The sequence below is a fragment of the Pelobates fuscus genome, chromosome 3 (assembly GCF_036172605.1).
Source record: "Pelobates fuscus isolate aPelFus1 chromosome 3, aPelFus1.pri, whole genome shotgun sequence".
NCBI classification, from domain to species: domain Eukaryota; kingdom Metazoa; phylum Chordata; class Amphibia; order Anura; family Pelobatidae; genus Pelobates; species Pelobates fuscus.
Window position 1 is genome coordinate 326,685,944 of NC_086319.1, and position 60,948 is coordinate 326,746,891.

Here is a 60,948-nt window from a genome sequence, read left to right on the forward strand (position 1 = left end):
ATGACAGTCCAGGTATACTGTTGCATTTCATGGGTGAAAGCAAACAGGTATTGACATGATGGATCCAGTGGAACACTGAAAAAAGCATTAGCCAGGTCAATGACTGTGAAATACTTTGCAGATGGTGGGACTCCAGAGAGCAGAGTGTGAGGGTTTGGTACAAGAGGGGTGTCCAGGACAGTTGCTTCATTGACGGCACGGAGATCCTGAACCATCCTGTACTTCTCTGGCTCACCTTTTGGAGTTTTCTTCTTCACAGGAAATAATGGAGTATTACATTCTGATTTACATTTCACTAGAGCACCCTTCTCCAAGAGTGCTTTGATTTGGATAGAAATAGCTACAGCCTGTGCTGGTTTTAAAGGATATTGTGGTTTTCTTGGTAACTTAGCTCCTGGAATAAGCTTTACCACCACAGGTGGGACATTTAGGTGGCCTATGTCCTCTGGGCCTGAGGACCATAATTTAGCAGGCACCTGTGTTTTTAACACTTCTGGGAAATTGGACCTCGATTCTGCTGCTTCCCCACGGGGTCCTTCTAAATGCAGCATCAGAGGTAGGGAGCACAAGGCTGAGGTGTCTGATTCAGATAGAGGTGTAGACATTTCTACCTGTCCATCTGGAGTGAAGGTGATAGATGCCTGCAGGCGTGAGAGAACATCAGCGCCTAACAGGTTAATTGGGCATGTGGAGGATACCACAAAACGAGCAAGCAGGCTAGTGCCAACTCGTAGTGGAGTTGTTAAAGGGCTGTGTCTTGGCTGGCCATCCACTCCAACACAAGAGACATCAATATTTGACAGAAAAGATGGGTCTGGCAGGTCTTGTTCTCGCAGAACACTTCGGGCTGCACCTGTGTCAACAAGAAATGTGGTTGGTTGGCCCTCAATGGGTAAAGTCACTGTAGCAAGTGGCCCCCCCTTATCCCCTGTAGACACTGCCATGACAGGGGTTACAGACACAGGCTTGCCAATTTCCTAATCATCAGGTTCCTCAACTATTGGAACCGTTGTCTCGGCCTTGGGGGCCGGGGCAGGCCTGGACGGCTTTCTTGGCTCTCTTTTAGGTTCTGGGCAATCATTTTTAAAATGTCCTTTAGCCTTGCAATTAAAGCAATAACCATCCTCTGGTTTGGTGCCTTTGGGAACAGGTGTGGTGCGGGACACCATAAGAGGAGCGGAACTGGGCCTTCTGGGGGCCTGGGCAGATTCCAGACCCCTAGCAACTAAGAGTAAAGTATCCAGAGGAACAACCTTACATTCAGGGCGTGCAGCAATGATTCCCTTGCGTATGGAATCTTTAACACCTTGGACAAATGCACCAGACAGCATTTGTGAATGGATCTTATCAGTAAGATCAAACCCCAAATCTGTAAACATTTGATACAGTCTTGCATGAAACCTTTCCACTGATTCTCCTTTATCTTGTATAACATCAGTAAGGCCAGCAGCCTGATCTGCAAGTTTGTCCTTAGCCCATTCTCTCAATTGGTTGCAAAAAGTTACTCCGGAGGGGTAATCAACATCACTGGAGAGCAGATCTGTACTGAGGTGGCGGGCCATGCTGGGCCAATATGCATCCCCTGCTTTAATAGCACAAATGCTCAGTAAATCACGCCATGCAGCGGAATAAGTCTTTTGAATTTGAACTATCCCTCGGTAAAAAGGCATAGGCTGCTTTTCTGGGTCAGGGAGTGATTTCATTAAAGCACTAGCTTGAGTGGGGTTAAAGGCAACATATTTAGGAGGGGCCCGTTCTCCCCGACCCTTGTGTCCAAAGGGATCATCGATAGAACGATGAGCTGAGGCTCCCGCAGCCTCCAATGAGTCCTGGGATACCCTGTCATCCTCTTCCTCCTCTATTTCTACGATCTGGGCCCTTCTACGTGAGGGGCCCGCTTGAGGTGACAGAACCGGGGGATGGGAGGGAGTCCCAGATGCGGGGGTGGCTTGTGGGTCATAATCTTGGGATAAGTAGTCACCGGGAAGTACCGGCATCAGGGGTGCTGGATGACTGGGGGCCGCCATATTGGGGGCGTGAAAGGAAGCTGCATTGGGGTTAAGGGAAGAAGTGGCGGCCATGTTGGATGTGGGCACATCCGGGGCAGACTGTGCCGTACTGGGCATGACCGGAACCTGAGGAGTGGCTTGGGGAAGGGGGTATGGATAATTTGGATAGGGCAGGACCATGGGATATGGGAAAGGGTATGGCCAGGCTGGGGAGGGCAGGAGAGTTGGGTGGGGATTTGGGAAGGAGATGGGATATTGGACCGAGGTGGGGGTGGGTACGGGAGAGGACGGAGAGGGATTGGTAGGGGTGGGTGTAGAAGGAGGAGCCGGAGCAAGGGAGGAGGGGGTAGTTAGCTGGGCGGATGCAGGTGGGAGGGTAGAGTTATCAACGGAGAGAGAGTGTAGAGAAGAAATGGCAGATGAAATGTTAGGATTAGGTACAGAAGATAGTGTAGGGATGGATGAGGATGATGGGAATGTTAGAGACGGGGAAGGGGAAAAGAAAGATCCATCAGAATTCAGGACCGGGCAGACAGGGGAGGTGATGGGATGGGCATCGGAAGGATTGGGAGTGGGGAACATAGTCAGCTGGCTATCACCTATTGCTGACTGAACCTTGGGGATAGACATCCCCTGGGCGCCATTTTGGGGCGCTGGCTGAGGGAATACCCCAGCAACACAGTTATTATGATACACAAACAATTTCACACCTTTGTGATTTATTTCTTCCTCAACCCAACCTTCCTGCTGAATAGCCTTCGCTACTCTGTACCACGCTTCAGCAGTTTTTAATAAATCGTTATCTGTGAGCTTGCCTTTCTTCTCTGTCAGTAATCTACGCCAGCTTTCTGGCTGCAATCTACCACATGAAGGCACAGCAATTTTACACACTTTAGCAATTCTTTCAACACCTTTAACCATTTCCTCTCCCTCTCTGTCTTCAACTAAATCACATGCGAGCCAGCCCCTACCGGGCTTACTCAATTCCTGCCCCATATTCCCCCTCCCCCTACACCAGCGTCCTAGATATAGGGAAAGAAAAGGAAAAAGGAACAAGAACGTCTACAATGCTCGACTGCCACTCGAGGAAAGGGTGGGTCCCCCTCAAGTGCGTCTTCCCAAAACGTAGACTAGTCACTGAATCCGCCTACCCGGGGTGGTAGACACGGATTGGAGCGAGGTGAGAAGTGTGTGACCAATCACTTCTCTATCAAGAGAAATAGGAGTGGATAGAGTAATAATATAGGAAGTGTAGAGAAGGTAAAAAGGTAAGGAGAAATCCTTAGAGACAGACACAGGAGTTTGAATGACTCCTAATTAAACAAACAAGACAACAATACAATTGAAATACAGTGCATGCATCACAGTTCAAATAAAATCAACAATAAACCTTTCCTTTACTCGCGTGACCTAGGTCACCTCCCTCAACCTCGTAGTGTCCCCGCTCGGAGAACGACTTCCTCAAGTCTCACTACCAACGGCCACGGAAAACAACTGACACCGGTCCGAGATCCGTAAGCCTCCCTCGTTACAGCAGTCCACTAAAAGTGGCCACCTCTATCCTCACGCTCGTAGTGCCCCTATGAAACCCACTCATAAGTCCCACTACCCCGTGGTGATGAAGACAGCAATGCCTGCCCGAATCCACACACCACAAATAACAATTGGAATGACTCCAGCTCAGCGCTCAAAGCTGGAGGGTACCACCTCTCTGCAAGCAGAGTTATGTGCACAATGAGGCTAGCTAGGCTATCAAAGTGACACCAGAAGGATCCCCAGGAAACTATGAGTCTACACAATCTCCACAGATCCAACACACCTCTTTTTCCATACAGCCACAGCCACGAGGCTCCTAAAAGAGGTAAACAGGCAAAGAAGACCCCCAGGAAAACTTCCACAGGTCAACCCCCCTTTTTCCCTACAGCCACAGCCACGTGGCTCCTAAAAGGAGTAAACAGGCAACAGGACTCCAGGCAAATCCCCTGGGTCCACCCCCCTTTAACCCAAAACGGGTAAACAAGCAAACAGGCGAACAGAGGACCCCAGGCAAAACCCCCGCAGGTCCACCCCCCTTTTATCCCAAAAAGGGGAAAACAGGCAAACAGAGGACCCCAGGCAAAACCCCCGCAGGTCCACCCCCCTTTATCCCAAAAAGGGGAAACAGGCAAACAATTCAAACACACCCAGGCAACAGATAGACTAAATGCAGGTAAACAAGTGAGTAACGAGACCCCGGGCAAGATATTACCTGTCTTTGATGTCCTCCCGGGAAGCAGTCACAGACACGTGGACGGGTCAATCAAAGGGGCCGGAACATACCAGTGGCTCTGCAGAAGTCTCTACCGTGTACCTGGAGGTGATCAATCTCCTTTCCTTCCCCCCGGATTCCTCCGTCCAACAGCGTCTTCCTTAGGACGGCTCACCGGCCAGACATAGCCCGGGGCCCCACGTTGGGCGCCAAAGTTGTTATGGTACTTTTTAGCAGTAAACCAAAATGTTTAAATGTCTATCTGTTCCTGTCCAAATTAAGAAAATTGAATTGCGTATATACGCTGAAGTAATTCAGTCTGACACACGGAGTTCAGGTTAAAATAACTTCGAGGAAATTTATTGGCAAGTGAAGCAAGAACGGGCTCGCAGGCCCTTTTAAGAGGCATTTTGCGTCATCATTGATTATCAAGATATCAGTAAATACACATCATTAATTGGATTAATTGTTAAGTCTCTGGATTAGTGTCCACCTATCAATATAATTAATTGGCTCAAAAACTAAGTGGTTAGCTACGTGTCCACCCACCGAGAGGTGGTATTGTTTGGACACGGGTGGGGACAAGGGGCTCAAGCGCCATTTCCCTTAGCATGAGGTTTACTCGGTGGAAAGGGGGGCTTGAGCGTCATTTTACACGATCAGTGATGTCAGGTCTTGTGGTCAGGTGCAAGGTCTCTTATGAATAGAACATTTCATTACTACAGTGTTCTCATGGCCTTCAATTTATACTATGTTGCGAGTTAGGGGAAATTCAGCAGTTCCTGAGTTAGTCATGTCTTTATAGAAAATACAGTCTTTGTCCATTGTTAGATGTGCTGGGAAATTCTGTCATGTAATGTAGTTTTAAAATGAAGAAGTCAGGTTATGAGGACAAAATGGAGGATTTGTCACAGTATGAAGTTAAAATGGAGTTAGTGCAATAATTCAATACAAGTTCAACAAAGATTTTTAATAATTCTACATCAGAGACGGGGGGGCCGATTTCGGCGAGACTGGCACAGCGGAGGAGAAAAGGAAAGTAAACAATCTTATTTTTTTCACAGATAGGGGAGCTGGACACCTAAATATGTATCCCAGCACAATACTGTTCCTTTAAGGTCAAAATAGCCAAACTGCAAAAAGTCTCTAATTCGTCTATGCTTTTATCTACTCTGCCCTTACATTTGAAATTCACTTTAAAATCTCACTTTCGTAAAATGCTAAATAACCCTGTAAGACTCTTCGGGTAATTCCCAGATGTATCTATTGGTTCTAGTGCTGATTAAAATCCATTTGATTCATTCATAACAGCTGAAACACATTTTTGTCAAAGTCTGGCAATTAGATGTTGCTAATGCTAATTATCAGCAACCACATGGCTCTTTTCAAGCCAATTGTAATGCTGGGAGAGGTTGTCATCACAGGCTCCCTCTAGTGGAAAAGTAGCAGACTGCAAAAGATAAAAACCACCAACCAATATATGGAAAGTGGCCTAGGTACTGAACTTGAGAATGTGCAGACAAAATAATGTGATTGGCACTAAACAAGAATAAATACCATGTGCGAATGCAACATTTAGGCAGTAATCCTCCAAATGGAGAAGAGAGTCCAGATCTCCATGGCACCTTGGCCTTAATTAAATGTAATACACAAATACCATCCAGTATAATAAATAAAATGAAATGTCCATTTTATTGACAATAAATGATAAAAAAAAAAACACACAACAATTCACAGTGGAAGTAGGTGTCAAAATTGTGGAATGCTTTTCATGACAGAATGCACTATGCAGCTCCCTTCTATGTTCAAATATAATTATTCATTAAACATAATAAAATGCTATTTGGTTCTAAATTAGAATACGCAGTTGGTCCTTTAAGACACCGATAGGCCCAGTGCGAATATGTTATTTTTGCCCCTTCAACATTTAATTGATACCTACATTTATAAAGGGTTAAGTAAGGGATATTCTTACCTTTCACCCTTTTCTATTACTACATCCCCCATCCTAATTTCAACCCTGCACCCTGGCTAGTTTCCCCTCTGTGTAGGAGATATGTCTACAGGGCTGTAGTCCCCTTTGATTGTAGTCCATGGACGGATGCCACATTGGCCAGTCGATCAATGCAATCCTAAACTTACATAATAAAATCATACAATTGTAGGATGTTTCTAAACATCACTATATTGCCTTTATTAACAATCTACTACCCAACGTAACTCGCATTTAGGAGAAAAACACTGTCCTAAAAAATAAATTTAGTGACTGTTTTATATCCACCTGTTCAACTCTATCAATTCTTTAAAATTTATTTTTTTTAGCATTGAGAGGAAATCACGATTCTGTAGTAGTCTGCATTAAAAGGTTTTACCCGTATTCAGCTGTTCACAATAGATAATTATTCATCATCACTGGAAACAAGCAAAGACAGACACCGCTGTACGATGAACATGTTTGGAAGGGAAAATAAGAGGGTTTTTTGCTCCTGTCGGATGTATGCAAACTGCTGGCCTCGGAGACATTGATGAGCTGAATTGTACTTAATTGCGAAGATATCCAGTGAGAAGCAACTGTTGTGAAACATAATCTAATGAAATGACACATTTGATGATTTAATGAATAAAATTCAAAAGGTGAGGTCATATCAATGATAACACACGCTACATAAAGATACGTGTTACCATCAATGTCACTTTGCCAACTGATTGAAAACACATGTAAATTGGACGTTTTGCTGGAGCAATCATCAAATGAAGACATCAAAAATAGCACTTAATATAATTTGGTTATGGGTTAAAAATGAAACATACAAATTTATATTTGAATAAAATCTAGTGATGAGAGAGAGAGAGAGAGAGAGAGAGAGAGATATGAACATTAGGGCAATTAATCCCTTTACATACGAATACTTTTCGATTGGAATATTAGTATAGCATTTAGTTGAGTGAGGGGATGCATAGGAAGCACATAAACATATAATAAAACAGCAGTTTTATGTACACATTTGTTTTCAGACAAACCTGAAAAAATTAAATCATTTCTATTTTTCACTTATTTGTTCAGACTTTCTAAAACATTTTTAGGAAATAAAAATCTTCATACGGTATACAGAGTCCCTAATCTTGCTATATTTTATATAGGGTCTTAAAATGTAGCATAAAAGCAAAAACAACATTTTCTCACACACAGTAGGTGTGACACAAAATTAACAAATACTGAATACCTTGCTTATAGGCATTTGTAAGGACCCTGAAGGTATTACTAGCCGTGTGGATTAATGAAAATGACAAAAGAAACTATTGTTTGCTAGTCCACCCATTGTACGTCACTACAGAGATTGTTAAAGCGTTATAAATAATAATAAATGGGCTCCACTGGCTAAGTCATATATATATATATATATATTTAAAAAAAGACATAAAACTTAGCTGTAACCTGGGGGGGCGGAGCTAACCACCGAGCCGATCAGATGCCATCGCTGACAGCTCCGGCTCCAATCTTTACTATCTCGCCTCAATCTTGAGAATCATTACTGATCCCAACACCAGAGACCCATACCTTGACTTGGGAAACCGAGCTGCATCGATAGATGCCCTTATTTTTTAAAACAACGACGCTGAAGCGGCAACGCAAGGCCGGGGCCTACTCCACGCAGCCATCACCTGACCTGAAGGCGCTCCTCGGCGGAGTGTACCAAGGCCTCACACCTAACTCGGCTACCGGATCCCATTCCAGCCTGGTGGGCCACATGCCTGCCATGGGGTGATGCTCCCAGAAAGCCAGCACCCAGACAGAAGGGAGAGACATTGGGGCTATGCTACAATGGTCAGCTAGGCCCAAACCGGCCTCAGAGGAAAGTCCGACAGATACTGCTCGAATGGTCCACGTTGATCATCCAGGGAGCACCGACCTCTGCACCATACCGCCAGCTCCCCCAGAGGGATCGCCACCAGCGACTAAACACGACTTGCAGATACTCCTGCATGATTTCCACAAAATGCTGGCGAAGGAACTTGCAGGACTCAGAGCTGACCTACAAAGCACAAACGAAGAGGTGCATGCCATGGAAGCTGAAATGACAGAAGTCACGACCAATTTAACAAACGTACAGGACTCGGTGTAACAGCTCCGAAAATCCCAACACAACCTGACACTGCACCTGAATGCCCTTGAGAACAGCCATAGACGCAACAACCTCAAAATCCGAGGCATTCCAAGTGTCACGACAGAGGAGCTGCCACATTACGTGAGATTACTTCTAGCAACAATACTACCTCCAGCGGTGGCAAGAAAACTGATAACCGACGGAATATACCGGGTCGCAGGCCCCGCAAGAGCCCCCTCGCAAACAGCTCGTGACGTCATCATACACTGTATGTCCTCACAAGATAAGGGGCAGATAATGGTGGCACAACGGGGCAAGACCCCACTAACATTTGATGATTCCAATCTAACCTTCTATCAAGATCTAACGAGGGCCACCCTCCAGTGGCACCGATCACTCCACCCAGTGACCCAGCAACTGCAAGCCGCCAACATGAGCTACAGGTGGGGAGCACCAGGATGGCTGCTAGCTACTCACAACGGGACTATCTATACACTTACCTCACTCGCAGAAGCCCCGTCCTTCCTTGCAACCCTGGGACTGAAAGCGGCGGACGCACAAACCTCAGAGGGAACATGGGACCCGGATAACTGTGTCCCCTTCGTCCCATGCACCGTCCCGGCACACCACCAGTCCACATGAATGCAGCTGGGAGAAACAATCCCAAGGACACTGCATAGAGACTATAAGTAACTGGGCTCTACAGATACTAAAGATAAGAATGTTTATTTACCAGTTTATAAGTTACACAGCATAGCGCAGTTCAAATTTTGACAAGAGCAATAGGGTCTCCTACCTGGCACACTGGGAACCCCCTTAAGGGCTACCGAATCCACCACAGACACCTACCACCATGCCAACTTACACACAACCAACCGGTGAGATGACGGTAAGGCTGTAGCTTCTTCAGGCCCCACACCACTGCAAGGCATTCTTTTTCGATGGCAGTGTAACTTACCTCCCGGTAAAGTAGTTTTTGGCTGAAGTAAGCTACCTGCCTGGTGTTCTCCGCCATCGTCCTGGCTCAGCACTGCTTCCAATCCACACATAGAAGCGTCTGTGTGGATAAGAAAATGTTTAGTTGGATTGGGAGCTTCCAGGACAGGGGCATTCAGCAAAGCATCCTTGAGTTGTCGGAATGCTTGCTCGCACTCTGGGGTCCATACTACTTGGCGGGGTAGGTTATTTCAGGTTAAGTCAGTGAGGGGCTTCGCTAGGGCACTAAACTTCCTATAGTACCCGGCTGTCCCTAGAAACCCAATCACCTGGGTCTGAAGTAGGCCAGTTGGCTACGGCCTCTATCTTGGCTGACTTAGGCTTCTGCTTCCTGCAACCCACCCGGTGATCTAGTTATTAGACTTTGGGCATTCTGATGTGGCATTTGTTGGGCTTCAAGGTAAACCCTGCCTCTCAGATTCTATCCAATACAGCCCCTATGTGAACTAAATGCTCCTCTCAAGTGTTACTGAACACTGCATTGTCCTTCAGGTACGCACAAGGGTAGTCCTGAAGGCCATCTAGGAGCCGGTCTACCATCCATTTTAAGGTGGCCGGTGCATTCTTCATTCCGAACTGCATGACCCAAAATTGGTACAAGCCGAACGGGGTGATGAATGCCGACTTCAGTATGGTATCCTCGGCTAGGGGAATCTGCCAATACACCTTACACAGACCAATGATTTTGAGGTACTGGCCGCGAGCCATACTGTCTATGGCTCGTCTATATGGGGCATAGGGTTGGCATCTGACAAGATCTTGTTGTTCATCCTCCGGTAGTCTTCGCAGAAGTGGGTCGTTCCGTTCTGCTTCTGCACTAGTACTACGGGGGAGGCCCAAGGACTTTTGGATGCTTCTAAAACACCTAGGTGGAACATTTCTTGGATATCCTGTTTTATACTTTCACGAACGACCTCAGGAATTCGGTAAGGGTTTGGTGAAGGGGTAGCCGCTCATCAATATTGGGGAGGGGATGAAGCTTAGCCTTTCAGCAGGTAGAGGAGGTTGTAGCCATATGCGCCTCTGCCTCCAAAGATTTTGATAACTTCCCCTGGCTGACCTCCTAGAGGAAGGCACTCAAGCAGGGTCAATAGATGCGGTCCAATTGGGAGACCAGTTAAGTGCTGTAGTGCGTACCCAGGTGCAACACATTTACACTGCCCTGGCAACCCACCGGGTAGAAATTCCCGAGCGGCTACCCCTTCACCAAACCCTTACCTGCTTTCCTAACTTCTGGCAGACATCGCAAGTCTGGCAATATTGCCGGATATCTTTGGACACTCTTGGGCAGAAAAAACTTTGAGTTAGCCATTGTTTAATGTGGCTGACTCGTAGGTGACCGGACAGGGGAATATCATGAGCTATACGTAAGAGCTCTATATTTCCTGGAAACCACCAACTGTTTGGTGGTCATCGGGAACTACCCTGTTTGGTGGTCATTGGGAATGATCTCTGCCACCCTGTACAACAACTCTCTCTGCCACATAAACTTTTCTCCTTTGACTGGAGTCTATCCTGTCTCGATAGGTTTGGAGTGAAGAGGCTAACTCCCTCCCAAATGCCTCTGTGGTACCCCTTGAAAGGGGTGCAGGGGACAAGGGGATAGGACTGGGTCCTCCCTGAACCTCTGAGTGAGAGGAGTCATTGGTGGTGCGGGGCTACTGCCGGGTTGTCACTGGGTATATGTTCGGGGTGTGCACGAAGGCAGAGGTTAATTGTCCAAGATCTTTACCAAGCAGGACCTCAGCTGGCAAGTCTTGCATTAATACAACCTCGATCAGCCCAGCTCTGGCTCCCCAGTTCAGATGTACCTTGGCAGTAGGCAAGCAGTATATAGCCCCCCCTTTTACCCGAACCACCACGTACCCTCCAGTCTTTTTGGCATTGCTCATGAGATGCTTCTGTGCCAGGGTTAAGGTGACTCCTGTGTCTCTGAAGCCCTGGCCATTCTGGCCGTTGAGTCGCACTGGTTGCCAATGGTATTGCTGGTTGTCGGCTGCAACTTGTACCGAGTTGGCCTCATGCAAGATACCCAAGGTCTCCTTGGTAGCATCCAGGATAGGTGACAGAGGGGCCGCCTCAGTGTTGTAGCAATGTGCAGGCGCTCTAGGTGTTTGAGGGAGTCCAGGACAGATCCACTGGGATCTGAGGGCATTCTCGATTTATGTACCTATAATGGTGACACTGATGACACTAAGTTACTGCTTGGCTTGGGTCCCGGGAAGGTGCAAACGGTAACAGAGCACTGTCCTGCTGCTAAGTGGCAGGTGCAGGGAAATTCGGTTGGACTGGGTTATTTAGTGGTGAAAGTCTGGGTCGCTGATGTCTTCGGGCATTCATATATTTGTCAGCTCGTTGGGCTGCTTCGGTTAGGGTCAGGGGTTGTCAGTCCCTTACCCATTCTGTACATCAGGCACCAAGCCATTGTAGAACTGCGCCAGCAGCATATTTTGGAGCAGCTCTTCCAGAGTCTTTGCTTGATGCGCCTGCATCCAGTTGATGGCTGCCCAGTATAGACGGCAAGAATCCTTCTCCCCCAGTTCTCGAAACTGACGCTGGTATGTGGCGGGAGTGATGGCATACCTGGCTAGGAGAACTTGCTTGACTCATGGGTAATTATGGAGGTCGGCATCCGGGACCGCACTGTAGCCTTCAGCGGTCAACCAGTCAGCTTCCCGGCGATCCTTTGGAGCTATGACTATACAGACTATACATCCCGCCCACCCGATCCAACCTCTGATACGTCATATCCTATAATGAAAATGGGGGGCCAATGAGGAACACAGATGTGGCCACAAGAAAAGACTTAAGACTAAACTTCCCATAATGCCATGGAGGTGGCTTGTGACGCGTCATATCCGGGCAAAGTGCATGAGTTGAAAATAGTCAGTAAGTTGATCAGCATACTGGATTCCACAAATTGGATACATATTGCCTATATAAACTGGGACATTTTCAAGATTATCCACACTTCTGAGAAAGCCCAACCTGGGTGAAGTGCATTAAGTGGTATTGGAGCACTATAATACTTATTGATTAGTGTTACTTATATTGTTTTTAATATTAAAAATTGTTTATTATAATTAATATTAATATTACCTATATACTTTTTAACAATAAAGTTAACTATTTATTTATTATTGCAATTTATATAGCGCCAACAGATTCCGTAGCGCTTTACAATATTATGAGAGGGGATTTAACTATAAATAGGACAATTACAAATAAACTTACAGGAACAATAGGTTGAACAGGACCCTGCTCGATCGAGCTTACATTCTATAGGAGGTGGGGTGTAAAACACATTAGGACAGGAATTTGCAATCAAATCAGGTGGACTGCCCTTTAGGAGAGGGCAAGAGACAGGTATGTGAGGTATTGGTTAGTCTTGGAGGCCATAAGCTTTCCTAAAGAGATGGGTTTTAAGGCACTTCTTAAAAGATGCAAGACTAGGGGAGAGTCTGATGGCGGTAGGCAGGCTATTCCATAGGAAGGGAGCCGCCCGCGAGAAGTCCTGCAAGCGCGAGTTGGCCGTACGAGTGCGGACAATGGACAGGAGGTGGTCACGGGCAGAGCGGAGAGACCGAGAAGGGACATACCTATGGATCTGTGAGGAGATATAAGAGGGGCTAGAGTTGTTCAGTGCTTTATAGGTGTGAGTTAGTACCTTGAATTGACTCCTATAGCATACAGGAAGCCAATGTAAGGACTGGCAGAGGGGTGAGGTGTGAGAGAAACGACTAGAGAGGAAAATCAGTCTAGCAGCAGCGTTCATTACGGACTGTAAGGGTGCAGTACGACTTTTGGGAAGACCAATCAGGAGAGGGTTACAGTAATCCATGCGGGAAATTACTAGAGCATGGACAAGCTCCTTGGTAGTATCTGGTGCAAGAAAGGGGCGGATGCGGGCTATGTTTTTAAGATGGAATCTACAGGATTTGGCAACATGCTGGATGTGAGGCTCAAAGGTGAGACCAGAGTCAAGTATGACGCCAAGACAGCGCGCTTGAGAGGATGGACTGATGTTGGTACCACAAACTTGAAGGGAGAGCGAAAGAGGAGGATCAGTATTAGGAGGAGGAAAGACAAGGAGCTCAGTTTTTGAGAGATTGAGTTTCAGAAAGCGGGAGGACATCCAGTCAGAGATGGAAGAAAGGCAAGCAGTGACACGTTGCAGGACGGCAGGGGAGAGGTCCGGGGAGGAGAGATATAGCTGGGTGTCATCAGCGTACAGGTGGTAGTGGAATCCAAAAGAGGTAATAAGTTTGCCAAGAGAGGCAGTATAAAGAGAAAATAGAAGGGGACCAAGGACGGAGCCTTGGGGGACTCCAACCGAGACAGGGCGAGGGGAGGAGGTATCATTAGAAAAGGAGACACTGAATGAGCGTTGGGAGAGATAAGAGGAAAACCACGAACTGTTTATATACATAGTCACAATTTTTTGTTTTATTGCTATTCCCTGGGTCCTGCATATCCTAGGTGGGGATCATACCACCAAAGCTACACACTGCTACTGGATGCTCATTGCATTGAATCTCCATACTTATTATTATTATTATTATTATTATTATTGCCATTTATATAGCGCCAACAGATTCCGTAGCGCTTTACAATATTATGAGAGGGGGATTTAACTATAAATAGGACAATTACAAAAAACTTACGGGAACAATAGGTTGAGGAGGACCCTGCTCAATCGAGCTTACATTCTATAGGAGGTGGGGTGTAAAACACATTAGGACAGGAATTTGCAGTCAAATAAGGTGGGCTGCCCTTTAGGAGAGCGCAAGAGACAGGTATGTGAGGTAGAGGTTAGTCTTGGAGGCCATAAGCTTTCCTAAAGAGATGGGTTTTAAGGCACTTCTCAAAAGATGCAAGACTAGGGGAGAGTCTGATGGCAGTAGGCAGGCTATTCCATAGGAAGGGAGCCACCCGCGAGAAGTCCTGCAAGCTTGAGTTGGCCGTACGGGTGCGGACAACGGACAGACGATGGTCACGGGCAGAGCGGAGAGACCGATATCTGTGAGGACTGGCAGAGGGGTGAGGTGTGAGAGAACCGACTAGAGTGGAAAATCAGTCTGGCAGCAGCGTTCATTATGGACTGTAGTGGTGCAGTACGGCTTTTGGGAAGACCAATCAGGAGAGGGTTACAATAATCCATGCAGGAAATTACTAGAGCATGGACAAGCTCCTTGGTAGCATCTTGTGTAAGAAAGGGGCAGATGCGGGATAAGATGGGGATTGTACCATTCAGGTGCCATACAGCAGAGCTTTTAGTAGTTATAAAGTGTGAGTTAGTTTTTTAAATAACTTAACAAAAATCATCCATAATAGATGTGACATATTGCACTGTTATTTGTTTGTTTTTATTCTCTACTTTTGAGGTACTCTATAGATTATCTCCAATAAGTCTATGCATATATATCTATGTATATTTCACCATGAGATACATTTTTTCTATATATATTAGCTTTTTTGTATATATTTTATTTGTTGGCGTGGTTTACCATATTTCTTTCTGTCACGGTTATAGTCATTCACCTGTACTATAACAGGGTCTCTGGAGGGGCAAGGTAGGGGAGCTCCACCTGGCTCATAAGTAGCATTTGTCATCCTCGATAAATTGTAGCTTTCCTACAAATAATACTCTCATTGGTCGATGTGAAAGAGGTTAAAACCATGAGTAAAGATGACCGGGATTGGCCGAACTGGAGTTCCCTGCAGTACATGTATGGGTCCTGCAGAACAGTCTGAAGTGCTCTGGTTCAGTATATGGTCGGGAGACGGGGCACAGAGAGGTGCTTGTTGGAAACACATGTAGGGGATGTGGACACAGGGAGCCACAGGGAGTGATATAGTCTTTTAGAGTATAGTCTAGAGTTTAGAGTAGAGTGTACAATGCGGACTGAGGTCATCTCGGCCCCAGTCCTCTTTTTTCGTTTTACAAAAAGTGCAGATATTAATAGTAATTGCCACTATTTTAAATTAAGCTAGTTACACCACTCCAGCTGTCAATCAGGCAACTGGTCATGTTACTTCCTGTTTGTTTAGCTCATTTGAACTAAACTCAAGAATTAGAAATTGCCCAAAGCATCTGCCTTGCAAAGTCTTCTCATTGATCTGCATTGGAAAGTCTGTGCACCCACAGAAAGTCTGGGCACGGGAAGAAGAGGTGAGGTAGGGGGGTCTGCTGTTTTTTAATTTAAGACTGAAAAGAAATAATAATTAAATGCATGCATGTTTTTATTGGGGCTATATGTACTAAACAGTGAATTGTATTTTTTTATTTAGCCAATGGAGTGTCCCTTTTAATGGTAGGTGTGCCTTGAAAATATTTATACCATTGAAGTATGTCTCGATCCAGAAAGGAACTATATATTGCTCTATTGTGTTGTTTAAATTCTAGTATACTCATATTCACTTTAGAATGACTGAGCAAAATATCTCTCCATCCAAAGCATCTCACTCTTGGAAAAAATACTCTTGAAAAAATATATTGATAAAAACCAACTGATTGAGATTAATCATGAAGCAAATGCATCATCATTTGAGGCACAATTTTAATCATTATAGCATTACAGCGGGAGGTAAATTCTCTTAACTGTTCCCTTTTAGAACTGGCAAGACTTTTTTTCTCAAACGCCTTCCTACGTGAAAGGAGGGGGGTGGATAAACCTAGTGTGGTGTCTATATTTATTCTGGAATATAGATTAATATAGATGTTGCTGGGGAGCGGAATGGAGGCTTTTCTATCTATTGTCGAAAATGTATTTCTAGACCGATATGCTGAACACTATCTGAAACACTTCTAGTGTGTGTGTATTTACATGGCTATCTATCTGTCTGCAACAGAATCTTGCAGAAGGGCTCGCTGGCTAGCCTCTTACCCAGTGATCAAAGGTCTCTGTAATGAAAATTTATAAAAAAAAAAAACGGTACATACAGAAATAACACCACAAAATAATAAAGTAATGAAAATTCCCACTTCAGCTCCAAAGGTGTTAAGAAGAGTAGAATAGTGAAACTCAGGAACATTTAATCAACATGATAACTAGCAGGCGTATTTGTCTGTATATAAAGGGTTAACCAATATGGACACTGTGAAACAGAAACTGGTGATTGGAATCTTAAAGGTTAATCCATGTTGGCATCCAAAGGTTTAAGTATGATGGCAATTGAGATTCTTATAAACCAAAAAGGGTTAACATATTGTGAGCAGAGTATAATTTGGATATTGCATTTGGGTTGACGGCACTGAAAGAGTTAATTTTAAACAGCCCTGCCAATCCAAATACAATACCTCTCTGAGAAATATGCTCCCTCCATCCCTTCTGATGCAGACTGGTAACTTTCTCAAAGCTTTACTGAGAATCTGCAGCAGATCACAAAGCCATTTAAAGCGACACTCTGGACCCCTAAACCACTTCAATAGAAATAACTCTTGTTACACCCACCTTGCTGTCAATCAGCCAAGTGGCCCTATTACTTCCTGGTTTGGTTAGCTCAGTGGAGCTAAACTCAAGAGGCAGCAATTGCTCAGAGCACCTGCCTTGCAAAGACTTCTCATTGAGCTGCATTGGAAAGTCTGTGATTGGACGGTCACAGAAAGTCGGGCGGGGTTAGAATGGGAAGGCTTGCAACGGCTGCAGACCAGAGAACTGCAGGTTTTGCAAGCTGTCTATTACAAATACCCCAAATAAAAAATGCATAATTATAGGCATGTGTGTTTTCATTGGGGTATATTTACTAAACAGTGATGTATTTGTTTATTCTGTATTTGGGTAGTGGAGTGTCATATCATACTTGCCTTTATAGAGTAAGTAGATTTGAGGGTAAACTACTAGGGAATACCATTAGATAGAGAAAATCCCCCTTTTTATGGACAGCTTAGGGTACCCACTAGTATTCACAAAGGGGTAGGCTCAGCATAGCCCAGAAACCCTGGCATGAGGAGTGTATATATGCCCAATACTAAGATTCCCATTGCGTCACTTCAGTCTTCCATCAGTTCCCCACTCTGTTTTATTTTTTTGTCCCACCCTTATGTATGTAGTGTACAAACTATGACAGACCACCTGGCACCCCGAGTGGATGTCTCCGTCAATTGATGCTTTCTATTGCTCACTGAGTAATCCAAGCACTCCACTAGACACCATAACCACCATAAACCCGATAAAAATCACCTAGATCAGTTCAGGGGTTCGGGAATTTCCTGGAAGTCTTAATTTGATCAACCACACACGAGGCTCCTGCCCAAAACAATTCCATAAAATCAGGGTTAGCGGTCAGTCTAGTTCGGCAGTTTAAAACCGAACAAACTACCAAACAGACATACCTTGAAGCTTGTTCCCTTCATCCAGACGAACGATTACACCAGGGCCGCCATCAGAAATTTTGGGGCCCCTGACAAAGCACATGGTCTGGGGCACCCCCTCTGCCCCCCCTCCCCTCCCCCGGCCTGCCCATGCCCTACCTAGTCCGCTGACAATGATGCGGGACTGAATGTGGTGTGTATAATGGAAATTAATTAGAATATGTGTAATGGATGTAGTGTTTGTGTGTATTAGATACCGTTTGTGCAGTGAATGCAGAGTGTGTGTTTGTGTAGCGGATGCAGTGTGTATAGTGAACGCAGAGTGTTTTTGAGTAGTGGATGTAGTGTGTGTACAGTGATGTAGTGTGTGTTTGTGTAGTGGATGTAGTGTTTGTGTGTTCCAGATGCAATGTGTTTTATGGATGCAGTGTCTGTAGTGGATGTAGGGTGTGTATTAGACGCAGTGTCTCTGTATAGTGAATGCAGAGTGTTTCAATGTGTGGTGGATGTAGTGTGTGTACTGTGAATACAGGATGTTTGTGTAGTGGATGCTGTGTGTATAGTTAATGCAGAGTGTGTGTCAGTGTACTAAATGCAGAGTGTGTGCATAGTGTAGTGAATGCAGAGTGTGTGCATAGTGTAGTGAATGCACCGTGTGTGTTAGTGTGTAATAAATGCACAGTGTGTGTTAGTGTGTAATGAATGCAGTTGTGTTAGTGTAGTGAATGCAGAGTGTGTGTTAGTGTGTAGTGAACGCAGAGTGTGTGTCAGTGTAGTAGATGCAGAGTGTGTGTCAGTGTAGTGGATGCAGAGTGTGTGTCAGTGGAGTGGATGCAGAGTGTGTGTCAGTGGAGTGGATGCAGAGTGTGTGTCAGTGTAGTGGATGCAGAGTGTGTGTCAGTGGAGTGGATGCAGAGTGTGTGTCAGTGGAGTGGATGCAGAGTGTGTGTCAGTGGAGTGGATGCAGTGTGTGTGTAAATGTGCAATCTGCGGAGGGGGAGGGGTGGGGAAAGGGGCATTTTCAAATTAATTTTATATTAAATTAAATTAAATGTTATTCCCTCCTCCCTGCTCACCTGTGTCCAGGGAGGGGGAAGATTCCATTCCCTGGTGGTCCTGTGACATGGTTGGGCCCCCGGCCCCTGTTACCGCAGAGGGGGCCCAGCACACAGCTTCTTCACACGCAGTTCATTGCCTCCAATAACTCTCGCAAGAGCCGCGGCCTGTGTGCTGCGCGGATCGTTGCCATGGTAACCTGTGGCAATACTCAGAAGGCCGCAGGTCTCACGAGAGTTATTGGAGACAATGAACTGCGTGTGAATAAGCATTGTGCTGGGCCCTCTCTGCGGTAACAGGGAGCCGGGGGCCCGCTGCTGCACACATAGTGATATTTGTTGTCACCCCCTGATGGCGGCCCTGGATTACACTGAACAGTAAATAAAAACCGAACGCAGGTGATCATGGAAGGATCGTTACAATGTATCCATAAGGCTTAAAAAGCTCCCGGGTGGTCCATAGTTTGTGCAGTTGTTCGGTTCCCGAACAGCAGAGGAGAATCACAGTCAGTTAAATAGTCTTTTACAGGTTTCCCTGCAGGGCCCGTAGTCTGTGGGCAGGAGGCTGGCAAGCAGGAATCTTTTCACAATGCTGGCAAGCGTGAACCTTTTCTAGTGTTTGTTTATAAGGTTGGCAGAGAAATGTATTACTCCATCCAGTGGCTGGATGATGGTTGTGAGATTCTAAACAAGCTCAGACTGCCTTATTAGTGTACGTAGAACATTACAACTGATTGTACACTGATTGTCAGTGCTGTATCAGGGTAGGAGAAACCATATCAGAAACTATCAGCTTCATGATGAGCGCTAAGTCTTCATATGATAAAAGTACTAGGGTCCAGGTGCTAGTTTATTATCCAATCTGAACATTCAAGCAATCTGTTAACAAATGTGAAACCTAGATTCAGTAAGTAAGAAGGGTAGGAGAGGAGTGGACAAATGAGTGACAGGGGACATCAGGAAACTGTCCCCAGAAAGTGTAGAGCAAGTACATCATTAGATCATCATGATTCTATCATTAGAATGCTGAAACAGCTCTGTCTGCATAGTCCGCTCTTAGTTGTTAGGCTTTAATGATTGGCAGGCAGCCTGGCCTGCATTCATACCAGACTAACCTTCTTATTCTTGATGTGACGTGATTTGGGTCAATGGTCCACCTCCTTTTACCTTGTCCACCAACGTTCCACTTCACAGGATGCCGATTTTGGGGGATATGGGTTTGGTTGAGAGATAAAAGCAAGAGATTAGCATAGGGCATGCGTATTCTTATAAATGGATCTTGTGGGTTTCCTCCAGCACCACCTCCATAAGATACATTATACTAGAGAGAAATGTATTAGTGTTTTCTGTCTAAGGTTCTGTAACTCGACTCATCAGAATTGTCGGCACCAGGACCAATGGGCTCTTAATCCGGCCATCAATATCTTAGGGATGCACATAGCAAGCACTAAAGCAAATGCAAAGTGTCCTTATGAAGGCAAAGGATGTGTATTTGCCATGTACACTATGATTCAGCCAAGGGAACAAGAATGATGCATACCATGGTGGAGTAAAACTATGCAAGGTAGGCATCAAGAAAAGAAAATAATGACTACATGACTCCAAGCATATGTAGAGTCTCAACCAGAATTGGGGTTGCAGTAGCACAGTAGTTAAAGGGACATGCATCACTTGACACTTATTTTAAAACAAACAAACACTTTTAAACAAATAAATTAAAATAAAGCAAGAAAAACTTTAAAAGTATGTTATAAATGTTTATACACTTACTATAAAATTGATCAGATTGCATTGTTGGGTACGCCTCTCACCTAATCGAGTTTCCTCATTCTCCCACGCACCACACGCGCTCTTATCTACCCATCTCAGTTTCACGCCAGTCCACTAATGACAGAAACAGGACATCATTGTGCAGTAGCAGGAGATAAAAATATGACATCAGAGCCTACTGACCAGAGCCTACAGCATGATCACAAGAATCAGACTCCCTCCCATCTCTAATGTCAGGATACAAGGATTCAGGAACAGCTGCACATGTGTAAATCTGTCAGACATGACTAATGCACTTTTCCCGCATTCCTAGGGATAGAACACTGATTGGTTAGATCAGTGCCTCCTCCCCTCCCCCCCCCCCCCCCTTTCCACCCCTTAAGTGAATATGGAACACATAAGAAAGATGAAGCGGTGAAATATGAAAAAAAAAATCATATTTACCTGCTTTTTTCGCAACTGTCTCATTCAAAGCTAAAGTTTTTGAATGAAATATTTGTGTCAAAGTGATGCATTTCCCTTTAAGGTACAGTAAATGCAGTAGCACAGTACTAAACTAAGTAGTAGTTTGCAGACATATGTAGATTGTTCTGCGGTTGGACAACATAGAACGGCGGTCATAGAACGGCGGTCACTGGTTGGGAATCTCCGTGGCCAAAGTCATGCACAACTGCTCATGTCTGCACGACTTTACTTGCAACGTTCCTACAGACTCCAAGTATTGAAGAGCTAAAAACTGAGTGTTCTGCAGTAATGAGCAAACATTATGATAGATGTATAATCAGTATGCTGCTATCAAAGGTCACTGGAGAGATTGCAACCAAAATAGAAAGGAATTCCATATAACACAACAGTTTCTAAGGACTAATATACATATCAAATATCTCATACGGACTCCTCCTACATAGCGTTTGTAAGCTGCCACATTTCTACCTGAATATGTGACCTACTGGCATTTTATTAATAAAATATTCTTTATTATCTTGCTGTAACTTCTCCAGCTCTGTAGGTCAAAAAAGAAACCCATTTATTCTCAGTAAGCAGGTATTTTGGGAATCAGATTAGTGTAAATTATTAATGCATACATTTAGAACCGCTAAATGGTCTTTCAATGCACGTGGGAACAATATCTGGAATTGTTAATTGATGTAGCATTAAAGAATAGAGTCTGATTTGGAAAGTGTGTTATACAGAAAGCAATTAAATATATGATTACGCATTTCATAATGTAACTCTTTGTTGGAATCGTAAACTCCTAAATGATTTCAAATCTCCTTTCTGCAGAAGGCTACCAGACATAGATCTATGCATGCTACATTCTGTCCAGAATCATCTATTATCTCATCACAGGATAGAAAGTAGCAGGCACTTCAGATGCTGCGTGCAACGCCTCTCCCATGATGTCAATCATCTATTCAGTGATATAACACGTGCTCCTTGATATGCAAATATGTCCTTGATCTTTTAGGTCTAGACTCAAAGAGAGAATTATGGGTCCGTTGTGTATATTTCTCTAATTCTGTTTCTTTACTGACCTCTGTGAAAGTGAGAGCAACTCAGAGCTCTGTCAAACCTGAGTGCCCCAGGTAAATTATAGAACAGAGCCCAGAGAAGAGAAAGACAGATCTGAACCAGTACTAAGTGCTGGGCTCAAACAATGTTGACTGTGATGGACAGACTATCAGAATATATTATTGCAGAAAAGCAGAGAGTTGGGATTCTGTGTCAAAAAGTGTCAGCAGAAGGAAAGTTCCTTATCGTATAGATCCACTATTGCCAGACTGTCTGCATGTTTTATTTTTATTTTTTTGTCTCTAATATAGAGGTTTATGGCCATTCCCCATGTGCCAGATGTGATAAAATTGCTTATTTTGCAACCCTAAGTGTTATAGCACATGTGCACTGGTATCTGGACTGCCTGAATGTTGTTCTTCTGTTATATTCTGATACCTGGACATCATTAAACAATTAAAGAAACACTGGTTATGGTGCCTGGAGTCATCCCATTGTAAGTAGTTAAATAATTTAAGAAATGTATGACTACTTACCTCACATATGCCAGGTGTCACTCCCTGCCTCCACTGCCTCAAGCAGAGATCCGGAAGCACTGCAGTGGTTATGGTGCCTGGAGCGTTCCTTTAAGGTTATCTCAGAAGATGCACAATCATGTGTGTTATATCGAACACTAGCCTGGTTATACACTAACAGGGTTATTAACTAAAGTGAGAATTCAGATTGGATTCAAAGTGAATTTTAAATTTTAGGTCAAAGATCACAGACTAAAAGCATCGCTGAGCTAGAGAAATTTTCCATTTTGCTTACTTTGACCTAACACTTAAAAAGTTAATTTGATGTGAATTTCAAATCTTACACCAAAATAGCCAAACCGAAAAAATACTCCAAGTTGGTTATGTTTTCATCAAGCAGTTGTTATGGTGTTTATGTAGTAGTTTATGATTTCAACAAAGAGTTACATTTTGAAATGCATTTTGGCCTAAGGTTTGACATTCACTTTGAATTCCTAGCAGTAGAACCTACACTGTAATAATAAACAAGGTGCAATGCATGCCCAGTGTACTATGACTAAGCCATTCAGACAAAGCCCATAAGATGGCAGCTGCTGTTCATGATTTGTCTGAACAATATAATTTGTTCCATTACTACTTTTAAGAATGTGAAATAAAGATTCCACATGTTAAACCTACTGATGTGTTCAGCATATATTATCTCAAACAGCAGATAGTAGCCTCATTATCATCATTCCATTAGTGCTTATATAGTCTGTAGCACTTTACAATGTTTCAAAGGGGCTTAAACAGCAAATAAGAAGGCAATCTGCTACAAATGCTAAATGGTTACTCCAAGCCCCATGACCATGTCAGTGATTTAAAGTGGTCATGGTACCTGGAATCTCCATGTGCAGGGTTTCACTTTGAAACTCGGCACACACAGAGTTTAACCCCTTTGCTGCCGGAGGTATAACTCCATATCTGGCAACATCAATTGGGCATCGTTAGCCAGCCCAAGAGTTCCAGGTGGTGGAGTTTTTAAGAGCTTCCTAGGTAAGTGTTAATATTTCTGAATTGTATCCTAAAAGGGCGGAGGGAGCTAATGTAATGATTGGCATGGAGGTGAGATGTGTAGCGACTGATGGGTAAGGAAGATAATTCTGGCAGCAGCATTCATTATACACTGATCAGCCACAACATTAAAACCACTGACAAGTGAAGTGATTATATCGTTACAATGGCACTTGTCAAGGGGTGGAATATATTAGGTAGCAAGTGAACAGTCAGTTCTTGAATTTCATGAGTTGGAAAAAGGAAAAATAGGGAAGCAGTAAGATCTGAGTGACAAGGGCCAAATAGTGAAGGTTAGACGTCAGAGCATCTCCAAAACGTCAGGGTTGCATACAACAATGTAATCTCTGCAACAAATGTAAGAGTTTCAAAAAGAGAAATTCGAGTGACAGTGAACTTTTGTTTACCGCTGTTTGAGATTCCCTTTTGTGAAAGTGTGTGTGGTGCTCCTGGTATGCATTGGTTAGTATCTACCAAAAGTAGTGCAAGGAAGGACAACCAGTTAAATTGGCATCAGGGTCATGGGCAGCCAAGGCTCATTGATGCACGTGGAGAGCGAAGGCTAGACTATCTGGTCTGATCACACAGAATGGCTCCTGGAGCTCAAATTGCTGAAAAATGTAATGCTTGAAAGGTATCAGAACACGCAGTGCATCGCAGTTTGCTGTTTACAGGGCTGTGTAGGAGCACACTGCTCAAATTACCCATGATGACCCCTGTCCACTGCCAAAAGCAGCTTCAATGGGGACGTGAGTGTCCGAACTGGACCATAAAGCAATGGAAAAATGAATACAATTTTCTTTTAGATCAGGTGTATGGCTGGGTGCTTGTGCATTGTTTAACAAGGGAACAGATGGCAGCAGGATGCACTTGTTGTAGAAGGCAGGCTGGCGGAGGTGTTATGTTCTGCTGGGAAACCTTGGGTCCTGGCATTCATGTGGATGCTACTTTGACATGTACCTCCTACCTAGAGATTGTTGCAGACCACGTAGACCCAATCATGGCAATGATGTTCCCTGATGCCAGGATAAGGCACCCTTTCACACTGCAAAAATTGCTCCAGAATGGTTTGAGGAACATGACAAAGAGTTCAAGTTGTTACCTTGGTCTCCAAATTCCCCATATTTCAATCCGATTGAGCATCTGTGGAATGTGCGGGGACAACAAATCCGGTCCATGGAGGCAGGGCCAGCCTTAGGACACAAGAGCAGGGAGGCGCAAAAATCTGAATCGCCTGCCTCTGGCTGGGGACTTGGATTTTTCAACCTACCTCTCCCCTGCAGCCAGTGGAGTCTGCCGGCCTCTCCTGATGATGTCAGGAGGAGGGGGCGTGACTTCCACTGCTCTTCTCACAGGACCGCTGGGGAGTCTGGGAGAAGAGCAGGGGAGATCACGCCCCCTCATCCTGACATCATCAGAAAAGGCTGGCCGACTTCCCAGGCTGCTGTGTGCTGCCTTCAGCTCCTGTTCCACTCCTCCCTGGCCCAAGGTAAGGAATACACTTTGTTTTTTGTTTTGTTTTTAATCCATTTTTTTTAAAGCAGACCCTGTCTCCCTTCTGTGCACTCCACCACAGCCCCTGCCCCCCTCAACAGCTCATGCCGGGGAGAAAGAAAGAGACACACAAAGGGGCTGCAGGAAAGAAAAAGACACACAAAGGGGCTCAGGAAAGTAAGACATTCAAAAGTAGGGGCTACGAGACACACAGGTGAAGATGCTTTTTTTTAGGGGGAGGAAGAGGAGGGTGGCAACAAAATGCATCTTCGCCTGTGTAGCCAAAAATCCTTGCACCAGCCCTGCATGGAGGCCCCATCTTGAAACTTACAGGTACATCAGGACACATTCACAGTTTTGGCAACACTAGGGGGATCTACACAACATTAGGCAGGTAGTTGTAATGTTGTGGCTGATCAGTGTAGACTGAAGTTGAGCTGTGTTGGATTTCTAGAGGCCAATTATGAGAGAGTTATAATAGGTAGACAAGAAGGGACAATGTAAACATAGAAATGTGTAAGAATTTAACTAAATTAGGCTACTTTTATATTTGAACAAAGATACCCAATGGTGGAGTGTTAAGGCTGCATTTACTTTATGCAAAATGTGTAATCGTGTCCTGGGTTGCTATTCCACTAGTTTTTTTCACACAGACATCGAGTTATTGGCCGTCTATAATATTGTACAGTCAAGGAGAATTTTCTAAATCTTTTAAGGGTTATCAAAACATGGGTAAAAAATAATTCAAATTGTAACTATGGCAACCTCATTACAGAGAAGATGTAGGCTACAGAGATACAGTATTTGAAACCAGCAAGGGATGATAAGAGTGATTAGTGATGATTTATATAGAAGAAAAAGGTAAAGTAATGAATCGACTTCCTAGTACCACTACAATCAAAAGTAAATGTGCTCTTTTGCCAGTAATAATAATTTTTCACAACTAAACTGCACACTGTGAATGACTGAAGATTTTATATTAATTACAATAAGATTGGTCAATAAATATTTTTGCATTTTAAACTGTTCTCATATAAATACTATTTAAAAGGGACACTATAGTCACTCAGACGGACACTAAATTTGCTTCCCAGGTCAATGCTGCACAATGTGCAGCACTGACGTTCAGCGTCTCCACACTCTGTATGGAGACACTGAACTTTCCCCAAAGAGATGCATTGATTCATTGCATCTCTATGAGATGATGCTGATTGGTCAGGGTGGTGGTTAGCCCCGCCCCATGCCTCCTTGGCTTAGGTCAGTGATGGCGAACATTTTTGAGCCCAAGTTCCCAAACCGCAATACAAAACCAACTTTTTTTGTGGTTGGGGTACAGTGGGGGCAGTGTGTGTATGGGGGAGAAGTGTGTGTATGGGGGCACAGTGGGAGCAGTGTGTGTATGGGGGTACAGTGGGGGCAGTGTGTGTATGGGGGTACAGTGGGGGCCGTGTGTGTATGGGAGTACAGTGGGGGCAGTGTGTATATGGGGGTACAGTGGGGGCAGTGTGTGTATGGGAGTACAGGGGGGCAGTGTGTGCATGGGGAGAAGTGTGTGTATATAGGGGTGCTGTGGGGGAAATGTGTGTGTAATTGGGGGCTGATGTTGTTGTTTTTTTTTAAGAAGAGATGGCTGTTGAGAAGAGATCATCGGCTCTCGGGGGGGGGGGGGAGGCGGCGACCTATGGTTGCATGCCCACAGAGAGGGCTCAGCGTGCCAGTTGTGGCATGCGTGCCATAGGTTAGCCATTGCTGCCTTAGATCAGCAGAATTGATAATCTCTGCCAATCCTATGCTTTCTCATTCAGATTATCTCAGCCAAGGAGGCAGATCAGGGGTGGAGCCCAAGCTTGCAGCCACTTGTGGTGCTGGAAAAAGTGTTTTTATCCTATTTAGGGGTGGCAAGGGAGCCTAATCTGCCATATCCTCTTCAGCTCCTGGCACTTCAGCTACCTGAAACCGATGTCAACGCTGTAGTCTTATGCATGTGCACAAGTACAGCATTGAGGTCTATGGAGGAACCTTAAGACTGGAAGATCCTCCATAGAGATAGTGTTATTTGGGCAGAGGTGCTTGTAATTGCGTTATAGCCTGTCAATAGGTCCCCATTCATAGAAATAACTTGAAAATGGTATGAATGTGGAATGACTGATTGCCTTGGTTCCCAACCCAGTCCTTAAGTACCCCCCCTACCAGACCAGGATTAAGGGATTACCCTGTTGTGTTTTTTGTTTTGTTTTTCTCTAAAAAAACCTGAGACACAACTGGGTAATCCCTAAATCCTGAACTGTTAGGGGGTACTTGAGGACTGGGTTGGGAACCACTGCCTTAGAGCATCGGCTAAACTTTCTAAGCCAATTAACGCTGTCCCTGCCTGATGCTGCCTGAGCCTTCCGTTCTGAAGAATTTAAGAAAGCGGAAGTACAGGTGGGAAGAAAGATCTGACACTGGAGTACAGTTTTTGGGTTTCAATAAGTCATGAACAGTTTAACCTCTAATGTTAAGGAAGCGCCAAGGACCTCCTAGCACCACAACAACTTAATTTGCATGAAGTTGTTATGGTATCCAAAATATCCCTTTAACATTCCAAAATGTTCATTTAGTTTAAAGAAAGCGACATAATTATATAATAAAGTCGGGTATAATGTATGTACATATACTTCATGATAAAGTGGCCCATGATGTAAAGTATCAAAGCTTATATGATATTTAGTAGTTCATTGGTTAGATTTAATATAAAATTGAATCATGTTTACTTTTTTGTGTTTTAATGAATATTTTTCATAAACTATTTAAAAAATATGCATAAACATTTTTTTTTTTATTCCTTTTTTGTTGTAGGTGACCATGAGGGTTATCCTTAGAATTAAAAGGGACTGTCACTTCTCTGGAATTTACACCAGTGAATCTTATATAACTTGTGATAACCTTTTTTTTCCAGAGGCTTTGTTTCTTTTAAATTCATATTAGTGATTTAGCAAATTACATTATAATCCAATGCAGATGAAACGGGAGAAATAAAAACAGTCTAATTTCTCCTCTACTCTGCATGGTTTCTCTATGCTGACTGGTAGGTTCAAAAGACAATTATTAAAATGGAGCTAAGATGTAGGCACACAGCTCTATAATAAATAGATGAGGATTTCTACATTTAATTTTATTTTTAACAGCTCACAAAAAGATATTTGATAAATATAGATGATAAATAAACATAATATTAAAAATCCTGGGAGGTGACAGTTCCCTTTTAATTTTGGATTTTGTTATGGTTTTTCAGGCAATAAATGGCGTGGAGGGACAATGTCCCAAAACACATAACTATTGAGTTTGATTTAAATAAATTAACATTTCAAGCTTAAAAGAAGCACAGGTTATTACAATTGTGCTGAAGCTGAGTAGATAATATGCACCTATCCAATGCCATCCCCTGACTTCATATACTATACCAAGTAAACCCATTACACTCACTCTGCCCAGGAACATATGTCCAATTTTAATTCAGAGATAGGATTGCTTCGCTTCTGTAAGCAGAGCGTTAGTAAGAGTCTGTTTGCAACTGATTGCGTTTCATGTTTGTCTTCTTTTATCCAAGTGTGTTACTGGAGAAATATTCAATATCTCTCGTTCAAGTGTTTAATTGAATGTAATATTTTTTCTTTGAGATAAAATAACATTTGGAATGTTTAAGACTCAGCGGAAAAAAAAACCCCAAAAAACAAAAAAAGTAATCTCATAGACTAGAAAGTTCTGCCGATCCTCAAATGAATCAATTTATCATACATATTTAACAGAATAAATAGTAGTTTGGAATCTAATTAATGAAAATTGAGAATTTAGCCTGTTTTTGTGATCTGTTATTCTCTACGGTATTAATGCCTTTGAAATTATAAATCACAGAATTTGAAGCTATAAGAAAATATGAATATTTCAACTATATTTGTAAAATAGTGCGCCAGTGTTTCTAAATAGTGGATATTTTTTTAATGTATTTTTTTTGCATAAATTAAAAGATTTCTTTGATTTTTAAACCCCTTGTGATAGGCTCTCCCTTTTAATATACTTCTACTAGCGGTTTCTACCCCCATGTGTGCCACCTTCATAGGGGAGATCAATGCTTCATTCATTTGGTTTCAGAGCTTAAGTTATGTTGGGGATGTCTTTAAATCATATTATTATGTTGTGAGGTTGTCTGCATTCTGTGATTTTTCGGCACACAGCCATGCACACATTCAAGTAACAGATATGAGGTAAGTGAATACCAACAGTGAAGTAAATGAAGTTAGATTTAAATGTTTTCTCCAACCCTTTTATTTACTGAATAGAATAATACCTTATTGGAATTACACTGCTCAGCCACAACATTAAAACCACTGACAGGCGAAGTGAATAACATGAGTGACTTTGACAAGGACCAAGTAGTGATGGCTAGACAACTGGGTCAGAGCATCTACAAAAAAGCAAGTCTTGTGGGGTGTTTCTGGTATTCAGTGTTTAGTACCTACCACAAATGATGCAAGGAAGGATAACCGGTGCATCTGCGTCAGGGTCATGGGTGTCCAAGGCTAGTTAATGCACGTGGGGAGAAAAGACTAGCCCGTGTGGTCTGATCACACAGAAGAGCTATTGCAGCTCCAATTGCTGAAAAACATAATAATGGACATGACAGGAAGGTGTCAGAACACCAGTGTATGCATCTGTGCACTCTGAGCCTGCAAGTGGAGGGGAAAGTGGAAGGAGTAAATGAAAGAGGGATGGCGGGGAAAATTAAATTAAAAATGAGCAACACAGTGGATAGGGAGGCAGGGAGGACTAAATTCAGTGTGGGAGGGCAGTCACCAGCTTCCCAGCCTGCAAGGGAGACACTGTTGTACCTGTCAGCAGCATGCAGTTCCAATTGATGAAAGATATATATATTATACACATATAAAAAAATAAAAGTCCAGAGCTCAAACTCCCACTACTCCTGGGCTGCAACAATGACTATAGTAGACAATATTACTTGTGCACTATCCCAAATCCATATGCACATATAAATAACTGGAGGCTTTTTGTATCAAGTATTTAGTATGGTGTTTTTATTTAGTATGAGTGTAAGCTCAACAGCCATGTCAAGGCAAACCAATATTGTAAGTTTTACACGGTGCTTCATGTACTATCGCGTATGTGTAAGGGTACATCTCTGAGGTCTGTGGAGGATCCTCCATAGACAATGCCTTTTTCCTCACAGCCATCACTAATAACAGCAGGGCAAAATGGGAAAACTAGACAGCGGTAACTGCCTTTTGTCAAGTTTTGTCAGTTATGTAAAAATTAACAAGACAAAGTAGTCCCTACTTTGTCCCTATTTTTTCTCAGTATATATTTTGACTGCATTAGAATCTCAGTAAAATTTCAACCCAGTCAATGTGAGTATGTCATTAACATCGTGTCTTTCTAAAATATGAATTTTGTTGGGGGTGGGGGGTGACAGAGCTTTTTTGAGCATGTTATCACAAGTCACTTTGCACAAATAACAATAAATATATGAATTTGGCTCTCAGTACCCCATTGTCACAGCAGAACCTCCTAAGCAATAGTGGAGGCAAGGAACAGCACCCAGTGGACCCCAGGTAAGTCAAACTATTGAACTAAATGGGCTTGACTCCTTACAAAGGCAGGGGGCACCGGGACATTCCTGGCACCATAATCACTCCTGTACCCTGCAGTAGTTTTGGTGCTTGGAGTTTTCCTTTAATTTTGCTTGCATAAAGCATGCTTGATATATACATCTCTAAATAGCATATTTGAAATTTCTGATTTTTGCCGTTTAAATGCTTATTCAGAAAATTATTTGATTCACAGACATGGTTCTAAAGGCAACTCATATCATATATATATATATTTTTTATATAAAAATGTAAATTCCATAGAAATCTCATTCCTTGTATTATGTATTTTGAACTCTGAATAGCCAAATTGCCCTTCTCTCATAACTTACTGTGATTGAGTCCAGCCTAACCCGTATTCCTACTTGGCTTGAACTTAAATAGAGAGCAGCATGGCTCATTCCTGCGTATATTCATTAAAGTTCTAAAATGAAATAGAAATAGGTCAGGGTGGTCATTAACCACCTGCTGGCTGCATACAGAAAGTGACTGCTCTTTACTCCCAGAATAATACCGTGCTGTGTCTTGGACCTAGATTTTCTCCATTTACAAGCAGATTCTGTTCTGCTGGGATGAATAGCAGCCTGACTTTCCTTTCTGTTTGTGATTACCAGCTCTGCAAAGAAAGGAGTCAGGCTATATGGATACTAATTTTCAGTTACATGCAAAAGTGCGTTCCGCCCTGAACAGTACAAGACATTGCTTGCTACCTATTTAATGGAGAAGATTGCTTTGTGGAAGTTTGTTCCGGATGGTATCAATGATTTCTCCTCAATTCCCCTCGGCTAAGCATATACTTGCTGAATAAAACCAGTGATGCATTTTAATCTCAACTCTTTTTAAACCTCAGCATGGACGCAGCACTTGCAACCCTTTCATTTTTAATTTTCTTCTACATGAGCGCAGTTATTGTTCCGCAAGAAGTAGCCCCCGTTGAGTCTTATAGGATATATTCAACTCCCCCCCGCCCCACTCTGATACCGACTCCCAGCCGGCAAGGGTTAAAAGTTGGCAGAGATCCAAATTGCCCTTTAATTACAATGCAGGTTTAATTTTCTTTTTTTTCTCAAATAAAAAAGAAAAAGAACATTATGTTGCTTGATACGTATAGAGCGAGAGCTGGCATCAGCGCCACATCCCAGCTGGTCGCTTATTACATTGGAAAAGAACACATATAATTTATATAAAGCACTGTAAAACGTGAATAGTGCACCCAGAATGAAAGAAACAGATTGTTTTGCAGTACGTTAACAGCGCTAGCAAAGCCCATGAACCTTGCTGTACAGGAAGACATCAGAACAACCATTGCTCGCTCGTATGCATGTTGCTCTGACTATTGTGGGTGTTCTATAAATATACAGGCTTTTGCTATGAATTGTTCTTGTAGTACAAAAGTTAGGATAATTAGCTCCAAACAAAATGTAACCCATTCTCTGCTCGTAATTGCCTTTTTTTCCTCTGCAAACACTTCCTGGGTTGTTTATTAAACTGTGTGCATTGTTGAGAATTCACAAGGGAATTGCAAATTATAGTCTTAGTATATGAATTGGAAACATAGATGAGCCAGGAGAATTTTTTAAGTTTGGCTATTTAGGTCTAAAGTGACCTTCATTATTAATATCATTTATTTACTAGGGAAATAAAGAAAGCATCAGGTTCACCCGCTAACATTTCTTGTTTTAGCATCAAGGTTTTGTTTTTATTTTATTGTTTTGTGAAATACAAATGGTACAAGTAATCAATGTTATATATAGTAACATATTTATATATATATATATATATATATATATATATATATATATATATATATATATATATATATATAATGTCAGGCATCATATCCTCAAGATCGATGTGACCTACGCTCTGAAGGGGATTTGAAACAACACCAGATGATCAAAACACCAACTACTGGTAGACCAAGCAGTCACACAGAATCCTATGAACAGACAGACCAATCTGTGCATGTCTTGGATTGATTATAAGAAAGTCTATGACACAATGCCATACACATGAATACTAAAATGCTTGGCTCTATCCAAGGTTAACAAGACAATAAGAGCCTTCATCAAGAGCTCAATAGGCAAGTGGAAAACAACTCTAGAAGCCAATTCCAGGACAATAACACAAGTAAAGTAAGCTGTTCAGCATAGGCCTCAACCTCCTTAGCTAGACCATCAAAACTAGTGGATACAGATTCAACAGTGGAGCTACCTACCATTGGCCACCTACTCTACAAGGACAACATCAAGCTGTATGCCAAGAATGAGCAGGACATTGACTCACTGATCCACCTAACTAGGATATACAGCAAGGTCATTGGAATGTCATCCAGACTAGATAAGTCTGGGCAGACGACAGCAAAAAGAGGGAAGATGATCAGGATAGAAGGAGTTCAAGTATCAGAAGGCCAAATATAAGATGTGGAGAACAGCTACAAGTACCTGGAGGTACCACAAGCACATGGCAACCATAAAGTAGAGTCAAGGAGGATAGCAACATCCAAGTACCTCCATAGAGTAAGACAGGTCCTGAAATTCCAGCTCAATAGCAAGAACAAGATCCAAGCAATCAACACATATGCTTTACCAGTCATCAGGTACCCAGCTGGAATAATAACCTGGCCAAGAGTAGAACTGGTCACCATAGATGTCAGACCTGGAAACTATTACGGAAAATTTTATCATACTTACCGTAATTTTCTTTTCCTGGCTATTATTCATGGCAGCATCACTTATGGGTAGCTCCGCCCCAATCAGGAACAGGACAGGATAAAATCAATTAATCAGACCAGGCTGGGTATAAAAGGTCCCTCCTCCTTCCATCCCACAGTCTAGTCCTAAAGCAAAAAACAAAAACAAGGGGGGGTTCGTTGATGCTGCCATGAATAATAGCCAGGAAAAGAAAATTACGGTAAGTATGATAAAATTTTCCGTATTCCTGGCTAATCATGGCAGCATCACTTATGGGTAATACCCAAGCTTCACCATAGGGTGGGAAAAAACAAGACAAACACATTCACCAGATGATGCTGAAATTTTTTTTTAATCTATATAGATTCAACAGAGGACAGAACACCTCTACCAAAGGACGTAGAGGCAGAAGCCAAATCCAGTTTATAGTGTTTGATGAAAGTGAGAGGAGAAGACCACGTAGCTGCCTTACAGATGTCTTCAGATGGAACCTCTGCCCAGTTAGCCCATGATGTTGCTAAGGCCCTCGTAGAGTGTGCTTTGATCCTACTAGGAGGAACCAGGTCTTTTAACTGGTAAGCCTTGACTATGGTATTGGAAATCCAACGTCTCAAGGTGGAAGTAGAGGCTGCCTCCCCTCTCCTGGATCCAATCGGTAGAACAAAAAGCTGTTGAGACCTCCGAAACTGACTAGAAGCTTCTATGTATTTAAGCAGGCACTGCCTGACATCCAATTCATGAAGTTTCACTTCCTCTGGCGTAGAAGGAGAAGGATAAAAGGAAGGAATAACAATTTCCTGTAGGATGTGGAAATTCGAGACGACTTTAGGTAGAAACTCTTGTCTAGGTCTCAAGATCACCCTGTCGTGAAACACTTGAAAGTGATTTTCATCGCAGGAAAATGCATGAATTTCAGACATGCGCTTTGCCGTAGTGACAGCTACCAGAAACAATGTCTTATATGTTAATAAGACCAGACCCAGCTCATCTAATGGAGCAAAGGGTTTTTCAGCCAATGCCTCCAGAACCATAGGTAAATTCCACGGAGGACAGTAGTTCCTATTTGGAGGCCTTATGCGGATGGTAGCTTTAAAGAATCTGGCAATTAGAGGATCAGATGCCCAGGACTTGTAGCAGAGAGCAGATAAAGCCGAAGCTTGGACTTTAAGAGTGCTAAGACTCAGTCCAGACCTGTATGGAGAAAATGTAGAATATCGATGTTAGACGGCTGAAGAAAATCCACACTATTTAGTTGAGACCAGGAACGGAATACTTCCCATATCCTATGGTAGCAGGAAGAGGTTGATACCTTTCTGGATTTTAGGAGCGTAGATGCCACAGCTTCAGAGATCCCTTGAGCTAGAAGTCTCTCCTTTTCAAGAGCCATGCCCCCAATTTCAGCTGGCTGGGGTTGGGATGAACTGCTGGTCCCTGAGTCAGGATGTTTGGGCTGAGAGGGAGAGGCCAAGGAGGTTCCAGGCTCATCTTGTTTAGAAAGGGAAACCAAGGTCTGCGAGGCCAGATAGGGATAATGGCAATGACCTTGAGGCCTTCCTTCCATACTTTCCTCAGTAGCCGGTAAATCATAGGTAGTGGAGGGAACGCGTACCCCAGATCGAATTCCCATGGAAGAGACAGGGCATCCTGTCCTACAGCTCGGTGATCTGCATGAAGGGAGTAATACCTCCTCACCTGAGTATTCCGGTATGAAGCAATCAGGTCGATCTGGGGTACACCCCACCTTAGGGTGATTAAGTGAAACAAATCCGGGTGCAGTTTCCATTCTCCTTGGAGAATCCTCGTTCTGCTGAGGTAATCCGCCAAAAGATTCTCTGGTCCTGGAAGATATACCGCTTTTAGGCCTTGTAACCGTAGTTGGGCAAACTTCATTATCGGGGATAATTCCATCAGAAGAGAATAGCTTCGAGTGCCTCCCTGATGATTTATGTAGGATGCCACAGCTCTGTTGTCTGTATGTATCCTTACCCAGGCATGCCTTATAAGAGGACGGAACCCTATTAATGCCTTGAGAACAGCTCTCATTTCTCTTAAGTTTGAGTGAAGTTTTGACTCCTTCCATGACCAAGCTCCTTGAATCCAAGAGTCGTTCAAGTGTGCTCCCCATCCTAGGAGGCTGGCGTCTGTAGTTATGGTCATCCAGACCGGCTCTTCCAGGGGAAACCCATGGAGAAGGTGTTCTTCTCTTGTCCACCAGTGTAGTTCTTTTGAAATCCTCGGGAGAGAATGAATCTTCTGATCCCAATTCTCGGAGCTTTTCTTGAACTGTAGGAGGAAGTGTCTTTGAATGGGTCACATCCTCCATTGGGCCCATTTTACTAGACCAATCGTGGACTTAAGGGACCCTAAGAGGCTCATGAATTCCCTTGCTGTGACAAAGGACTTTTGGCGCATGCTTCTGATCTTTTTTATTATACGATCTTTCCTGTCTGAAGACAGAGATACCAGGCCATTCACTGAGTCTATATTTGCTCCCAGGAATATCATCTTCTGAGAAGGCACCAATGAGCTCTTCTTGGGGTTTATCAGCCAGCCATGATCTTGAAGGCATTTGATGGTCATTTCCGTATGGACCTCTACTATCTGGCTGGAAGGACCTACGATTAAGAAATCGTCTAGATAATGAAAAATCTCGATGTTCTTCGTTCTTATAAAGGCCACCAGAGAGACTAGAATTTTCGTGAACGTTCTGGGAGCCAGGCTTAATCCGAAAGGAAGACCCTTGAACTGGAAATGATTGCCCGATATCCAAAACCTCAGAAACCGGCGATGACTGATGTGAATCGGAATCTGATAGTAGGCGTCCTTGAGATCGATGGAAGTCATCCAGGTCCCTATCTTGATGTTGGGCAGGATCGTGGAAATAGACTCCATCTTGAACGTTCTTGGAACTAAATAAGTGTTCAGAACTTTTAGGTCCAAGATCAGCCGCCACTTCCCTTGAGGTTTTGGGGCCAAGAATATAGTAGAGTAGAGGCCTCTGTAAAGTTCTTCGTAAGGTACTTCCTCTATGACCTGATTCCGCAGTAGTTGTAAGATGATGTTGTTCAGAGCAACTTCTTTTCTTCCTTTTGCCACTCTTGAACGGACAAAGGAGGTTAGAGATGGGAATTCTTTGAATTCTATCTTGTATCCTTCTTTGAGGATAGAAAGAACCCAAGAATCTTGAATACTTCTGGCCCAAACCGGATAAAAGAAGCAAAGTCTGCCTCCTATAACATCTGGCTGTGCCAGCAAACGTTCAGAAGCTTTTATTAGCTGGTCTAGATCCTCTTCCTCTGACCGGTTTAGATGAAGTTGACTGATAGTTTCTCCAATTAGAGTTCCTGGAGTATTCTCTTCCGGGCCTGTATGCTCTGACGTCTCGAAAGGATCGGTCTCTGAATTTTTTATCCTTCCCGTAGGAAGCCCCATATCTTCTTTTCCCTTGAGGTAGAAAAGCTTTTCGTCCATCTGCTGCTTTATGGATAGCATCTTCCAGTACTTTGCCAAAAAGAAGGTCGCCTTGAAAAGGGAGCGCACATAGAGAGGCCTTAGAGGCGTAATCTGCCCCCCAAGAGTGAAGCCATAATGCTCTCCTGGAGGCTACAGACAGCGCCATACTTTTAGCTACCATTTTGGTGAGATCCAGGGAAGCTTCCGACCAGAATTCTGTGGCCAGTTTAAAATCATTAAGACCTTCCAATAGGCGTTCTCTACGCACTCCCCCAGAGATGTCTTCTTCTAGATTATTCACCCATATCTTAAGAGCTCTGGACAAGGTGGTAAGGGCAATTGCTGGGTGTAAAGCTGATCCCAATGCCAGGTATGCCTTATTCAGGTCGGCGTCTAATCGCTTTTCCATTGGCTCCCTTAAATATGCCATTGAGTCTATAGGAAGAGTCGTTCTTTTTGCCATGTGAATGACCGCTGCGTCAATTTTCGGAATCGACATCCATGGCTTGCAATCCTCAGGAGCATACGGGTATAGTCTAGGAATTTTGTTCTTTAGAGTTACCTTCCTCTCAGGTCTATTCCATTCTTCAGCAATGACTTCCTTGATGGCCGAATGCACTGGAAAAGAGGGTCTGTTAGGCTTCAGATCTTCAAAGTATCTGTCGGACTCCTTCTTCTCCTTGCTCTCTTCAGGGATTCTTAACGTGTCTCTGATAAGACAAACCAGTTTATTTACCGACCTTGAATCCAGTGATTTTGAGTCATATTCATCCTCCTCTTCCTCAGAATAGTCTTCCATCATATCAGACTCTTCTTCAGATTCCACATAATTCTCTACTCTGGGACGTTTAGAGATAGACATCTTATTAGAGGCTTTAAACCCTTCAGCAATAGCTTCCGATATCCATTTCTTTAAGTCCGTCTGAGGGGAACTGTCTTTCGCTGCTTCCGTCAGGCAAGATCTGCACAAATTATTCCCTGGAGGAGCCACTTGGTTGCAGTTTGTACATCGGTTAGATTTTTCTCGATATTTTCTGGGAGATAATTCTTGAGATTTTTCTGGGCTGAAATAGAGGCCAATATGAAACATATTATAGGCCTGTAGTGGCACTCTTTTCCCCCCTATTATAGAAGAATATATGTGGCTCACCTATGTCTTCTAGAGCGAGATCTTGAGGCAGAGGGAGAAGCCATCTAGAAAATAAAACACTTATTGCAGAACCAAATTAAAATAAACTGAAAAATTTAAAGATTAAAAAAAAATTAAAGTAGGATTTTACCTTAAAAACCAGATTCTGGAGGAAAAGGGCAGCTTTCCTTGTTACCAGATGCTCAGGGAAGATACAAGGATCAATTTTGAGCGATTTCAGAATTTTCGGGTTTTTGGCGCGATATACCTTTAAGCGCGCAACTATCCCGCGCATGTGCAGTACCGTCGGCGTCCGGCGGCCGCTTTGCGCATGCGCCGGCAATCCGAACACAGAAGAGCAGGATCGGAGGATACACAGACCCTGCCAGTCAGTCAGAATGAAAGCATGAAGGTAAGGACCAACTGACCGAGGAAACAGATAGATGATCCGATTTTAGAGCAAGAGATATCTTGTTCTCTCCATAAGAATACAAGAAAGAATATACAGGTAAAAAAAAAAAAAAGAAAACTTACCCTGGCTTCTCCAAAACACTGACCTCGGATCGGGGGGGGGGGGGGGGGGTGGATGTCATAAGGGGAAATTTTTAAGGCAACAGCCGACCCCACATCATAATCTCCTAATATTGATCTCTCCCATATAGTACAGATACTAATCTGTACTAAACTCAGTTAGTCCTGCCCGTGCAGGCTGTTTACTGAGTTCTTCAGATGAAGAGAGGCTGAACTTCATCTGGAGGCCCATGGTACACATGGGAAGGTGGCCCAAAATAAAATATCCTGTGTGTCCTGAAAGGACAGGAAAAAAGACTGTGGGATGGAAGGAGGAGGGACCTTTTATACCCAGCCTGGTCTGATTAATTGATTTTATCCTGTCCTGTTCCTGATTGGGGCGGAGCTACCCATAAGTGATGCTGCCATGATTAGCCAGGAAATAATAATAATACGAATTTGCAATTTTTATAGCGCTTTTTTCCCTGTGAGAGTCAAAACAATTTACAAATATACAAACTTAAAGACATAAAAGTTAGGATTTCTGATGGTCAGATGAGCAGACTGAATGCCTGATGGAAGAGGTGGCTCTTTTGCTTTTTTTTTTATTCTTTTTTTCTAAAGTCTGTAAGGACTGTGCCTCTCTGATGGAGCATGGTAAAGAGTTCCAGAAGGTATGGGCAGCATGGCTGAATGCCCTGGAACCTGAGTTGTCTTTATTCTTGGCACAGACAGGAGACCGAAGTGAACAAGATGGAATATAGGGTGTCAGGAGCTCTTTCAGGTACTGTGGGCCTTGATTGTTTAATGCTTTAGAAGTCAGCAGGCCAATTTTTAAATATGTTCACCATTTAATTGGAAGCCAATGCAGAGAGTGGAGAACAGATGTTATGTGGCAGGAGCGAGTTTGATTGGTCAGTAGTCTGGCTTCTGCATTTTCTACTATCTGAAAGCGATGGAGTTCTTTTTCTGGGAAGCCCAAGTAATATAGAAACATTTCCCCATACTTACTGTAATTTTCTTTTCCTGGCTACTATTCATGGCAGCATCATTTATGGGTTAGCTCCGACCCCAACAGGAACAGGACAGGAAACAATTAACTAATTTAAACCAGACCTTGGGCATACAAGGTCCCTCCTTTAAACAGTCTAGTTTAAAGCTGTAAAACAAAAAAACATGGGGGGGTTGCTGATGCTGCCATGAATAATAGCCAGGAAAAGAAAATGACGGTAAGTATGGAGAAAATTTTCTATATTCCTGGCTAATCATGACAGCATCACTTATGGGAGGGAGAAAAAAAACGGATACTATTTGTCTGCTGCAACAATATTTTATTTATGAGAATTAACAGAGGACAAAACTCCTCTCCCAAAGGAAGTAGATGAAGATTTTAGGACATCAATATTAGCAGGATGCAGGAAATTTCTGGAGTTTTGTACTGACCATAACTGAAAAACATCCCATATTCTGTGATAGCACGCTTAAGTAGAACCTATTCTGGATTTCAAAAGCGTTTCAGCCACAGAGACAGGTAATCCTTGTTCTAAGAGTCTCTGCTTCTCAAAAGCCAAGCCCCCAAATTCATCTGGTTTGGATTGTGATGAACTGCTTGACCTTGGATCAACAAATCTGGTCTCTGAGGAAGTGTTCAGGATCGCGAACCAAGGTCTCCTTGGCCAATTCGGAATTATCTCCATAACCATCTTCCCTTCTTCCTAAACTTTCCTCAATAAATCGGTGAATCATAGGCAGGGGAGGGAATGCATACCCCAGATCGAAGTCCTGCTGATCGATAGTCCGCTTGTAGATAAAAATACTTCGGGACTTGAGCATTTTGGTTCAAAGCCATCATTCTCTTCAGCTAGTATCGTACTCCTTCTCAAATAGTCTGCCAAAACATTTTCGGGTCCTGGGAGGTAGACTTCTTTCAGACCCTGTATATTGTCTTGAGCAAATTCCATAAGGGGAACGATTTCTTTTAAGAGAGCTTTGCTTCGGGTTCCACCTTGTGGATTTATATATGACGCCACAGCTGTGTTGTCAGTTTGAATTCTTACCCAAGAGTTCTTTAGGCACTGCTGAAATCCCAAAAGGGCATAGTATATTTGATAAGATTTGAATGCATCATCCTCTCTTCTGATGTCCATGTATCCTGTATCCAGTTCTCTTCTAAATGTGCACCCCATCCTTGGAGACTTGCATCTGTGGTCACGGTCTTCCATGGTGGTTCTTCCAAAGGAAAGCCCAGAGATAGGTTTTTCATTTTCGTCCACCAAGATAGGTAGTCTAATGTTTTCTGAGTAAGAAGAATTCTCTGATCCCAGTTGCACTCTCGTTTCTTGAAGTTTTTCAAGATTTTCATTTGAATTAGATGCATGTTCCACTGTGCCCATTTGAATAATCCTATGGTGGACGTAAGAGAGCCCAATAGGCTCATAAATTCCCTTGCCGTTATGTGTACTTTGTAGTGAAGATTCCGGATCTTTACTTGAATCCTCTCTATTCTTTCTGGTGTTAAATTCACTGTCCAGTTGATAGTGTCTAAAGCTGCACCTAGGAATATAATCTTCTGAACAGGTATCATCATACTCTTTTCCGTATTCAACTTCAACCCATGCTCTATTAGATGTTCTACTGTCACCTGAGTGTGGAGGGCTACCATCTGGCGGGATGGACCTATAATCTAGGGCAGCCTTCCAGCAAACTACACAGGTTTGAACGTCGACGTCCCTGCGTATGCTCTGCATACGGAGATCAGAATAGACTGGAGAAGCTGGCGAAAAACACTAATTCTTGCTCCTATAGAGCCACAAACAACATGCTCTCTTGATACACATGGAAAATCCCCATGATTCAGGTACATATTCGGGCTAAGAGATTTAAACTCTTACCCAGGCTTCTGCCAATTCTCTGCCCCAGGATCAGAGGGGGTTATTTGATGCACACAAGGGGAATTTTTAAGGTTTCACCAACCCCACATCATTGTAATTATTTATAGCCCATTTAAAGGATTCCTCATGCTGTGGTACATATACTTATATGTACCTAACTCAGTTAGTCCTGCTCCTTCAGGCAGATTACGGAGTTCTTCAGATGAAGAGAGGCTGAACTTCATCTGGAAAAACCCATGGTGCACATAGGAAGGTGTCCTCAAAAAAAATTCTTCTTAGGAGACAAATTTCTGTTTGTCCTGTTTAAGGTTAAGGTTTCCTATGGGAAAGCATTAGATTGGCTAAAAATCTCATGTCAGCAAGGAGGTGGATCAGGGGGCAGGGCCAGCGCGATGCTGGAAATAAGGTAGGTTTTATTACCTTTTAATGGGCTTAATGAGAGGCAAGCCACCTAAATTATGGTTTTAACACTATAGGGTCAGGTATACATTTTTGTGTTCTTGACCCTATAGTGTCCCCTTAAACGATTAACCCCCTTCCTTCTTTTTCTCTCTGTCTCAATTTAATGTTCACCAATGCCCCATGGTTACCCAGTAGAAATGGAAAAAATTAAAAAAAAAAAAAAAAAGCCAGTTACTACAAGTACCAAAACCACTTCAGGTTATAGTAATACTCCTAAAAAATATGTATACATCTAAATTGGACTTTTTCAAATTATTTCGCTTACAAGCCCCTCCCACCCCCATTCAGCATTAATCCTCATTGCATCTCCAATCCACCTCCAGTAAAGTTATCATTCTGATGACTTTTGTCCAGTCATGCATCTCATTGCATGCAGGGGCGTACAAAACTGGCATCTATGGAGGATCTGGGAGACCCTCCATAAATCATGTCTAATGATAACCAAAGCGAGCACTAGGGAAGGATGATATTGTAGGGATAAACAAACTTTATGGCAGTTTATCTACATTTTGTCAAGTTTTAAATCTTATTGAAATTGCCTTTGTCTTGAGTCTTTTCATTGTGTTAGAACTTCATTGAACTTCCAAAGCAGTTAACAGTAGAAATGAGATGAGTAGAGATTTTATCTTAAAGGACCACTATAGGCACCCAGACCACTTCAGCTTAATGAAGTGGTCTGGGTGCCAGGTCCACCTAAGATTAACCCTTTCTGCTATGTTTACTTTAGGGTTAATCCAGCCTCTAGTGGCTGTCTCATTGACAGCCGCTAGAGGCGCTTCTCACTGTGAGAAGACGCCAGTGTCCATAGGAAAGCATTGAGAATGCTTTCCTATGAGACTGGCTGAAAGCGCGCGCGGCTCTTGCCGCTCATGCAGACGACAGGGAAAGGAGGAGGAGAGTCTCCAGCACCGAGGGAGCCCAGCACTGGAGAAAGGCAAGAGTTTATCCCCTTTCTCTCCATCCAGCCCGGTGGGAGTGGGACCCAGAGGGTGGGGGCACCCTCAGGGCACTATAGTGGTCCTTTAATCAAACACTCACATTTTTGGTCACCGTGCCACTTTAACCTAGTAAGAGGGTGATCGTTTAAATTATTACAAGGTCCTCTGGCTTGTGTTTGGATGATTAAAAATTTTTTACATATTACATATGTAAATTACACAGTTTACATATAAAGGTGTTGACATAGAACATTTAGAAGACAGGTCCTCTTTAAATATTAGCATCATGTTGAATTGGCCTAGATGAGTGAGTGGTGACTCTGGGAAGGTTTAAGCGGGTATGATGAGACTGGGACTATGACAGGCAGCAGGAATTATAAGTGAATAAGCGGACAACTTTTTTTTTTTTAACCGCTTGTGCTCCACTGATTAACATCATTGTTTTTTGCAGAAGAATATGGGAATTTTGATATAGCAGTACAGGTCAATTTATCTAGTTTAAATTACGGACTGAAGACATGTCAATGAACTAGATATTCCAACGGAACTTTGATCCACCACTGGCAGAGCTTTGCTTAAACAATGGGGGGAGGGGGGACAACTTTTAAAACGGTTACATTTTTAAAAGATAAAGACATTTTTCTAATGGTGACATTTCCTCATTTGAATCAATGCTATTAAAATATTTTCTGTAGTAAGGAGAACAAAGCAGGTTAAGAAAAAAAAAAAAAACCTCTCCCCCCCCCCCAACCACTTCCAGAGAACAAAGCACATGCACATGGAGGAGGGGGAGTGGAGTAGGGAAAATAATAGCTCAAATTGTGAATATTATAGCCTCAATTCTAATAATCCGTTTTCAGTTCACCACAGTTTAAAAGAAACACTAAGTACTAAATCAAGTATAGTTAAAGGATCACTATAGGGTCAGGAACACAAACATGTATACCTGACCCTATAGTGCTAAACCCACCATTAAGGTGGCTTGCCCCCCTTCAAAGCATGAAAAACTCACCTTATTTCCAGTGCCGTGTGAGTCCGCTGCACTGGTCCCACCCCCTTGGTGACATTGGCAATTAATGCATTTCTGAGGAAAATTCAGCGTGTCCGCAGAACGGCAGAGCTGCCTACTGTGCAGCCCTGAGCCAGGAAGCACCTCCAGTGGCCATCTGAGGAGTGGCCACTTGGAGGTGTCCCTAGGGGCAATGTAAACACTGCCTTTTCCCTGAAAAGGCAGAGTTTGCATATAATGCCTGCAGGGAATGATTATACTCACCAGAACAACAACATTAAGCTGTAGTTGTTCTGGTGATAATAGGGTCCCTTTAGTGAAGCAGTTTTAGTGTATAGATCAGGCATAGGCGTGCGCACGGTGTGTGCCTGGGCACACCCTAATCCCAGCGGCCTGCACTGTGTGCCTCCATGGTGAGGGAGATCTACCAGCCCACAGGCAGGGAGGCAGGAGAGGACCCGGGGAGCTCTTGCCAGCAACGCTCAGATCTCGCGAGAGTGAACTCACGCACACTAGGACCACAGAGGGCAAAAGACAACGAGAACAGAAAAGGGCACAAATTTATCATTTGTAATGGGCACACCAATATAAAATGTTTGTTTAAATACCAGAAAAATAACAATTATGAAAAGAACACTTGTTCTTTTTATTAAATTAAGCCAGGTAGCAGTTAAGTAAAATATATAAAAAGTAGTGTTTTTGCTCACTCAGTGCCAGAAATGTAAAAGTTACCTAAAAAATAGATGTAATTCGATATGCTCTAAAATACATAAAAATATATAATGAGCAGTCCATTCAAGCTGCATCACAACACAGCAGTGACATTTAATTGAAAGTAGCAGGTTGACATGGTGGGGATGAGGTTGAATATGATTATCAGTAGTTCATTGGATGACCCATTAAGTATCCCATTCGCCGCTAACATATTCTTTTTCCTCATCATCCGAGTCTGCGGACACCTTTTTCATTCTCAACATGGCAGCCTTAATGCTCTTTTCAAGTTCATTCGCCGGCTCCTTGTCAGTTTTGTCTCTTTGAACTTTCTTAAGTTTGACTCCTTGTCGAATAGCACTCAGGATGTTGTTTCGAGCATCACTCATAGATGGCAATGGCTGTTCCACCCTACGAAGATTATTTTCACCGCGTTTCAGTGAAGCCAATACCTCTTCCATTGAACCTAAAAAAAAAACATGCATAACTAGCTAATTGAACATATATATCCCTTACTCAAAATAGGGATAATTCAATACATTATGGGGGGAAAATTGTAGAAGTAAAAAGAATGCTACTATATCTAGATTTCAAGAAGAGGTTTGGATCACCCTGTCTGTTACTAAAACATAAAAATACAACTGTACAAGAATGCAAATAGCTAACGGATTGCTGAAAGGGCAAATAAGCCATTTTAAAAAAAAATAACTTATTACATTAACTGCAGAGACAGGGTGAGGTCATTTAATCTGCTTTATGAGAAACTGGGTAAGTTAATTACCTGCACTCCGCTACCAGGTAAAATCAGAGCTATTGGCATGTTCCAAAACAGGGAGAGGTTATGAATGAGGTGATCAAACATACCACCAACAGAATGGTGAAAAATCTTTCAAAGATGCTTTCTCTTAGAATACAATGTTTCAGGAAAGAGCAATAGAAGTTTGTATTATGGCTATAATGTAGCATAGCTTACCTGAATATTGGTTCACAGGCATTTTGTGTGTTACTGAAGACACGCCATGTTCAGCTTTGTCACTTAACATATGAGGTTCATTGTGCCTTGGGTTAAAGGTCTGTGGAACATTATGTAGCAAGGGAAGGGCAGGGAGTGGAGGTGGTGGGGGCGGTGGAGGTGGTGGCAGTGGCGGCGGTGGAGGTGGCAGTGTTGGGGGTGGAGGAAAGTGCAGTTCTGGTTTACAGTTTTCATTGCTCGTAAATCCAGGTTCAGGTCCAGTCTTTGCAACAAAAATTTGCACCGCTATATCTGGTGGGTCACGTGGCTGCTTTATGGCTTTATTTATTCCTTGTGATTTACAAGTAAAACGGGATTGTATATGAGATGTCTTTAATACAGACTGTGAGTCATTTCGCTACAAGAAAGAAAAATGTTACAGTCAGATGTATTACTCAAATCAATCATCTCACCCCCTCCTTCCCGTGAACTCATTCATTCACAATGAAAACGTTTCATTCTCAATGGATCAGGCACACACAGCTTCAATGCATGGGCTTTAACACTCACATCTTTAAAGGATTTTAAACGCTGTAAAGTCTTCTGACGCTCCTGATCCAACCATTCTTTATTCATTTTTGTTTCTTCTTTCTTCTGGTCTCGTTTCTATTGAGAAATGAACACCTGTTATAAAGGCTCCCACACAGGCTTTGAATGGTTTAGACACCTGTACAGCAGTGCTGGGGCAGCCATAAGACAAAGTGAAATATTATCCCTCGTGGTACCCACCATCTGTATAGAATGATGCTGAAAACGGCGCTTCTGCGATTCTTCGAACTGCTTCGCTTTCAGCTCCTGCGTTTCCACACACTGGTCCTTTAAACAAAACATAATAAAATGATGTACTGCAACAATGTTTATTTGATTCTTCTTTAATAAAAAGAGAAACATTCAGGATTACACTGTATCTTTTAGTCATTATCATTATTTTTTTTTTTTTTTTTAAACCACAATAGACTGGTTTACCACTATTGGAACGCAATAATAGATAAGCAATATCTCCTACCCCAGAATGTCACGTTTGATGTAAGGAGAAAAAAAAAATGGTTAGATAGGAAGCTTAAAGGACATGTCGCATTTGAGTATGTCCTTCATGGGTAACCATTTTAATATTTAGACTTTCAAATTCTTCCTTCCTATTTTCTACCCTAGTCATTTTCTTAAAAGGAGTTCAGATTGTTTGGTATGTCTTGGCATCAGAGCATCATGGCAAAAAATAAATGAATTTAAAAATTTTTAAAAAAAGGTAGTGTGGAAGCACTTATGTGTTTGTATCACAGAGATCCTATAATAGCAATGTATGAATTTATAGCAGTTTATCAGATCGCTCCACATCAATAAGTCAGTTGTGAAACAGCTTACAACAAGCTCAACAGAAATAAAACTCACAATAATGTCTTTAACCCCTTAAGGACACATGACGTGTGACATGTCATGATTCCCTTTTATTCCAGAAGTTTGGTCCTTAAGGGGTTAAACTGTAGCAAATGTGCTCAGGAAATAGTTTGAACCAATTTATTTTTTTTAATTGTAAAAGTGGATTATTTTGAAAATACACAATGTCCTGCTTCAAAGATCAAACCCGGTGGACTTGTGTCTTTTTTTTTTTTTTTAACCTTGACTACTATGTAACATTCAGTAAACAAAAATCCTCCCGTAAAACTAACTCTCTTAGCTGCTCATGGAAGATTTCAAATTGAAACAGCTGCAGATCCTGACAAATTTTCTAAATAAAAATCTGACATTTCTATCAAAAACAAAAACATTGTTTTGGAGGAGATCACGGTCATTTTATTATTTTAGGCTTTGTTGCTTTTTGTAGTATTTAAATCAGTTCACGCAGACAAAATGTCACATTCCCATTATAAAGCAGTGTGTGCAAACCTCATTGCTATTCTTCAGAACGACAAGCAAGATCTGTTGGAAGATTATCAGTCTAGCACACCAATAGACACTTGAAATCACTGATGAAATGGCATTAAATAGAAATTCGTGAATGCTAAATGGAAAACAGGGACATACTTTTTTGTTCCTCAGAAGTGCTCGCCTTGCACAGATATTTCCTCGTTTGGTTTCTAGTTGCTGGGCCTTTCTCTTGAGTGTCATGGACGAGAGATTGTTCTGCGACTGGTCGTAAACCTGCAGCTCTTGTGGGTCTTCACAAGTATCATAGTAAATAACCTCTTCTTGCTTTTCTGAAACAATATACAATATGGAATTCTGTATTGAAGATGGTAATATTAATATTAGAAAGGACCCTCCAAGCACCATAGTCCAGTTTCACACACCTACCCTGTGATGCTATATAGTGACATCTAGATTGTGCTCCGAGAACGCACACAGCACTAGCTGACCAGAGGGGCAGGGCAATGTGTTGTGTGCGCACACTAACTGAGCAGCTCCTGCAATGACAAAACTGATCAAGCTTGGAGCTCAATTGAGAAGCTATAGGAGTGTGTCTAAAGCCACGCATCAGACTAGGTGCTGTTCCACAACAACGGAAGAGTTACAAGTCAAATGTCACTGATCTACAGAACGAAGAGTACCTGGTCATTAGCTAAACAACATAATTCTTCCTACATGTCTTCAGCTAGTGTTTTATTACCAATGACTTATCATTCAACAAGCAAACACCCTGTAAGAAAGAGGAATGACACCAGGACAATCGCACGGTCTTTCGACATAGAATTAATAAACATCCATAGTAACCATCACTGCCGGTTGGTTTTGTTTTTTTCCAAACATGTGGTTATACATAAACTCCATCCCACAGCTCAGGGTGAATGAACCACTCACCTTTTATTTGTCTCCTCAGCGAGTTCAGCTCTGCCACAAGCAACATCTCTTCATATTTGAGGATCTCAAACTGAACATCATAGAGCTCTAACTGCGTTTCATAAAAGCGTAACTCCAGCTCATCAACCATCACCATGGCATCCTCCATTTCAATGAGGTTTCCCATCTGTAGATTCAAGCATGCAATAATTTAAATTATACATGGGGGGGGGGGGGGGGGAGAAACAAAACAAAAAAACACTACAATACTACTCATCTCTGGGTATAAGTAGTGCAGAAGATGTTTAATGTTATATAAACTGTTGAAACAGACTTAGGGGGGGTAAAAAAACTAACTGGAAAACCTATGGATTATTATAACATTATTGCAATAATGTGATCTCAAAACAAAAGAAGATTTCTGCAAGCTACATTAAAGGGACACTATAGTCACCTGAACAACTTTAGCTTAATGAAGCAGTTTTGGTGTATGGAACATGCCCCTGCAGCCTCACTGCTCAATCATCTGCCATTTGAGAGTTAAATCCCTTTGTTGATGAACCCTAGTAAAAACCTCCCTGCATGTGACTTGCACAGCCTTCCATAAACACTTCCTGTAAAGAGAGCCCTATTTAGGCTTTCTTTATGGCAAGTTCTGTTTAATTAAGATTGTCTTATCCCCTGCTATGTTAATAGCTTGCTAGACCATGCAAGAGCCTCCTGTGTGTGATTAAAGTTCAATTTAGAGATTGAGATACAATTGTTTAAGGTAAATTACATCTGTTTGAAAGTGAAACCAGTTTTTTTTTTCATGCAGGCTCTGTCAATCATAGCCAGGGGAGGTGTGGCTAGGGCTGCATAAACAGAAACAAAGTGATTTAACTCCTAAATGGCAGTGAATTGAGCAGTGAAATTGCAGGGGAATGATCTATACACTAAAACTGCTTTATTTAGCTAAAGTAATTTAGGTGACTATAGTGTTCCTTTAATAAAACAATATATTTTGAGGTAGACACACTTTATCCAAAAGTTGTATTAATGGGAAACCATAATTTCTATGGAAAGTGTGCCAACAAAACACTAATAATATCATATAATTATTTTTTTATCCCATGTAATGCTTGACTCTCTTTTAAATGTATATGAAGGTTTTAACAAATGACATCACAACAAGAATTGAAGAAGGGCTATCCTTTAACCGAAGTCAAAACTTTATAGTTCACAGTTTTCAGAGTTTACCCCATCTATGCATCATGTAAAAGAAGTAAAAAATGAAATGTGTGTTTTAGCAGTGCAGCCTATTTCTTCATCTTATATAATGTGTTTTACCTTTTTCTTGATCTCTGCCCTCTTCTGGTTCAGACAGAGCTCCTTTGATCTCATATGTTGAAGCGTTTCCTTTGCCAACATGGATTTTAGCCTCTCCAGCCTCGGCACAGCAGAGGCCCACGTGGTTTGGCCAAACCTCTTAGCATCCAGCTCCATTTGTTTGTGCATTGCTATTAAGGAAAGGATGTATTACAAAAAAAAAAGTAAAATCACGGATACTGTAAAGCACTCCATATATGGAGCACAAAAGGCTTCTTTGTTGTCTATAAGCCAGAATAAAAAGATCAAATTTAATGCTAAACTGCAGGGCACAGCAAAGAGTTTTTGAAAGGTCTTACCAAAATGATAATTTACAAAATCTATTTGCCTTAACTGGGAATGTCTGTCTGGCTTTGACTTGCTAAAATAGAAAGGCTCACAAGGAAAATGGGTGTGAGAGTGTGATAGAGAAGATTTTGAAACACTCCAAGCACATCTGCTGAAGGGTTATAGTATTAAATTCTGTCCCTTGGAGGAGAAATGTGCACTTTTATAAGACACCTTTGTTAAACATTCCCGGCTGTCTGATAGCCTAGAGAGTTTCCTGCCTTGCTTACTTTGAAAAATAATTCAAAATGGATTTGAGGTGCTGCCCTGATCTCAGTGTTTGCTATTCATACACGTATCAATAGACTGTAATAAAGCTCATTGGGAAGTGTATGATTGGTCAGTTTTTGTTTTTTTCTCTGATGGGAAAATGTCTAGGATAGATGGGATTGTCTGTGCTGCGCACAAAAGGTGAGGGTGTACAGTAGCTGCAGAAATTAATTGAGCATATAATACAAGCTAGCTTTTGCATAACCCCCCAAAAGTGTGCCAAAAAAACCCAAAAAACATTTTTTCCCATCTACCAAACGGTTGGAGTAAAAAATAAAATAAATTAAAAAGTGTTTGTTTAATAATGAAACTATAAAAATCCCATTCAAATTCATACCACATCGTTTGCAGCTTAACTAGATGGAAAAAATCAGAAACAATAATAAATTAAACAAAAAGTCAGAAACCCCTCAAATCGTCCTACCTGCCAGGGCTTTTGAAGTCTCTTTGAAGTAGCTTACAGTCACAGTCTGTATGGAGCACACGGCTTCCTCTGCTCTTGCATTCCACTTATCTGCCTCTTTCTGCAGAGCTTCAATTCTTTTAGGTCCCAAATCATCCATTTCCAGAGATTTCTAGGAAACAAAAGTTACAAATGCACAGAATATCAACACGGAACGTGTTTTGCAGAGCATGTAAATACAACAAGTCAGTGTGTGTTCATATATGTCCTTGAGCTCACAGAACAGGTCACTGAAAAAACACTATGTATACCTACACCAGCATGGGGATAAAATGAAACAATATGTACATATTGAGATGGCAGGGCTCCTGGGCTGTGCAATTCAATTTACTACTGCTGCATTTCACACCTACCTTTAAGGGTTTGCAAGTACACTACATTATCCGCTGACAATACTGAATACTGGTTAGTCACAATAAAAGTGATACCTTCTATTAAGAGAGTGGGGAAATAAAGCAATTGATTGCACACCAGTCTGAAAGAACACTTGTCATGGCTGGAAGATTTTTAGATTTTGCACAAATACACCAAAGATGAGAAAAGGAAGGCCTGGCTTGCATAGTAGATCAGGCACTAAACAAAAGCAAGCCAGAGTTAATAAATCATTCTGACTATAATTGGTTCAAACTGCTCTGTAAACAAAAACCCACAAGGATTTCCAATAGAAAAGCGTAATAATAACAGATAAAAGGAAATAATTCCCTACCAGGATTTCCAGCTTGTATAATATTGCCAGCTCTCGCATATCCCTGAAAGGCTGCAGTTGATATTGGTAGAATTGGGTTGCCACGGTAACTAATTCCATAAACGCCTCGTCTTCTGCTTCATAAAGTTTGAGCAAAGACATCATTTTGTCTGACTTTAAGTGCTGATGAAGAATCTAAGAGGAGGGAAAGCAAGTATATAAATAGATTTCACCACAGTCATTCTTGGCCAGCATAATTCATCACTATTATTTATACTCGTAAATACTGCGTGCCATTCACAAATATTACTTACTATAATCAGCTTTTTTGCCAGTTACCCAGATAGGGAACATGGTGCTGCTACAGTAATTTACAACATACGCAGAGTTGTATATTCACTGAAGAGTATAATTCTGAAATTAAAATTACATTTCTAATTTTCGACCAAAATAGCTCAATTGGAAAAATTATCCAAATCAGCCATGACTGATATTTTGCATACATTTTAAAATTCTCTTTAATTTCCAAGCAATGCACATTTTAGTACATATACCTGTCTGGTGTCTATTAATTTGCATCAGTAAAGAACACACCGATCTTAGTATCCACACAACATGGAATTATTATATCATGGGAAGCTCTAAAAAAAGTCGACAGCGCATGGGGATGCTCCAACCGTATGAGCAAACTTCTAATATAAAAACAAACATATTAATGGGGATCTGCTAAAATGACCTAACTAACAGGCAACAAAGATGATCATTACTCTCTCTACAATACCACAAATGTGCACTGTCACATATTGTATGTAGACAGCTGCTGTGTCAAGAGAACCATTTATACAATGTAATAGCTCAGTTGTGTTGCTGGGGGGTGGGGGGGGGGGGGGGGGGGGTTGACCCAGGCTGGAGTCCTGAAAAAGTATGATTTTGGCAGCTTTTTATGTTTAGAGAGAAATAACACCGCCAATGATCTAATTTGTGGCAGTGCCAATTTAATGTTCCATATCTGAAGTTTCTTATACAGTACAGTAGTGGGGGGTACTGGTGCAGGTTAAATGCTGCAACACTGGGTTAATATAGCAGGCGTAAAGTTATCAATAGTGGTTTAGGAAATATTCTGAAATAATTCAAAGATCTACAGGGTTATTCACTAAAAGTGCAATTTTCTGGGAATTCAAAATGAATTAAACAATTTAGGCAATTATAGCAAATATAGAAAAATCATCCAAATCAATACGGTGTTTAGTTTGGCTATTTTGGCCTTACATTTGAAATTCACGGAAGTTCTCACTTCAGCAAATAACAGAGCCAGAGCCTTATCATGACTCATTTAACATGTTAGAATTGGACATAGAGCACAGTGTACAGTGGGATTTGGGGAGAGGCTGAAAAATTTACGCTTGAGCTGACACTGCAGGCCTTTTGGTCACCTAGTAACACCCCTGCAGATTTCTGGTTAATTGAGAATGACGCAATTAAAGCATTTGTTGGTACGAATGATCTTTCCCTAGCACTTTCACTAATGATGTCCAAAGATGACCAGATTCATGTCCAAGGGGAATCATAATTGCAAGAAAGTCTCAATATAGACAATATTATAGGAAACAAATTAAAGGAAAAACACAGGCTGGAGCTGATAAGGGGAAATTAAGACTGGACCATTTAAATTAAAAAATACTTGTGGCATAATGGTTTTTACTTTGAAGGCTATCTTGCATGCGCTGCTGTACAAGAACATTGGATGAAGCCAATCGGTGCTCTCGCACACAAACCTATGGAGTAGCAATGAGACACACGATGCTCGTGAAATCTATAGCAATGGAAATTGTGATATAAGTGATCTCTATATTATGAAGGTACTTGTCTGACTTCCCTTCTAATCCTGCACACGGCAATACCAGTAATGTCTAAATGATCTCAGAAATGTGTTACTTAGAGCTGGTCTTAAAGGAACACTTTTAGGTTATTTACTAACGCGAGAATCCTAAGTGAATTTCAGATTTAAGGCCTGAGTAGCTGGGTGGTACTCCCCTCTTCCTAGCGTTCCCACTTATTATTATCAACATTTATATAGCGCCAACAGATTCTGTAGCGCTTTGCAATATTATGAGAGGGGGAATTTAACTAAAAATAGGACAACTACAAGAAAACTTACAGGAACGATAGGTTGAAGAGGAACCTGCTCAAACAAGCTTACAGTCTATAGGAGGTGGGGTATACAACACATTAGGACAGGAAATAGCAATCAAATTAGGTGGGAGTGAAGCAGAGCTGGAGGAGAGAGTAGAGTGTTGCCCTTTAGGAGAGAGCAAGAGACAGGTATGTGAGGTAGAGGTTACTCTGGGAGGCCATAAGTTTTCCTAAAGAGATGGGTTTTAAGGCACATCTTAAATAATTGAAGGCTAGGGAAGAGTCTGATGGCAGTAGGCAGGCTATTCCATAGGAAGAGAGCCGCCAGCGAGAAGTCCTGCAAGCATGAGTGGGCCGTACGGGTACAAGCAGCAGACAGGAGAAGGTCACGGACAGAGCAGAGAGACCGAGAAGGGGCATACCTGCGGATCTGTGAAGAGATAAGAGGGCTAGAATTGTTCAGTGCTTTACAGGTATGGGTTAGCACTTTGAATTGACTCCTGTATGATACAGGAAGCCAATCTAAGGACTGACAGAGGGGTGAGGTGTGAGAGAAACGACTAGAGAGAAAAATCAGTCTGGCGGCAGCATTCATTACAGACTGTAGCGGGGCAGTACGGCTATTGGGTAGACCAATTAGGAGAGAGTCTTAGTAGCATCTTGAGTAAGAAAGGGGCGGATGTGGTCAATGTTTTTAGGAGGAATTAGCATGATTTGACAACAGACTGGATGTGAGGCTCAAAGGTGAGGCCAGAATCAAAAGTAACACCAAGACAACGTGCTTGTAAGGATGGGCTGATATGGGTACCACCAATCTGAAGGGAGAGCGAGAGAGGAGGATTAATATTAGGAGGAGGAGGATAGACAAGAAGTTCTGTTTTGGTAAGATTGAGTTTCAGAAAGCATGAGGACATCCAATCAGAGATAGAAGAAAGGCAAGAGGTGACACATTGCAGGACATCAGGGGAGTGGTCCGGCGAGGAGAGATATCTGGGTGTCATCAGTGTACAGGTGGTATTGGAATCCAAATGAGGTAATTATACTGCCTCTCTTGGCAAACATAAGTGAAAATAGCCTTGGGGGACTCCAACTGAGACAGGATGAAGGGTGGAGGTATCATTAGAAAAGGAGACACTGAATGAGCATTGGGTAATATAGGAGGAATACCACGAGGTGACAGAGTCACAGAGACTGGGTGATTGAAGAGTTTGAAGAAGGAGAACATTATCAACGGTGTCAAAGGCAGCAGAGAGGTCAAGAAGAATTAGTATGGAGTAGTGACCTTTGGATTTAGCTGTGATGTCGCTAGTGACTTTAGTAAGGGCAGTCTCAGTAGAGTGGAGGGGGCGGAAGCCTGACTGAAGAGGGTCAAGGAGATAGTTGGAGTTGAGGAAGCAGGCCAGAAGGGTAAAGACTAGTATTTCATGAAGCTTTGAGGAAAAAAAGGAGCAGGGATATAGGACGATAGTTAAAAGGGAGGATGGGTCAAGACATTTTTTGAAAAGAATTTTTTTTTTTTTTTTTTTTTTAAAGATGAGTACTACAGTAGCATGCTTAAGGACAGCAGGGACAGTGACAGAAGAAAGACAGCAGTTGAAGATGTGTGTTAAGGAGGGCACGAGACAAGAAGAGAGATCTGACAAGGTGAGACAGGACAGGATCAGGAGGTGGGGTGAGAGGAAAGGATAAGCTTAGCCACCTCTTGTTTAATAGCCTGGGAGAAGGTCGGAAGGGTTGGAGAGCAGTGGTGTATTCTGGTTTTGTGCTGCCTTAGGCAGGACAAAATTCAGGCGCCCCCCTCCCGCGCCACCCCACCCAACCCAACCCTTCCCCCCGCCCCGCATTCTAAATACACACACACACATTCACTGACAGATACGCATACACTAGCTAACAGAAACACACACACTAACAGACACACTCACACTTAGTAACAGACAAACACACTCACTAACAGACACACACTCACTCACTAGCAGACACACACACTCACTAACATACACACACACTCACAGGCAAACACACACAGACTAACAGACACTCTCACTGACACAGACACTCTCACAGACTAACAGACACTCTCACAGACACAGACACTCTCACAGACTAACAGACACTCTCACAGACACAGACACTCTCACAGACACAGACACTCACAGACACAGACACTCACAGACACTCTCACAGACTCACTCTCACAGACTCACTCTCACAGACTCACTCTCACAGACTCACTCTCACAGACTCACTCTCACAGACTCACTCTCACAGACTCACTCTCACAGACTCACTCTCACAGACTCACTCTCACAGACTCACTCTCACAGACTCACTCTCACAGACTCACTCTCACAGACTCACTCTCACAGACTCACTCTCACAGACTCACTCTCACAGACTCACTCTCACAGACTCACTCTCACTCTCACAGAATTACTCTCACTAACACAGACTCACTCTCACAGAATTACTCTCACTAACACAGACACACTCTCACAGACACACACACTCACCCACATTAACATTTTTTATTTATTTATTTAAACACCCCCCCCAGCCTCCTTACCTTTGGGAATGCTGGGGGGGGGGGTCCTCTGCAGAGGTGTGTTTCCCTGGTGGTCCAGTGGCTGCTGGGCGGCGCGGATGGCGAGGGAGCACTTCCTCTGAGCTCTCTGCTCAGCTCCCTCGCGCGCCGCCCGCAGAGTGAGGCTGGAAGGCGGAGCCGGAATATGACGTCATATTCCGGCTCCCAGCCTCACTCTGCGGGCGGCGCACGAGGGAGCTGAGCAGAGAGCTCAGAGGAAGTGCTCCCTCGCCGTCCGCGCCGCCCAGCAGCCACTGGACCACCAGGGAAACACACCTCTGGAAGTGCTCCCTCGCCGGCCGCGCCGCCCGACCGCCCAGCATGCCGGTTAGCCGCGAGGCTAACAAGGCATTTGCCCTGGGCATTTGGGGGCGGCGTTTTTTGCCGCCCCCTGGAAAATGCCGCCCAAGGCAAATGCCTTGTATGCCTCGCGGCTAATACGCCCCTGTTGGAGAGGCATGATCAGGTGTGGTTGAGAAAGTGAGGGGCAAGGTGGTAAGAATTCTTTCCTTAGCTGTTCAATCTTGTCAGTAAAGTAACATGAAAAACTATCCGCTGTAAGGTTAGTTTGGGGGTGGACGCAGCAGGGCAAAGTAGAGAGTTAAAGGTATCAAAGAGACGCCTGAGATTGCGAGAGCATGAGCTAATAAGAGAAGAAAAGTATGACTGTTGGGCAAGGGCAAGGGGGCAAGGGCTGCGCTGTATGAACGCAAGATTATTTGTAGTGTAGAAAGTTTGACTGTGTGGGCCTTCCTCCAGCAGAACGGGAACATCTCTGCAGGTAGCGTGTTGATTTAGTGTGCCATGGTTGGGGGACTATCCTCCTAGAGGTGCGTATTTGGAGAGGGGCTGCAGCGTCCAGGGCTGAGGTGAGGGTAGAGTTATATGAGGAGAGAGCTAGTGAGGGGCATGAGTAAGCAGGAATGGATAATAGTTGGGAATCGATATCAGCTGACAGCTGCTTGAGGTTTATAGGGTTAGGCTGAGGGGGTTATTGAGAGCAAATGATAGGAAATGATGATCTGAGAGAGTAAATGGAGTGTTGCAGATGTTAGAGACTGTACATTCAGGAGTGAAAATAAGGTCTAGAGTATTGCGCGCTACATGGGTGGGGGAATTAGCCCACTGTGATAGCCCAAGGAGGTAATAGAAAGTGGTTTTGAGGCTGCTGGGGTCATGGGTGGGTTAATGGGAATGTTGAAGTCTCCGAGAATTACAGATGGAATGTTAGAGTAGAGGAAGTAAGGAAGCAAAGTGGTCAAGGAAGAGAAGTGGGGAACCAGGGGGGACGATAAATAACAGCAATGTTAGCAGAGATGGGTTTGAAAAGGCGGATTTAATTAATCTCAAATGATGATCATCATCATGGATTAATTTAAAGATTTGGGATAGTGTGACAGTTCCTCTTTAATGTTACACTAAGCACCAAAATCACTTCATTGTAAAGTGAAGCACCACTTCAGGGAAATCGATTTAAGAGTTGACCCTCTGCCCATATCAGCTTTCCCCCAGATCTACAACACCAAGCTGTAGTGGCAATGCTTAGATTGCTCTTTTAACAGTTCATCATTAGTGAGCCACTTCCTGATTATGTGAGAGTTCAAGGGGTTGTGCCACAAGGACTTCAAAGGGGAGTTTTTTGGTCATCTGAATTATTTCTACATGTATTACTTTGTATGAAATGTCTATTAGCAAACTAAATGGATAAAAACAAAACAAAAAAACACGTGTTTAGTTGTAAATATTGAAAGTAAAATGGATTACAAACAGGAAGTTGGTTTCTTAGAAACAGACAATATATTGCAACTTCACTCATGTTCACATTCCGTGGAAAATACATATTTTACAGCTCACATGTCAACATGGCAGGTTCTAGATATTTATTAAAGAAGACTTTTTTACTGACATGGTGTGAGTGGTAGGGGCAAAGAACATATTTCCATTTCTTTAGGACAGAGAGCTGAATAAACTAAGATGTCAATCCCATCTGTAAGAGTAGAAGCATCCCTTTACTAAAAAGGAGCAGTACTCTGTCCCTCTGTGCTACATGTGGATTTTCTGAACATTCTATACAAAACTGCAGATCTCTCCCTTTAAGGTTAATTTTAACAATCAAACTTTAAACAATACATCAGTACTTATTAAAATATTTTATGATTAATTTTGACACTCATGCTGTGAAGCACTATAACTACTATAATGCTCAGGAGAGCCATGTTGCTGGCTGATCACCACATGAGTTGCAGTCCCCAGCAGGAGTGTCAACATGTTGTACCTATCCCAGGGGTAACTGGGGTACAGCTACTGCCCCTCAGAGTAGCAAAGCATGCTGGGAGCTGTAGCTGTGCCCTGGCACATGCTGTGGCCCCTGTGTGCTCCGCACCGTGCGCAGCTCCTCCTTGGCCCGGGTCACTTGCTCCTCCAGGCTCTTCTTGCGGAACTCGTGCATGTTCTCGAAGTATCGCTCGCAGTCCTCCTCGTGGTCCGGGAAGAGCAGCTCCAGCACGATCCTCCGGCCACACTGCTCGATGGCGGTGCCCAGGTAGCGCTCCAGGGTCCGGCACACTCCGTCCAGCTCCTCCCGGGAGCCATGCCAGGACGGGGCGCCGGGGAAGAGCAGCGTCCACAGGCTGTCCGGGGGGTCCGGGGAGGGCAGGCCGGGGAAGCAGGGCTCCAGTTGGCCGCACACTGAGCTGAGCTGCCGGTGGATGTGCTGCAGGTCCTCCACCGAGTACAGTCCGGCCCAGCTGCTCTGCTCCCCGCCCGGCTCCCGCCGCCCCCGCTGGCGCTGCACGGTCCGGTTGTGGCAGGTGACGGCGAACTTGCTCTCCACGTGGTTCCAGGCCACGATGAACCCCAGCTTGTACGGCTCGGCCTCCTCGAAGGCATTGGGGCGCACGGCCACCCAGCCCTCCAGGCTGTCCATCCGCTCACACTCCATGGGCTGGGGCCCCCAGATCTCACAGCTTAGGGCCACCGGAAACTCATAGCGAAGGGCCCCCTGGATTTCACGGCGTCGGGCTCTCAGCGAGGGGCCCCCGGGAGCTCTCAGCCCTGTAACCGGGAAGCACTTGGACTGAGACCTTTTCAGTCAGTCACGTGAGCTGTGACAGCCCCGGGACCTTTTCAGTCAGTCACGTGATCTGTGACAGCCCCGGGACCTTTAAACTGTCACGTGACCCGGCGTTCTCTCTGATTCTGCCTTTATTCAGGTTTTAGATCCGCTCTCTCCCTCCTGGGTACCTCTATCTCCCCCTGTTTGATCCCCTGGAGCTGGTTGTGGTTGTCACTGACCAAGTGTATTTATAACATCAGCTGATCACGTGTTCAGACAGTAAACATGACCTTTATACAGGGTATGGGGCGGGGGAGATACGCGGTACTTTCCATGACACTCGGCATTGGCTACTCTGATAATAAAACATTGAGTAATGTCAGCCAGGAGCATGTGACAGCGGTGACAGCCTGAAGCTCCCACAGCTCCTTCTGTCAAAACACATGGCTCAGGTGTGACACTAGATCTATGGCTGTCACAGTGAAAGTGTTCTGTCTTCACACACACACACACAAAAAACCCACCTTATTTATTTATAATAGATTTTACCAGAATGGATACATTAAGATTTGGCTCGTTTTCAAGTGTGCTAGATCTTTGTCCACAAAACATGAGGTTTGAATATTGCAATCAAAGTGATACATAAATAAATAAACACAAGCAAACTATTTCAATCAAAATGTTTTATTTAGGGGTGTGGGTCCTGACCGCATCCCGAACAGTCGCATGAAACAACAGCTCCTGCAATCAGGTGAACTTTAAGCTATTAAAAGCAGACCTGGTACATTCCTGAAGACCAGAGACCGCGTTCCGGTACATGAGGGGGCACTGGATCTGAGGAGAGGCTTGCAACCCTTGTTTAAGTCCCTCAGAAAGATGCCCTAGCCTGCATTTAACCCCTAGCGCAAGCGCTATACTTACCACCCACTTGGCTCAGTCAAACCTCATGGGGCTGCTCCTTATTTAGTCCGCGTGCCCGACATTGCATTGTTACAATAGGGTACAATATTACAAAAATACAATATACAAACTATATAAACACACACATTAGGGAAAATGTATTCATACTTACCGTCATTTTCTTTTCCTGGCTATTATTCATGGCAGCATTTAAAATATGGGTTTAGTTCCTCCCTCTAACCCTCAGCACAGGAAACACAAACAATTAAACAATTGAGCATACCTTTCCCTGGTATAATAGGAACCCCATCAGCCATCACACCTCAGTCAAGTAACAAGAAGAAAATCCAAGAGAGGGTGGGAAACCAAATGCTGCCATGAATAATAGCCAGGAAAAGAAAATTACGGTAAGTATGAATACATTTTCCCTATTCCTGGCTAATCATGGCAGCATTTAACATATGGGATTCCCTCAGCAATAATAACACAGGGAGGGAAATGCATGCTACAAATAATAGTTTAATATAGAAATCAGCTATGCGGATTAAAGGAGTTCAGGACCGACAGGCCAAACTCTGAATCCGAGCCAGAAGCAATATCCACTTTGTAGTGTTTCACAAAGGTCTTTAAAGATGACCAATTGGCAGCCTTACATATGCTCTCTGCAGGAACTCCTGACTCTGCAGCTCATGAAGTAGCAATGGACCTTGTGGAATGAGCTCTGATGTTTTTGGGGACAGGAACATTTCTCGCTCTACAAGCCCTGGAAATAGCAGAAACTGTCCAGGAAGAGTGGAGACTGAAGCGGCTTCACCTTTGCGAGAACCCCAAGGTACAATGAACAATTGAGAGGATTTCTTCCAAGC

At 43.0% G+C, this 60,948-nt stretch overlaps 1 protein-coding gene across 1 annotated transcript; it reads right to left on the reverse strand.

The window, feature by feature from the left end:
- Nucleotides 1-44,356: 44,356 nt before the first annotated feature.
- WHAMM (WASP homolog associated with actin, golgi membranes and microtubules) lies at nucleotides 44,357-59,428 on the reverse strand. The gene is made up of 12 exons (XM_063448992.1): nucleotides 59,371-59,428; nucleotides 59,250-59,329; nucleotides 58,511-59,210; nucleotides 51,432-51,605; nucleotides 50,687-50,837; nucleotides 49,627-49,796; nucleotides 48,319-48,484; nucleotides 47,545-47,717; nucleotides 46,252-46,338; nucleotides 46,033-46,128; nucleotides 45,484-45,880; nucleotides 44,357-44,976 (listed from the first exon to the last, which is right to left on the reverse strand). The coding sequence occupies exons 3-12, from the start codon at nucleotides 59,066-59,068 to the stop codon at nucleotides 44,699-44,701; spliced, it is 2,250 nt and encodes a 749-aa protein (XP_063305062.1). The 5' UTR covers nucleotides 59,069-59,210; nucleotides 59,250-59,329; nucleotides 59,371-59,428; the 3' UTR covers nucleotides 44,357-44,698.
- Between the last annotated feature and the right edge of the window lie 1,520 nt (nucleotides 59,429-60,948).

Coding starts and splice junctions, on each gene's coding strand:
- WHAMM (XM_063448992.1), bottom strand. CDS start 59,068: ATGGAGTGTGAGCGGATGGACAGCCTGGAGGGCTGGGTGGCCGTGCGC. Junction 49,797..50,686: donor GACTTCAAAAGCCCTGGCAG/GTAGGACGATTT, acceptor TTTCCTTAATAG/CAATGCACAAACAAATGGAG. Junction 48,485..49,626: donor GGGCAGAGATCAAGAAAAAG/GTAAAACACATT, acceptor TTGAATCTACAG/ATGGGAAACCTCATTGAAAT.